The sequence below is a fragment of the Oryctolagus cuniculus genome, chromosome 18, assembly GCF_964237555.1.
Source record: "Oryctolagus cuniculus chromosome 18, mOryCun1.1, whole genome shotgun sequence".
In the NCBI taxonomy this organism is placed as follows: Eukaryota; Metazoa; Chordata; class Mammalia; order Lagomorpha; family Leporidae; genus Oryctolagus; species Oryctolagus cuniculus.
Genome location: NC_091449.1, coordinates 53,786,092 through 53,858,180, shown reverse-complemented (window position 1 = coordinate 53,858,180; position 72,089 = coordinate 53,786,092). Strand labels below are relative to the sequence as shown.

General features: G+C 49.6%; 1 long non-coding RNA gene across 1 annotated transcript; it reads right to left on the bottom strand.

Annotated features, from left to right (window-relative positions):
• Window positions 1-16,792: 16,792 nt before the first annotated feature.
• Window positions 16,793-57,758, bottom strand: LOC138846800 (uncharacterized). Its single transcript, XR_011384332.1, has 3 exons — window positions 57,663-57,758; window positions 50,145-50,279; window positions 16,793-30,323 (listed from the first exon to the last, which is right to left on the bottom strand). It is a non-coding gene; the product is annotated as an uncharacterized lncRNA (long non-coding RNA).
• Window positions 57,759-72,089: the final 14,331 nt, after the last annotated feature.

Sequence of the window (72,089 nt, the reverse complement as noted above, 5' to 3'; positions counted from 1 at the left end):
AAGATTCCAGAACCACGGACACACAGCACCACCTGCCACCTGGTTGGGATTTCCTCATCGGCCAGGCAGGCACAGTTCCCGAGCCGTGCTCGGGGTCAGACAAGCAGCACAGGTTGTCTTCTGGAAGATCTTGCTCTCTGCCAATTTCTACTCCAAATCCAAGTATCACTTCATCTCCACTGAGGAAATCCAAGACCACTCACAGGAATAAAATATTTTAGGGAGTTTATGTCTGCTTGCTTCCCTGTGTGATGTCAACTCTACAAGTTGTTCCCTCTCTTCCACGCTAGGACAGGGCCGTCGGTCTTCACAAACCTCAGGGATGGCCACACATCCTACACAGACCATGGGGGTGCAGACGGCCAATCAATGTGTGATGCTTCCCTCTCTCTCCTAGCACACAGGCGCACAGGGCCTCTTGTCTTTGAATAAACAACTTCCTGAAGTCAGGGGCCAACTCATCCACCCCTTTCACTGCCCAGGTATGGTGACTGGCACACACAGATGCATGGATTACCTATGTCGCAGTTAACAAGGAAGAAAGAGACCTTTCCCCACATCAAAACCACCTTTCAAAGCAACCTTCCCCTTCCACTGCCCAGTGGGCCGAGACATCGGGAACTCTGCAGGCACCTGGGATCCGGTCTGAACTCTGCCTCAGGAATCCCAAGTCCAGAGCACAGTTCCTCTCCGACACTCCCTGGTGCTCCCTCCTCCCTCCTGACTGCGGCAGCCGCCCTCCTAACTCCTTCTCCCTTCTCCCTCATTCCCCGTCTCCAGTGAACATTGTGGCTCCAAAGGGAAACTGTAAAGCTGTCGCTGTTCCCGTTCGTTAGCCAGGACGGCTGAGCCAACAGGGAATGATTTCTTCACAGAGCTGCAGGCCGGAGGCCAAGGTTTCTCTGAGTCCTCCCTCTTTGGCGTGCAGGTGGCTCTGCGTGTGTTGGCGTCCTCACGTCTCTTCTCACAAGGTCACCATTCAGGCTGCATTAGGGCCCACCTTCCTAACGTAGGTCTCTCTCTAAGGCCCTCTCCAACTGCTGGCCCAGTCTGAGGTCGTGGGGATTAGACTTCAATATATGAATCTCAGGACAATGGCTGATAATATGTCCCTCTGCTACCCAACAGGACAAAAATTCAGAACTCCTGCAACTTCACTGAGTACTGGAGAGAGAGAATTTTATAGAGAACATGGACTTTTCCTCCTTTGCTACCAGGGAGCACTGGACTCCAGGCTGGGCCGATGGCGTTTCCTGCCTCCCCGCCCTCCAGGCCCCCTTCTTCCTTCTGATTTGCCCTGGTCACGTTATCATGCACACCTGTGCTGGGCACTAACCTGTACAGCCTCGATAACCTGTGCAACTGCGACTGGTACAGGTCTGGTCTGGGACTCCAAGGCTGCTGAGGGCTTCTGGGAAAAACTGCTATCGAGACACAGTACAAATAGGTGTTTCTTCTTCCTAAAATATTTGTTTATTTAAAGACAGAGCAACAGAAAGAGGGGAGAGACACAGGAGACAGCTCTTCCAACTGCTGGTTCACTTCCCAAATGCCTACAAAAGCCAGGGCTGGGCCAGGCAGAAGTCAGGAGCCTGGAATCCATCTGGGTTTCCCATATGTGGCAGGAGTCCAAGCACTCGAGCCATCTTCTGCTACCTTCCCAGGGTGCATTAGCAGGGGGCTGGACAGGAAGCAGAGCAGCCATGACTTGAATCAGTGCTCATACGGGATGCCAGTGTCACAGGCTAACCTGCTGCCCACAATGCTGGACCCAGATGTCTCTATTCCCCTTTGATGCCACTGGGTCTCCGTGTTGCACCTGGAATGTCTGTGTCCATACCGTAACCCTGAGGGGACCCGGCGCAAAGGCAGGCTGACCCACCAAGGACAGCCTTACCCGGGAGAGGTGGAAATCAGTCCAGTCCTGGATGACATCAATGCACACTCAATGTGCCAGTCGCAGAGCCCACCTTACCCCTAAGCTTGCTGTTGGGTGACAGACAGCCCTTCCTTATTATCTATGTCAGCTGCAAGCAGATTTTTACCACTCCCACCATAAAATCATCCAAGTCACAAGAGAAGCTTCAGACCCCTTACCAGCCACTCACTTAGTCACGTTTAGCCTGTCAATTGCCTTATCTGTAAAACAGAGGTCATAACAGCCACCCTGTAGCACTGTCTTATAAACTGAATGACATTAACCAAGTGTTCCATAAACAGGAGACATCACTACCTGCTGGTGGTGGGGCGGCTTGTGGTAGCTTGCACCATATTCTTCACCTGCTTCCCACAAGTGTGCCCATAAGCAGGCAATTTGGGCAGTCAACACCTGCACGCATGGAATTATAGGATTGCTCCTTGCTGTGCCCAAAAACTCTGCAAACCAGCTCATCTGTGAAGCAAGAACTAGTATGCACTATTGACCTAGAAGTCAACCATCTCTTTACCTTTAGCAAAAACATTTATGGTATTCTGTAAGAACTTCCCTTTCCCATAATTGTTCCCTGGGCTGGACTTTCTAACTGGAACATCCATACGGGGGAGAGGGTCTCCTAAAGGGGGCCCGAGGCCTCCAGCAGGAGTGTATCTCGCCACTCCACGCCCTTTTCCCGGTCTTGTTTCAATGCCCTTGAAATGCTCTTCTGCCTCCTTCCCCGCCTGTCCTGCTCATAGAACTTAGCATGGTGCTTTCCACTGGTCATTAGCAGCAAGCTGTTATTGAGCGAATGCTTGCCTGTAGGACCCCCACTGCAACAAAGGCTGGGAAGGCACTGGTGATGGGAAGAAGGCCTGAGAACCGCACCGGGGGTATCTGTGCCTCTGCATCAACACCCTGCTCAGAAAGGTGGCTCAAGAGGCATCGTTATGCAGGAGCCACTCAAGGGTCCCCAGACAGAACATTTATAGATAAACACACATGGACTTGACACAGAAAGCAACGTGCCAATCTGCTTAATCTACATCAGGTATGACATCCTAAGTCATGTGATCACAATAGATGTCCGTATTTCTAAGGGCATGGAACACATTTTCTAGGTGAAAACACTAAGGCTCCAAGAGGTAGAGCAATTGCCTGAGCCCCTCTGGCTGGTGGGCAGAAAGGCTGAAATGCGTACCAGACATTGGCTTGTCCAGCAGGCAATGGGCTTTAGGGCTGTTCCCATGTTCAGGACATAAGGGCTGAAGGTCGTGGCAGACAGGGCAGCCCCGTGGGCCCCTCCTGTGTGTGGCTGAACCAAAGGAACTTTCAGGAAGAGGAGTCAGCATTAGCCAAGGCCCTGGGAAATCTCAGAGACGCTGGCTCAGTTCCCCCACCTGAAGAAGCAACGCGTAAATCTCAGCCACATCTTTCTCTTGAGGTCCTTGCAGGAATAAGGGAAAAACCCAACCCTCATTGAGGAACCATGTCATACCATGCCTGGCACACAGTAGGTGCTCAACGGATGAGAAATAATGAAAGCAAAACAGAATCTACTTCCTAACCTTAAAAAAATGTTCCTTTGTCTCATCTGTCAAGTGTGCGCCTCCAGTGCCACTTTTCTTCCTTTTGTTTCCCATCCATCCACTGCTGCAGTCCAGCCTGTCCATCACCCCCCGGCTCTTGCTGGCCACACCTCGGTGGGTGCTAACTGGCTGGTCCCAGCATGGGTGCACTGGCTGCTCCAGGCCTGGGCAGCCTGGCCGTGCTGGTTGGAGCTGCTGCTAACAAATGGGCTCTCTGCACCTCTGCCTCGTGGGGACAATTAATCACGTGGAGGTGCTCTTCTTGCACACGGATGACCAGGCACAGCCCTGACCTTCCATGGGATGCGGGAGGGCATGTCTGCCTGTCTGCTTGTTTGTTGTCTGTAAACTCAGATGGGGACGTGCAGAAGACAGAAAGCAGGAGGAAAGGAAACAGCCGAGATCTAAAGGGGAGTGAGCTGATGAGGGACAGCCCAGGTCAGATGGTGGCTCTCCTGTGTGGCCTCAGAATCACCTTAACGGGGGGCAGCAAAGAATCAGGGTCAGAGTTCTAAAATCCATTCTTAAAGTGAAAGTGTTTTGGTGTTGGTTCTGTAGCCAGGAACACCCTAGAATGGCTGTCCATCAGGTCCTCTAGGGTGTGTGTGACAGAGACAGAGGGAGACAGACGGGGGAACTCAAAGCCTCATTGAACATAATTTGAAATCCATGCAGGATTTTTATATAGTGACAATTTTCTGTGTATTTTTTCAAGGCTCCTCATACACTGGTCATGAAGAGATGCACCACTATGGGTATGCACCTGAACCAACAGACAGGCATCCACTATGATCTGTCTTTGTCACAAACGTCCATGTGAGGAAGGAGGTGACAGAGTCCTCTACCACTATGCACCTTGGACGTCCCCTCCGAAACCTCAGAAAGCTGCCGGCAAAAGTCCCAGAGACACCCACGGCAGCCCTCCCCTCCCCCGAGCTCTGCCCACGTGCATAAAGATGTCAGCACGTTGATTATTCTGATTAGACTCTTAGTGTAATTTACGGGGTCCAGCCATTGTGCCTGGGTGTCTGGCCTGCACTCGCTGCCCCGACGATGCCATTTTAAAAATGTCAGCTCGGCCATGATTCATGGCGGATGCTTGTGACATTGCTGCTGACCTGCGAGAGTTAGGTGGCGATATTTAATTAAAGCCAAAAAGAGAGAGGAAAGAACAAGCCAAAGGAAAGTCGAGGGCAAGACCGAGAAGAACAAAATTCATCCCCGGGAAGATCGGCATCAAAACAAGGAAGAGGTGCTGAATGTCCATCGCGTTCCCGCTCCTTGGTGGTGCTGAGCGTTCACCTGCCACTGGCGAGCGGTCAGGTCACCAGGCTGAGTGAGGCGGCCGCCTGGCTCCCACTTGTCATCAGCCCCAGGGCTCTCACTGCCCCTTCCCGATAGGATCGTCCGGGAGGAGGAGCTGTCACTGACTCTGGCTGCAGTCCCTGCCCACTGGCTGCACACAGCGTCACCTGGACTCCAGCTAACCTGCTCCAAATTGGATGGCCACCTCCCAGCCGGCTAAAGGTTGTACTCAGCTCTAAGCGCCTAGCTGCAGGCCACGGTGCAAGCCTTAGGTCAAACAAGCCTGGGGCAGTTGCACTCTGCTTGCTGGCAACACAAATCTAGGCCCTGCAGTAGTAACAGGAGCCTCTGCCCAGGGTGGGGAATGAAGGCATGGACCCAGGCTTTGTGGATTCAGCAAGACGTTGGAGAGCAAAATTATCCAACACACACACACACACACTCCTAGCTGTAGATGCACACACACTTTATTTGGCCTGGTCCCCTGAGCCAGTGTCTTTTCCGGAAGTGGAAGGACTGAATTTCTTATGAACGGAAGGCCACAGTGGCTGAGGTTTGAGAACTGGAGCCGGCCTTTGTCCAGCCCTGCGGGAGCCGGGCTATTGTCTTCCAGGTCCCCTTCCCCAGTGACCCCAGGGTCGGGGGCACACATGCCGGCCTTGAACCCTCCCGTCTGTCTCTCCTCCCATATTAATTGCTATTCCCCTCGGTCAGGCCGAGAAAACAGCGTCGCCTGCATTAGCGCTAATTAAGAAGAGTGAGCACTCCCTTCTGGCAGCCGTCACCAGGCTCTGCGCGGCTCAGGCCAGGAAGGGGCTCTGACAATCTTATTACAGCCGGAGAAAATGCTGCCCCGTGCTGCTTCCTGGCGGGCTGAATGCTGCGATGCCCTCCCGCCACCCCCCAGCAGCGAGCGCTCCCCTTCCATTAGGAACTCACTGGCCCCCGGCAGCCAGCAAGGATGGCCCAGGTCAGCCAGAGGCACGGGTTGGGGGCAGAGGGATCTCTCCAGCAGCCAAGGGCAGTCAGTGGAGCTGATGCGGGGGCATGCCCACTTCTGGCTCCATCTGGTGCCGTCTCCCCTCTGAGAAACCCACAGACGGATGGAGTGAGTGTGGATCCTTTCACGTCCTCAACCTTATCACCCATCATGCTCTTCATTTCAGCTCACCAGGCTGCTGCCAGCTCAGGCCTCGAATCTGCACACTCCAATTCCAGAAAGGTTCCCGGCCCTTCTGCAAGGATCTGAAGACAGTAACCACCCACCTGGTCTTCGACGCCAGGTCCTCGCCCCATGCTTGCAGCCTTGTCTGCTCCCACCCACCCCGCCCAGGGCCCCCTGAGGTACGCTGTGAAGGACACATGGACAGGCCACCCCTTGGCCGACGAAACACCCAGCTGATTCCTCCACCTACAGAAAAACCCCTCAGCCTGGCTCGCAGGCCCCCCTTCCACTTGGACAAGGCCCTCCTTCCTCTCTCGCCCGCCGTCAGTCATCAGGCTGCACATCCGACAACTCTTCCCACCTCCCCACTCCCGCGGCAGCTTCTCCGAGGCAGGAGGGGACAGAGGGTCTGAAGCAAACCCCGGCGGAATGAGGCCAAGTGGGGAGCCCCCCGCCCCCCGCCCCCCGCCTCCAAGGAGACAGCAGTTGCTCACCTCTTCTGAGGGTGCCACTTAGAAATAAGGTTTGGAAAAACAAAAGTTGCAATCACCAGATTTTAAAGGTTGATAATGAATTAGGAGTAGGAGGCCAACTAGGACACATCAGCTCATGGCCCACTCTGCCCGCTACTCTCACTTACGCCATGAACTCCCACAGCTCCCTGGATAAACCCAGCATCCTTGGCCTTGGCACCCCGGTCCTGGCTCTGCCTTCTCCATCTGTGTGGTTAGTGGGAGGCTACAGATTCGCCTGCTGCAAAACTCCACGCCCAGCCGCCATCACCGTCCCTGCCTCGGCTTGGGCTGGCCGGGCAGACCAGGATGCCCAGCACAATTCAAACTCCAGTTAACCACAAACCATGTAAAAGTTGGTCTGCCACGTGGGGCCTGCGAGGCCTCACTGTCCCCACCTCTGAAATGGAGCCGCAGTGCCTTTGTGGCAGGGTGCTGTGACACAGGCAGGTACTGGCTCAGGCTCAGGGGGTACTTCTCTGTCTCCCTGATCCAAAAAGCCCCTCAACATAAAGGACAGTGACCTAATTCCCTTTGTATTTCTGGTGCCCAGCACTTGCCTGGCACACGGTGGGGTCTCAATGGGTCAGTTTAGTGGGTCCTGATTATGGCTGCTTTAGTACTTGATGGACATTGGCATGGATTTTGTCTATCTCTAAATGAGCAAAGGGAAATGGAAACTTTAAGCAATTTTCCTGATAAAGAAGGCCAAATACCTACTTTTAGTTTGCATGATGCAATTTGCATTTTTGAGTAGACATTAACAAAAAATTCGTATCACTTTTCCTTTATAGATACTAGGGTAGTTTGTAGGGATGCCTATAAAAGCAAATCATCTTAATTTTCATGGGAATAGGTCTTTTTTTTAAAAAAATGTTTCCTGAGACAAAAAGTTACAGGACATAAATATTTCATGAATGTTTCATTATTTATATAAATCCAGCTATCTACAGTTGGACATTTACTTAGCCCCGATTTTCCTCTGTTATTTAGAATAATGATGTAATGAATTTTTTTATACAGAGTTTCCAAGATTTACTTCCTTTAGAAGGAAAATCCTAGAAGTTTGCTCAAAAGGATGCACTTGCATGACGCCACTTGAAAGGTATTAAGCACCCGACCTCTGCGAACCCTTACAGCCAAGCATAAGGAGGTAGCTAATGGCCTTGACGTGACAAGCTGGGGTCCCCTAAGAGGCTCAAGGGAGAAGAGCCTGCCTGTGGGAGACACAGCCGGAACTCAGGGTGTTAATCTGGGACCCCCAAGATCCTCCTCGCTCTGCCGGGGGGAGGCTGGGGTTTGGTTTGTGAAAGCAGCTGCTGGCATCCTGAATGCAGGTGGCTGTGGGAGACAGAGAGCTGCCCTGGTGACGTCCCCCTTCAGAACAGCGAGGCAGCGCTGCACAGGTGGGCATGAAAAGTCTGACCTAAAAGCAAGAAGGCAGAGTTTGATGGGCTTTAAACATCTCAAAATCTTAGAGGCCTTTCTTTTCTCTCCATATCAACTACATAAATAAAGCGTGACACTACGAGTGGCAAATGCTATGATGTCTGGGGTTCCCCAGCCCCGTGCCTGGGTACCACAGCCCCCTCACAGGTCCTGGACTCAGCCTCAGGGACCTCCTCATAGCAGTGTACGTAACTCCTACTAGTTGACTGGGGTGAGCACAGAACTCCACTGTATAAACTGGAAATAGAAATATACAATGTAAACAAATCGATTGGGGCCAGCATTGTGGTGTGGCTGGTTAGGCCGTCACCTACAACATCAGCATCCCAGATGGGCACTGGTTTCTTTTCTGGCTGCTTGACTTTCAATCCAGCTCCATGCTAATGGCCTGGGAAAAGCAGCGGAAGATGCCCAAGTGTTTGGGCCCCTGCCACCGGGATGAAGCTCCTGGTTCCTGGCTTTGGCTCAGCCCATCTCTGGTCAATGTGGACATCTAGGGAGTGAACCAGCAGATGGAAGATCTCTCTTTCTGTCTGTCTCTCCTTGTCTCTCTGTAAATCTGCCTTTTGAATGAATAAACACGTTTTATAAAAGATGAGATGCAAACTGTTTCACCAAGAGGTGAGTGGCCCAGAGCCCAAAGCACCTCCTTCTCTATTGAGAAGACAACTGAGCGTCGGAGGTGAAGCCCACGGCTCCGATCCCTCCGCACCCTAGCAGTTCAGGATCCTTACACCTGTCACTCACACAACAGAAGACTGTGTCTCGCACACAGAAGTTCCTCCTCTGCCATGTGATTCCTGCTCCCTGCACCGGGTGCACATGGAAGCAGTTAGGGGAACGTGCATGCCTTCACTACAGGAACAGTGGGAACAGGGGCCAGGGCGGTGGTGGACACCAGGATGGGCCTGGACAGAACCACCTCAGGCCACCGGGGGCTATGAGAGGCTCTGCACGGACCACGGGGATACTGATGCTGCCAATCATCGCTCCTCCAGTTCCCGGGGGGACGGGGGCCTGCAGAGACTGACACCTGGCCAAGCCCCGGGCTGGAGAGGCTGGGGGCCCTGCCGCCTTCCAGAGAGCCCTACAATGTCCCCCGGTTCCTCTACCCGCCGGATGCAAAGGACAGGCCGGGCCATTTACTCGGCTGGAGGTCCTCTGTGCAACGGAGCATCCAGGCAGGTCAGGGCCCGCTGCTGTGCAGCTGCCACTGGGCATTACCGTCACTGCAGACAGCAGCACGTCCCCGGCAAAGAGAGATTTCAAACCCCACAAGCCCAGCCCTGCGTCCCCTCGTGCTGGCGGCCTTATAAAAATAGAAAGAACACATGTTCCCATTAGTCACTTGCTCCAGGGTTGCTGTGGGGTATGTGCAAGCAGCCTGTACACTGGCACCAAATTTGAATATGATTTGCATCTTGCAGGTAGACAATGGATCCCGCATCACAAACACATGCCCGCCGCCCCTTTTCCCCACCGGAGCAAAGCTCCCGGAGAGGCAGAGCAGACGACATTCCCTGGGAATGAGGCCTATCGTTTGTATGCTTGCAAATCCATTTGATCAGGCCCACCCCAGCTGGAGAGGTGCACTCTGAGAGGCTTTTAATTAAACTTGTGCTTTGTCAAGAGTGCTTTGCATATGCACAGAGAAGCACACGCCTGGAGGGGCTGTAAAGACAGCCACTGCCAGGCCCCTGTGTGGCACGACTTCTTGGAGGTCACAGGGCAAGAGCCGGCCTGTGCTGGCGACTCAGGCTCTGCCCTGGCCCAGGGCCTCCTTCCCATGCTGCGTGGCCACCCAGGCAGCTGCTGGGGCCCAAGTTGGGCAGGCACGAGGTTGTACTGAGGTGTTACCACGGCACAGGCAGAGGCAGAGAGGCCGGGAAAGCCTTCAGACCCTACAGGTGGCTCTGCTATTGACCTGCACCTCCCTTCTGGGAGGGGAGCAGGCGGCGTCCTTTGTGGCTGTGAGCTGCCTCCACCAGACCTCTGTGACTCTCTCAGGACCAGTGGTCAGTAGTTATCAACTGTCAATAAGCCGCCAACACACACACTTTAATTCAGAGTACAGGGAGGCCCATCTATTTGCTCATCGATCTCGCACTTGCAAGTTGACAAAATGCAGAGTCCCCTGTCTTCTCATCATCATATTGGAGGCATGCGCTGCAACAGACTGAATGAGCTACACCTCTCCCGTTCCACTCCCGGCACCCTCGGTAAACACAAGACAATCCACGGAGATGAAAGGTGACCGGGAGGCCTTCCTCCCAGAAGCCAGTGCCACCGAGCCACAGGCTGGGGACTAATTAGTCCACCGGACGAAGTGCACCTGCTGAAATCATAGGGAGCCCTGTCGGGGCTACCCTGCCCCAATTATCCGAGTCATTTAAAACCAGTCTGTGTCTGTTTGAATAACTGAGGAAAGACAGACCTAAGGGACCTAACGACCTCATTGTAATAGATATCTGGAGTCACCAATGATTCTCCTGCCCACTTGACCTTGAGCTGTGTCGATTTATCTGTGGTTTTATAATTTCTTTCTTTTTGGCAGAAAACAACACCGTGTACTTGGAGGTAGCCAGAAAGTCATGGGGACTCATCTCAGATTGCCGTGCGGGGGCTGGGCAAGAGTAGAGGTGACAGAGGTCAGGGACTTCAACAGTCGCCCTGGACAGACCTTCCGACTGAGGTGACCGCTCAAATTGGCCAGGCAAGCAGCTTGGCAGGCACTTTCAGGTCCACTGCCAGCACGACAGTCTGAACAGTCTGCAGGAATCACACGCACGCCCTAGAGGTGTGGGTTGGAGGAATGAGTGAACACCTCTGAGATGCTCAGAACGCAGGACTTGATACCTGGCAGTCGTTTATGCGGGATAGTCAGAAAAGCACCCTCGGGCCGGCGCTGCGGCTCACTGGGCTAATCCTCTGCCTACGGCGCCGGCACACCGGATTCTAGTGCCAGTTGAAGTGCCAGATTCTATCCCGGTTGCCCTTCTTCCAGTCCAGCTCTCTGCTGTGGCCCGGGAGTGCAGTGGAGGATGGCCCAAGTGCTTGGGCCCTGCACCCCATGGGAGACCAGGAGAAGCACCTGGCTCCTGGCTTCGGGTCAGCGCGGTGCGCCGGCCGCAGTGGCCACTGGAGGGTGAACCAACAACAAAGGAAGACCTTTCTCTCTGTCTCTGTCTCTCTCACTGTCCACTCTGCCTGTCAAAAAAAAAAAAAAAAAAAAAAAAAAGAGAGAGAGAAGAAAAGCACCCTCAGCAGTGCTGAACGAGTTGGCCACCTGCCACGACAGCAGCTCTGGCAGACTCAGATGGGGTCTCCATGTTCTCAGGTGCTCCTGCAGGAAGGGCTGGGCCAACCAAAGGAAAGCTGGGTTTCTGAGCCTCAGAACCTGGGCTATTCTGGATCAGATGAACTATTTTTTGTTGCAGGGTCGTCCTACGAATGGTAGTACTTGTGTCCTCCACCCATCAGAAGGCAGCAGCACTTCTCCGTTTAGAGTTGTGACAACCACAAATGTCCCCAGGCACTGTCAAGTGACCCCTGAAGGGCAAATCTCGGGGTGAGAACGGAGATAACTTCAGTTATCCTGAGAATCAGCCCTGTGCCTCCCCGTTGGCTGTTCTGGGCCGTCAAAGCTCTCCGACCGGAGCCTCCCGGTGCTGCAGGCTTTGTGGACGCCCTTCTAGTACCTGCATTTGCACCAGGGCACTGTCACCTGCAGAAGGTCCCCGGCAGGATGGTGAGTCCTTCTGCAGCCCAGAGCGCTGGGCGATGGCCACCCACCACCTCTGCTACCCTGGCAAGCAGGGGCCATGTGCTGCCAATCCTGCTACCACCAGCTACTACCACCCTCACTCTGCTGGCTGCCCTGTGTTCTCCGACACCTTCAAAGGCACCAGCAAGAAGCCAAGTGACATCCTGGCTGAAGCCTGGGGATGGCTTGCTCCCTGGACACCACAGCCACCCAACCTCTCTGGAGGGGACACAACTTCACTGAAAACGGGTCTCCAGATTCACAGAGCCCGAGGTTGGTCCAAAGGACCCACTCCAGTGATGGGGACTCTCCTGGCATCCAAGCCACCTCCTTCCCTCCGCAGACGCCTTCTGAGTAATGCGCGGTGGTCTTGCTCTTCTGAAGCTCGCTCCGGCTCTGGCCCGATGGGCTGGGGAGGCCTGGAGCCCGCCGGGCAGCCTGACCCGCCCCTGGGGACCCTCTGCTGCATCAGGACCCCAGAACTCCTTACCAGAACAAGACACTTGGCCGGCACCACGGCTCACTAGGCTAATCCTCCACCTTGCGGCGCCGGCACACCGGGTTCTAGTCCCGGTCGGGGCGCCGGATTCTGTCCCGGTTGCCCCTCTTCCAGGCCAGCTCTCTGCTGTGGCCTGGGAGGGCAGTGGAGGATGGCCCAAGTGCTTGGGCCCTGTACCCACATGGGAGACCAGGAGAAGCACCTGGCTCCTGCCTTCGGATCAGCGCGGTGCGCCCCAGCGGCAAAGGAAGACCTTTCTCTCTGTCTCTCTCTCTCACTGTCCACTCTGCCTGTCAAAAAAAAAAAAAAAAAAAAAAAAAAAAAGAACAAGACATTTAATTCTGGAGGAAACTCGGGCCAGAGAGACGCAGTGACTCATTCAAGGACACACGGCTAACCAGCAGCAGAGGCAGGAACGAGCTGTCCAGTCCCCCTTCTGGGACCTGGCTTTAACTTACAAATCACAAAAGGCATTGTTGAAATGAGAAAACTCGTTAGAGAAGGGGTTTGGGCAAGGGTGCCTTTCTATCCAGCACTGGAAAGTGGTGGAAGCTGAGCGGTAGCCCTTCAGTGCCACTGTTTTCCATTTTAAACATTTTACTGAGCTACATCTAGAACACAGTAAATAAGCATTTTGAAGATTTTGACCCAGGATCAATGTATGCATTTTTGTATCAGACCATTTTCTTTCCTGCAGAAGAATTTCTCTCCATGAAATCTGAGTTTTTTATGTTGCTCTAAATAGTGAAAATTTCCTCATAAATGTGCTGGTCATCACTGATCTTTTTCAACAGCTCTATTTCCAAGTGTTACTTGAAAAAACTATTTCCAAGGGGAAAATATTCACTGATATGAAGTCTGATTTCAGTATTTCCTAGTTGTGCTATATTTGCAAAATTTCCTCACTAACCATTAATGTGTGTTGATTTTTCAACATTTGCAGATCAAAGTGGTCCTTGCAAAGTCTTCTACAGCCTTTCTCCAATTCACATCACTTTCTTAAATCAATGAGCACCAAATACAGCTAAAAACAAGGGCAGTAGTCTTGTACGACAGAAATGGTCAATTTCTTGTTTGGCTTCTTTTTAAAGATAAGTATTTTGCAATTTATTTTCATTTTCTGTTGAAAAGCAGAGAGATGGATAGAGACAAATCTTCCATTGGCTGGTTCACTCCCCAAATACACTCAAGAACCAAGGCTGGGCCAGGCTGAAGCTTGGAGCCCAGAACTCAGTCTGGGTCTCCCACACTGGTGGTAGGAAGCTAAGCACTTGAGCCATCACCTGCTGCCGTCCAGAGCATGCATCAGCAGGAAGCTGGTTTGGAAGTACAGAGTAGCTGGGACTTGAACCAGGAGCTCTGATACAGCGTGCAGGCGTCTGAAGCTGTGCCAAACACTGCTCCTTAGCTTTCTTGGGTTGGCTGATCTAACAGGGGATGATTGGAATGCCAGCTTGTTCTGAGACTTTCCTGGACCTATGCAATGACCAAAGAGGCCCTGTCAGTCCGGGTCCAAGCCGGAGGAGGCTGGGAGCACACCGGCTGCATTCTGTGCATCTGGCTTCTCCCTCTCTCCCACGCCTGCACTCCAGGTCATCATGAGAGAGTGTGGAGCAGGCTCCATGACATCACCACGAAGTCAGGTGAACAAGGAGGGGAAAACAGACAGGTTCCTCCCTGGTGAAGACTGTTCTCTGGAGGAGGACGGAGGCTGACAGGGCGCACTTGGGAGAGTCCAAATCATGATGAACTCACAGTGGCCATTTGCACCAGAGTGACAAAAATCACAAAAGAGGAGGAAGCGAAACAACGCACAGAACGCACCTACCTAGATGAAAGGAATTGCCACGCAGATGTATTTGAGCTCTAGCAGATCTGTCATGTTCTGTGTTGGCGGGAGAAAGAATAAATACGGCATGCAAACCATGGGCACATCTACGCGTGCCTCCGCATTGCACAAAACTCAGGAGTTTCAAAAGACACGTCCTCAGGTTTTAAAGTAGAAAAATAATAATCAACATCACTGCTAATGACTTCTTATTATGACTCAATTTGTGTCAAGTCAGAATGTGGAGAACCTCCGACTCTTTCCATGTTTTCAGCTTCCTCTAGAAAAATTGAGGGGAAAACAAAAAAGTGTGCTAATTACCCAGCTTCTGTAGCTCAAACGCCCTCTTCATGGAAATGTCCCACCTGCCTAGAGTGTGACAGCAGCGATCAGAGTCACAACACAGCAAAGGAAGTGGCAGCCAGGGCAAGCGGCGAAGGTGACCGAGGTTCAGGGCAGAGAAGCCGGTCCTCTGTTTGCCGGGGACGGTGCTGACCTGTGAGTGACAGAGTGCCGGGAAGATCTGGATGGGAGTGGCAGCTCCATCTCACACCATCACAGGACACAAGCGCTGGGGTTGTGGCCCTCCTCTCAAGCTGAAGGAAATTAATGGATTCCAGCCCATCCTTCTCCCTGGAAAACCGTCTGAGGGGCTGGTGTCAGCACTCGGGGCGGGTGGGAAACCCATCAGCTCTGTTACTTGCTAGAAAGTTCGAGGAGCCAGTCAGTAGAAGGGCACTGCTGAGCGGGCTCCTCAGTTCAACCTATGCGGGATGATGGACAGCAGCACGGAACAGGAAAAGAGGCCCGGGAGAGGAACCAGTGCTCTGCTTCTCCTGCTAGCTTGGTTCCCTTCCTCCTGCTGCCTGGGAGCTCAGGGTGGATCGGTGGCTAACCTTCACCCCGAGGTGGGGAATGTTTAGGGATCATGGCGACAAGATTCAGAAACCCAGGCTATGTGCACCTCTTCTCACACCAGAGTGCAACTCACGGCAAAATGCTGTACATGCACGATGGAGACCACCGGACTACTTCGGGATACCACGGTATTTTAGTCCCTGTGTGAGGTACAGAAAGCAATCTGCAACCGTACAACTAGACTGAAGATACAGTTTCCCAGTGAGTGATGTTGCTGTCCCGAGTCATGGTGCTTCCTGGAAAATGACAGGTGTGCGTCTGCTCACGTTTCCTCCCCCTTTGCAGGCGTTTTGCTGATCCGCTTGGATTCCTTTTTAGAAGCCTGCTGATTCTTCTCCTTCAGGCTGTTCCTTGGAGTTTGAGGAGCTCAGAGGTGTGTGCATTGCTGAAATTCGGCTTACCTGGCATATTCAACTTGAGAAGCTGACGATGGTGTAAAGAGACCCCAGGCAGCTAACCGCAGTGGGGCAGGAAGGGGAGAGGTGAAAAACCAAAGATGTAGGGTAAGAGGTGCCGGCTAGGTGGAGGAACAATAGTGGGAGGCGGTAGCCAAGTGCATCGCCCACAAGTGCATGGGTGTAAGAGAGGGTGTGCTGATGGGAAGGAGACACAACCCAAAGGAGCAACCAAAGGGCGTTCGCTCAGCTGCCCAACTGCCTGGCAGCAACCCACACAGTCATCCAATGAGTTTCCCAGAAGCGCAAATCAAAACGTCAATAAGACACCGCCAGTTTCCAAACTCTATCTCATTGCACGTAAACCCAAAGTCTCAACAATCAATAATGTGTTACTGGATTACAATCAGAATTCAGTGTGGCAACACCTGAACAAGCTGGCGCGTCCAAGAAGCACTCGAGTCAATGGCCGAACTCCAAAAATTGTAAATGGGATGAGGAGATCAGATCCTAAAGGTGGGAGAGAGAAAATGAAAACAAGAGTGAAAGACCCCAGTTGATCTACTTTTAAAAAGAAATGGACTGATTCAGTGCCAATGAGCCATTCTCATTTCTTCACACCTGCCGTGAAAAATCTCTGGCAGCTCTGAGTTTGTGTCAGCTTCCTCAGTTGCATTTCTGACGGGCTGAAGGTTGAATGTTTAAGTTGGGGGAAGTTACTGTGGACCGACACTGTAGCTGCCCCTACCTACTCAGTGACGCTTGCAAGAGGATCCGTGGGGCTGATCAGGACTTTGGAAGTAGATGAACGTTTCCAGGACCTAAGGGAACCATCAAGTCTGGCTTTTCAAATGGTGTTGAAATAAATTCATCAGGCTTTCGAAATCCGTTTAACTGAACAAATTGCTACAGTTCCCACATGTACACAGCCCCCCTCCCCAAACTGTGCCTTTCCTATCGTCTGCCCCTTCTCCTGGCTTGCTCTCATATTAGTAGATTAAAAGATCAGAAGTGCCAGCTTTTAGCAGAGATCCATCGTTAGTCACAAGTTTCCGTGAGAATGAACACAAAGTTATTAGAGGAGAGAGTTAAGTATACTGTGTGTATTTTAAGCTAGCTGTCTGATTTCTGTTAGGCATGCCCTGGTTTCTTTTAAGCACTGGTATCACATTCATTTTCCAGGTTCATGTCGGGGATCTTATGTACCTAGAGTGCCATTTAGAGGATTACTAATTTACTAAATGGTACCCCAGTGCCCTGAAAGAGTTAATTCTCTTCCAAGAGATAAGCAATTTATTTTCTACTTAGCAGCAGTAGAAGGCCTGCTGCTAACAAATGACTATGAGAGAGAGAGAGAGAGAGAGGGAGGGAGGGAGGGAGGGAGGGAGGGAGGGAGGGAGGGAGGGAGGAGAGAGGGAGATGCTATACAAATACAGGTTATAATAATTCTAATTAATGTAATGTCAACCCACGATATTATTTTTAGGCATACCCTTTCCTAACCTTCATTGGAAAAGAGCAGATTGACATCGCAAGCTCCCTGTCACTTCTGCACGTCACTCTGCCACACTCGATGCCAAGAGGTGTGCTGTATCTGGAGAGATGTTCATTCAACAACCACACCATCAACAGATGCTCCTCACACCCCACAACCCGCCTTCCCACAGCCTCCCACTCAGGCTGCCGTAGCAATGATCGGGAACAAACTCCCAGACACAGGTCCCGATGGAGGCCCCCAGAAGGAAGGAGAAGTCAGCAACACTCTACGGCAGCTACCCCAGGCCAGGGGCAGCGGGAGTCGGGGACAACGTGGAGCCACACCTCGGTGCACAGCCCACCTCAGCCTTCCCCTGGCTGTGCAGGGGGCTTCACGGTGCTTCCCCTCTGGGTCTCAGTGTGTTGAAAATCCACGGAGTTGAGACACGGTGATGATTATGCAAAACTAGGTCTGCACAATTACTCTGTAAACCGCAGTGCACTGCACAAACACAAAAGCATCCCTACAATACCTGCAAGCCTACAAAAATGGAACTGATGTGTATAGTTGGAAACCTTCTCAGAACTGGAGGCTTGGGAACTGCACTGAACAGGACCCCAGATCTAATCCTCACAAATGGGGGCTTGGGTTGAGCAGGAAGGAAATATTGGTTCCGAGGGAAGAGACACCAACTGCGATGCCAGAGAGGTAGGCAGTACTTTAAAGACAGCTGGAAAGAGAAGTCACACAGGGACACAGACAGCTCACTCCAGAAAACAGCAAGGAGAATGGAGAGGACTGGTAAGACGCACCCCCACGCCCCTGCCGCGGGGCCTAACCAAGAAATGTAAATGTGTTATGTCTCAGTCTGGTGGCTGGAAGGCCAAGTTCACGGTGTTGGCAGGGTTGGATTCTCCCCAGGCCTTTCTCCTTCACTGGCAGATGCCACCCCTCCCTGTGTCTTCTATCCGTACAGATCTGGGTCCGGACCTCCTGCTCTCATGAGGACACAGCTACCCTGGGGTAGGGCCCGCCCTGACAAACCCCACTGTACGGGAAGATCCTATCTCCAAATGCAGTCACATACTGAGGCCCAGGGATTGGAATTTCACCCTAGGAATCTTGGGAGGACACCATTCAGTCCTAATAACGTGCGGACGCCTCAATGAATCCGGAGCTCTATTTAATGTTGGCAGCGGCACACAGAGCGGGGAAGAAACACAGGAGCAAGCCTGTGGAGCAGCCCGGATGTTGAGTGATGTACGTGCAAAGGTTTGCCAACCAAGGAAATGGTCCTGTGGATGGAAGGTACTGAGATGTGCTCTGGCGCGTACATTCCCTCCCTGCCCCTGCCAACATGCGCGTGCACACACACACACACACACACACACGCTCTCCTCTCACACAACAATCAGAGCTCCTGGAAACTATAATCCTGTTCAAACTCCCGCCTGTAACTTTTGTAAAAGATGATCATTTCTTCTCCAGCAGATCTGTCTGCCCCAGTGATCCGTCATTTGGCCTGCAACGAAGGTATTTCTTACGTCTGGCCCAAATCTCTTGCTAACAGACACCACAGTTTGGTGCTTCAACACCTGATGCCCGGCGCACCCGCTCTTTCACGTGCCCTGCTAGTCCATCCTGCAGTGTCTCTTCCTCCTTCCCCCTTCCTCTCCTTTTCCCTCTATGGATAGAGAATTATTATCAGAAATAACAGGAGAAAGTTCTGCCCTGAACACAGGGAGCTAAGATATTTTCTGGCTTCTTTTTAGTCAACTAAATATCATATATTTCCTCCTATCATCACCACCACCACCACCTGGCCTCCTAGATTTAGCTTTTCCACAATACAAATGCAGGGATTTTTCAGTAATTCTTTCTAGTAGGGATAATTTTGTTAAGTACCTTGATGTAAACAAGTAGATATTTCTCTTAATATTAATATATATGCCTATGTGATAACTGGAGTGGGACTTCTCAAGTACGTGGATATTTTAACATAGAATTTTCTGTATATACCCCTTATATGCAAACTAAGTGACTGGAATCTCCTGACTTTGTTGCATTAGAAATGATGATTTTTCACTCAAACTTGATCAATGAGCTTGCAGGCTTACCTTAGATTTAAGGTAACTCACGACTGTTTAATGGCTGGGTTAGCTTTTCACAGAAGGGGGAAATGGGTGGCTGACACTGCTTTCAAACATGGCATGAGCTGCAGCTGTGAAAAATCTTGCTCCTTCCAAATGACAATGGGGACAGTACCTTTATAAAAGGGGGCCGTTCGGACGTAGGATGTGCGTACAGGTTTTTATGTGGAGGACTCCAGAGGAACCACATGACCCCTCTGACAAGGTCCAGTGGCACTGGTGGGGGCTGAGGGTCACTCTTCATGCCCTCCAGTGGAGTTCATGCACCACACGTATCACATTCATGTATGGGCATGTGATACCGCACCTACATTCATCTCTGGTAAAACTTCTCATATACACTGTCACGGCTTCTGCACCCATGGATTCACAGAACCATGGTTCAAAAATACTTAAAAAACTACATCTGTACTGGAGAGGTACAGACTTCCAGTTTCTTGCCACCAATCCCTACACAATAAAGCCAAGTACTATTTGCACAACATCTACATTGTCTCAGGCACTATAAGTATTTTCAAGATGATTGAAAGCATGCAGAAAGATGTGTGCTGGTCACATGTAAATAACCACACTACTGAGAATCCAGATTTTGCTATGCACGGGTGTTCTTACAACCAGTCCCCTGTGGATACCAAAGAGCAACTGTGAAATGAATATAATTTATATGTTTGTGAGTAAATTTATCTTTCTATATGCATGTATATAATTATACTATATAATTCATGTATATAACTTACATAGAAAATTTATCTGTATCTATATCCTTATATATAGTGTTTATTAACTATAATGTCTCCCTGTTTTTAGGCCTCCCAAGAAACATCCCTGAATTTTTCCTATTGATGTGTTCATTAAATGGGAAGAGAAGTTAAAGTCACACCAACAGCCGGCCAATGCTTGCTATCAAGCAGAAGTCTGCCCAGATGGACCCGTTGTACTGCCCTGATGAGATCCTCCTTGCTCCCTGTCTTGCTTGACCCGGAGCTGGGGTGTGTGAAATGAACAATCACACACTGTGGCTTGGATGTCACCATTTCAGGACACAGTGTCTCACTGAGGGCTTTGAAGCTGCTGGGTGACACGTGCAGTCTAGACATAAAGGGAGAGGAGACTGGCATCCCTAGGGGCAGGAATTAGTGTATAAATACATCAGCAACATGTTCCCTCGGGTGGGAAAACTGGGAGCTATGCATTCCACACACTTCTCTGATTTTTGACAGTGAAATCATATTCTAGTAGCCCACCATGTCTACCTGCTTGATATTTTTGTTTTTAATTTTGACAGATAGAGTTAGACAGTGAGAGAGACAGAGAGAAAAGTCTTCCTTCTGTTGGTTCACCCTCAAGATGGCCGCTACAGCCGGCGCACTGTGCCAATCCGAAGCTAAGAGCCAGCTGCTTCCTCCTGGTCTCCCATGTGGGTGCAGGGCCCAAGCACTTGGACCATCCTCCACTGCCTTCCCGGGCCACAGCAGAGAGCTGGACTGGAAGAGGAGCAACCGGGATAGAATCTGACCCCCATATGGGATGCTGGCACCGCAGCAAGTAAGCCATGGCACCAGCCCCAATATCGTCTCTTTATCAGCATTCTTACCCTCTTTCCTCTGTTTCCTCAGACTTCTCCTAGTTCCTGGAATCATATGACACATAAGCTACTTTTACTTGAAAAGTTATCTCAGGGGTAATTCTCAAGAGAAAAAAAATGAAAATACAATCACCCATCCCATAGAACATCACCACCACAAAACCGTGGAATCTCAGATTTGAGTGGAAGATACCGAATTTGGATGACAGAATTTCTCTGTCCTAATCCCTAAAGACAAGGAACCAGAAGAGGAGGGGGAAATACCAGAAAAATGCTCATCAGCATCAGTCAAACAAAGACTATGGTAAAACCTCAAGCCATAAACTCCAAAACATCATCAGCTCGGGAGGAAGAGGAAGATGATTTTGGCAAGGAGGAAGATGATTTGGGCACGGCACGGAGCTGTTTTTAACTGTACTCTGCATCCCAGAATGGGCAGAAAGCAGCAGAGGAGAGGATCAGCCTTCCCTCTGAACAGCTCATTTTGGAACAAAGCAAACCAAAGCTTGCACAGGCATCTCAGGTGGACTCAGGACACTGATTCCAAGAGAAGCCCCCTACCTATCACAGTAGGACCTCAGGGTCTTACTAGAGGCAGAGAAAATGCCTGGGCTTGAGTTTTTGGAGGAAGGGCTCCAAGATAATCGGTTACATTCCGAAGTCGGTCAAGAGAGCCCCGACGAAGGACATTTGATGAAATCTCAGGAGAAGGAGCAGAACCTCTGGTTCTTTGGAATACAGCCCATAAGAAAACCCCTTTCCCCAAAGAATCAGGACAGAGGCAGCAGGTAGAATATGGCCGCCTGTTGCTGAGAGGAGAGACAGGCCTCATACAAGGAAGGAAGCAGGTCAAGAACTGACACAATGTCTGTGAGCACAAAGCAAAGACACATGGGATCCACAAATTAAGGTGAGAACAAGATAAGTAAATGAAAACCTGCAGGGAATTCCACTTTTGATGACAAACTAACCCTTCTGATTAAAACAAACTTCGGATGCTGGATAAAACATTAGAACATCTTGAAATTACTGAGGTGGTAGTGCAAGTTGGAGGTACCGGCAAAACCGAAGGGGCTACCAGACCCTGAAAGGAGAAAGGAACAGAACGAATTGAACCATTCTATTCACAAGCATTTGCCAATGAGGACATTTGCCAAGTCTGCAAATTTTAATTTTGGCTTTGGAAGCCCTTCTGCGTGTGAGGTGAACAGAGAACAATGCTCAGAGTCCTTCTAGAGAGAAGAATCTAGTAAGAAATATCCCCACATTAAGCCAGGATCTCAAAAGATTAGACCTTAAAGATTTGAAAAAGAACATAAATAAGGGACAGGCACACAGAGGAGAGAAGAAAGACCCACATTTCTCTTGAACACTTCATGGAGCAGCGTAACGTAATCCAACACGTTTGCTAAAACAGGAGCTGATAGGTGAGCTATGCAAATAACGTAATGATACAAGAAAAGATTGTAGAGCAAACTGAGGATCAGAATGTGGCTACAGAACTGGTGAGTTCTTTAGCACAGGTAGCAAGGAATAGACATGAGAGAATTACTGGCCTAGAGAAAAGGCTGGAGATCAACTTAGTGAATGAAAAAGCAAGGAAAGAACAAGGAGAGCAAGCGAAAAAGAAAAGATAACCCACGCCCCAGAGCAGAGAATTTAACAGATCAGAAAACAGTCAGTTGTAAAGAGAAGAAAAATTCTCATCAGAAGTTAAAGGTGGATATATATCAATCTAGTGGAACCCTCTACTCACATTCTAGGAAAACGGATATAAACTGATTGACACTGAGTATATCCTGGTTACTTTCTGAGTTGACAAATAACAAAATTCTTTATATATTCAGGGAGAAAAATCAAGCTCTTTATAGACAGAAAGTTTAGATGAATCCCAGGCTTCTCCGTAGCATTTAATCCCAGAAGACAAGGAAAGTGGTAGTTACGCAGTTGCATAGGGAAAAAAAAAAAAGATGCTCCAAAGGATAGGATATCATATCAAGCTGATGTTCAAATACAACTACAAAAGGGAGAGATTCTTAGACTAAACTGTGGTACCTATGAGCCCAACTATCAAGTAAACAAAATATGACACATGTGTGGTTAAGACAATGGAGAGAGGTTTACAAAGTTCTGAGGGGGAAGAACACATGAGTCTCCAAATTTTATACCCAGTGAAAGTGTCCACTGACCTACTCATTTATTCTTTTTATTGTTACTTCATCCTCTATGTTTTAACACTGTACCTTGGGTATAAAAGCAACAGACATTCTCAGGCATTCAAGGAATTAGAACACACTATCATAAAACCTAAAAATCTTCAGAAGGCAGGCAGAGACCTCCCACCTACTGGTTCACTTCCCAAGGTCTACAACTGCTGGAGATGGGCCAGTCCACAGCCAGGATCTGGGAGCACAGTTTCAGTCACCCACATGGGGACAAGGATGCAACCATGGAAGCCAGCACCTGCTGCCTTCCAGCACGTGCATTAGCAGGAACCTGGAATCAGTGATAGAACAGGGACTTGAACTCAGGCACTCCCGTATGGGACGTGGGTGTCCCAAGGTGCATTTTAACTGCTACACGAAAACCTGCCCCCTAATTGTTTTTCATAATATACTGCCAATTCTTTTATTTTTTTTAATTTTTTTTTTTACAGGCAGAGTGGACAGTGAGATAGAGAGACAGAGAGAAAGGTCTTCCTTTGCCATTGGTTCACCCTCCAATGGCCGCTGCGGCTGGCGCGCCATGGCCGGCGCACCACGCTGATCCAATGGCAGGAGCCAGGTACTTATCCTGGTCTCCCATGGGGTGCAGGGCCCAAGGACTTGAGCCATCCTCCACTGCACTCCCTGGCCACAGCAGAGAGCTGGCCTGGAAGAGGAGCAACCGGGACAGAATCCGGCGCCCTGACCGGGACTAGAACCCGGTGTGCCGGCGCCGCAAGGTGGAGGATTAGCCTAGTGAGCCATGGCGCCGGCCATTCTTTTATTTCTTAAAATGTTAATTCACTTATTTGGCAGGGGGGGGGGGGAGGAGAGAGAGAGAGAGTTCCCAATGGTACACTCCCCAAATGCACACAGTGGACAAAGCTAGCTGGGCCAAAACCAGCAGCCAGCAGCTCCGTCCAGGTCTGCCACACCGGTGGAACTCTGATGTGGGGCGTGGGTGTCCTAAACAGTGCCTTACACACAAGGTCAAACACTTGCGGTTACCATAACCCTCTGTGAAGTCTCAGTTTTTCTCTATCTCTTTGAGCCTCACTTTGCCTCTCTCCCTTGTCTCTCAAAGGTGACCGTAAACAGTGGTGAATGATTTACTGAAATTTCCCTTTCTTCTTTGTACTTCATCATTTTCACTTTTATATCCTGGACGTGCATCATTTTGAGAAAAGCAAAACAATAAAGTCGTTACTGTAGTTAAAGATGGGCTTCCAACACCTTGCTGTGACTGTGCTGGGGAACAAAACAGAAGAGGAGAGCAGAGCTGGAAGACGTAGAGAGCCCAGATGGGGCATCTGAGGCCCGGGGCCAGACAATGGTAAGAGAAACATCACAATCACCTTTATTTTTTGAAATAATTTTTGGCTATGGTTGCCAAATAAAACAGCTGTCACTCAACTTTACTGTGTGCTGTACTCTATTTTCTTTAGAAGATTTAACCTCTCAGGAAGTAGACGCCCCTTTCTCTCGAGGGTGCCAGGGCCCTCACTCTGCCTTTCTCCTACGCGCTAATCCTCCAGGTTTTCTGAGCTTGTCGGAGGACTCACCAATGCCTGTATGCATTTGCAGATTAACAGCTTCTGCCATTAGCAAATTGGAAATTCCTTCTCTCATCCCTCTTACAGTGGGAGTCTTTCTCTCTTAATAGTACTATGATTCCCATTTCGGCATCTCCCTTATTAATGCAATCTATAAAGCATTTCTATTTTTCTTGGCTGCTCCAGCCTTCTGTTGAGTTTCATGAGTATTAAATGGAATGGCTTATCTCAGGGAACAAAGCAAAGACTCTCTTCCACTAATGGGCGGACGGATCCTTAATACATGATCCAGACAGGCAAACAGAACATGCCTCACGCTCTGTGCTCCAGGAAGCCATGGAGTTCCCAGAGGCTCACAAGGCAGGTGCAGGAACAGCAGAGTTGCCACAGTGGGTAAGAGGGGACCAGGGGAGGGTCCAGAGCTTCTGCCTTAAAAACAGCAGATGCCAGAACTGCACGGGGAGGGGGAAGGGGGAGGCCTCCAGAAAGTGACCCAGATTTTCGACCTGCCCTAGGAACGCTCTGGATCCTGTAAGAGGAAGAACACAGGCTTCTTCCAGCTCATCATGCTTGCACCTGGGCATCGGCAACCCTTCCCATGCAGTTTCTTTAGACTTCTTATTGCCTGGATTCAGCTGGCTGAAGGCAGCCCTTCGTATGCTGTGAAATCTGTGGCTCCCCCTGTGTCCAGTACTGAACAGCACTGAGTCACTGCATTCGATATCCTGCATTAACGGAGCAGACCCTCAGTGTATAATTATAAAATTAATACAAAGAGGCCTTTTTTCTCAAGGTATTCTTGTTACTAATGAACTACTAAGGTGACAGCATGAGCCACCCATCCTCTGGATATTTTAAGTATTTTATAAGTTATTATTTGGTTATTATTACTCCTTGGGTAAGGTTACTCACTCCCATAGTATTCCTCGGTTAACTAAGAAATGATTCCACGTGGAGATCTACTGGGTTTTGACCATAAAAATATTTTTTAAGCAGTGTGGCTTTACATTAGATCTGAATCCAGGGGAAAATGACAATTATAACATTCATAAAACACACACACATATTTTAGAAGAAAACTATTCCAAACAACAAACCTAATGCCTACATTTTAAGGGTCCAACTCTGCTTGAAAAATATCAAAGCTTTCACTTACGTTGCTACAGGGCAAACAGACTTAGGTACAATTCAACATCATTTGGCTACACACTGTATTTAACTTTGAAAACACAGTAAGTGGAATGAGCTCAACACTACACAAAGAGTCTAGGGTTTAGGGGAAAAACAGACAGGAATCAGGGTTAGCATGAGAGGCAAGAAAAGGAGACTAAAGATTACAAAATTCAGTCACATTTCAAAATTTTCTGCTACAATAATTCACTTTATGTAGAATTAATGTGGCTGATTGAACGTTTGTGCTGTAATTTGCTTATAATTAACATTTTATGGTGAACAGATTTCACCATCTCCTTCATGCTGTGAACTCCAAGCCACAGGTCAAAAACAGAGATGAAACAGATAAGCACACGATATTCTCACTGAAATATTAATGAGGTTTTAATTTACTGCTTTAAAAACACATCTTTCATCAACATCTGTATATAAAAATCACCATTTTATTCTAATTTTTAAATCACATTAAAAATATAATGAACCCTTCTGTCTGGTAGAAAGACACCAAACAGTCTGAAGCATGCAGGCACCGTGGGCAGGTCGGATGCTTTTCCAACTTGTTCAGGTGCTCAGGAGGAGGCACCAGTTGAGTTGAGCACAGTCAGAATGCACACAGCTAACCCAGTGCATTGTGCTACAGAGTCATGCCTTCCAGAGACGGAATCTAGAAAACCCAGTCCTGCTGCCAAGCTAGGGTATCTGTGAGGACCAAAAGCCACCGGGACCTCATCTGCTTGATTGACCGACCTTAGGAGAGAGGCCCGAGGTCGTCTCGTGTTTCACGACGGGCCCTCGGGATTTCCTATGGAACAAGGGTTGGGCACACGGAATTTTCATTCAACACCAAATTTCCCTTTAGGTATTGCTTTTCAACCAGTGGTCACCATATCTATGATGGCTTGGATGTGGTCTCTCCTTATTCATTCTCTAAGACTTGGCCTAAATATTAGTGGAACCGGAGGACACTGTGCTAAAGGAAGTAAGTCAGGCACACACACAAATATCACATGTTCTTTCTTGTAGGTAGACAGAAGCTTAAAACACATATCCCATAGGGGTGGGTGTGTGGTCTAGTGTTTGACAGTGCTTGGGACAGCCCCCTCTCTTATCAGAGCGCCAGGGTTTGAACCCCGGATATGCTCCTGATTCCAGCTTCCTGCTCCTGTGTACCCTGGGAGGTAGCAGGTGAAAGTTCAAGTAGTTGGTTCCCTGCCCCCCAGTGTGGGAGATCCAGATTGAATTCTTAGCTTCCAGCTGCATCCTGGCCCAGCCTGGCTGTTGTAGGCATTTGGGGAGTGACCCAGTGGATGGGAGCTGTTCTCTCTGCCTCTCACAAAAATAAATAAATAAAAAGTGGATCTCATAGAAGTAGAGAGTAGAATAAGTGTGGTTGCCAGAGGCTGGAAAAGGGAGAGGATGGTTAAGGTGCACAGGGGTACTGCTGGATAGGAGGAATAAATTCTAACATTCTGTAGACGTGGGTAACAAGGACACCGTTTAACTGCATGTTTAAAACCACCAATCGAGGGGAATTTCAATGCAAAGGAATCCTCAGTGTCTGAGGTGACAGATATACCAGCTATTCTGATTGCTACACATAGTACACATATATTGAAATATCACACAGTACTCTACAAATATGTATGATTATTATCTGCCAATTAAAAACAAACAGACTTGGCATAAACGTCTTGTTAGAGAGGTCACCTTTGATCCACTGTGCCGTAAGCTCCCTGCTATCCAGCACCTCCCCTCTGGCTCCATCTATCACACTAATGTGTGCATGTGTGTGGGAGTCTTTCATGTGAAACTGTAAACTCTGAGACAAGCCCACTTTCATATGACTTACCATTGGCCAACTGTAATATTTGTTGATCGAATGACTGATTTACTGGATTGGCACTTGGCTTTCTTGGCATAGAATCCATTGGCTGCCTGTTTCCCAAAAGGCTGCTGCCAGTGGCTCCCCTTAACTAGCTCCCTCCCCAACCACCACAACTGAGATGTGGAGGTGACTGCTCCCCTTCCTTGGATCTGAGCCAGCCCCTGACTGCTTTATCAACAGGATGCATAAGTGACTATGTGCCAGTCTGGATCTTTCTGAAAATTATTTATTTGAGAGGTTCAGGGACAAGCAACAGGGAGATAGTGAGTGAGCAAGTGGGAGAAGGAGACAGGCAAAGGGAAAGAGAGACAGAGACAGAGCAAAGAGAGAAAGTGCTCCTCTCCACTGGTTCACTCCCCGGTTGCACACAACCACCAGGACTGGTCAGGTCAATCCTGGGTCTCCTACATGCAGAATCCATGTGCTTAAGTTGTCGATGCTGCCTTCCAGGCATGGGTGGAAGCTGGAGTCAGGAGCTGGAACTGGATATGAAGTGCAGCACACTGATATGGTGTGTGGTATGAGGGCATTTTAACTGGTGTCTCAAAAACTAGGTTAAATGTCTACTCCTGGGTCTAGCTTTTAAGAGGACTGGCGAGTTCTTCCCTTATCTTGCAACATTTGCTGTGGAGGATGAAACGTGCCTGGTAAGAAGGCTCACCGGTCCCACCACCCGGAGGTGCCACTGCTGTCAGCATGCTCAAACCACTCAGAGGAAGAGCCTGAGGCAGAAGGCAGAGTAGCAGCAACCACCCTCAGCTCTTTTGGCCATTCCAGCCCAAGTGTGCCAGGCATGCAACTAAATGAACGATCTTGAACAACCCTGGACAACCTTGGACATCCCAGCCCCCCAGATTCCACATGGAGAAGGATCTGCAGAGTGGACTGTGATGCTCCGGTTGTCCTCACCATCTTGGGCAACCCCAGTGAGGCCCTGGGCATCAGGGAACAGAGACAAGGCATCCCCACTGCACCTGACCCAAACACTCGACCCACGGAGTCCCTGAGCACAACCAGATCACTGCTGTTTTGCACCACTGCATTTAGGGGATTCATAATGCACTGACAGATAGCCAGAACAGCCTAAGAGGCTACAATGCACTGCCATACTTTCGCTTCTGCATCACCTGTGACTGTTTCATTCCTGAGCTAAAATCCACACAGAAACATGCTCAACACACAATTCTTTCACAGATGCTATGAATCTGACAGTGTCTTTCACCAGCAGGAGACTTCACAAGCCTAGTAGGGATTCTGGACGTGACACCAATGCCCCAGGAATATGTATCTCATGAAGATTTTACTTACAAAATGCAATTTTTTTGAATTTCCTAATGGGACTATGAGATTGACCAAATTCAGCAATTTCTTCAGAAATTCTGCTCAGCAAACACTGAGGCTCTTTTTCCTTAAGTTCACAGCCAAATGACTCCGAAGGATAATGACACAAACCTCAGTTTCTACACCTTTTATTCATTCCTCAACTTACCCTAAGTCTTCACACTTACTGTTTCCTTCCCCTGGTCAGAAGCTCACCCCGCGAGACAGACTGTGTGGGGTGAGGAAGAGGAGAAAGACCAGCAACCAGAAGTCGTGACGTATACCTAGTGTGCATCAGTTCCATCTCAGCCTCTCAGTCACAAACCTTCTACACCACTACGCCATCATTTACAACAATGTTGGGAAAGCTACGGTAATAGAGCATTAGGTAGTAGAAACAAAACAACAAACAAGCAAACAACTATTACAGAAAACTAACCCAGGCTTTGATTTGTCTTTTCCAAGGTCAGACAAAAATATCCTCCTTATTTCTTAGACGACTGACACACAGAAGCTTGCCTGTCACGCATTGTTTGGTGTGCTTCAGAGTGTGCTTCTTCCAGTGTTCAGGGCCCCTTGATAGACTGTCTACACTGTCGGCTGGTTTCACAGCAGCCAACACCTGTGCTTGGAACCAGGGTGAACGTATTTACCCACAAAAACAGCACCTCTGATCTGAGAGGCCCAAATGCTTCCCAGATGCTTGGCATTTGTACTCCAAGAGTTTGGAAAAAGAGGAAAATTTCTCGGGAGAATGGAGAAGATAACTCATTCACATCATTATCCCATCACAGCAACTTTCAAATTAAGGAATGGAAAAAAAAGACTCAGTGACTATGCAGAAAGGAACACTCGGGATTGTTCTAGTCACTCTTCCCACTCCGGTTTCACCTTGCCTGTCTGTGTCAACTCAAGAATGTTCCACGGAAACAAAGGAGATGCTGGCATGGCGGAACATCTGCCCAGCCTGTCCATGAAGAAGCCAACCACGCCCCACAGTTCAATGACGTCATCTCCTTCCCTTACTTTCCAAGAAGCGCACATCCATTCAGAGCACTCGTGAGAATTTAAAACGCAAAGGTGAAGGCCATGAGCATTGAGAACAGCTGCACACAGCTTTTAAAACTGTGTCGGGGGAAAACACTGGAATCGTCTGGTTCTTTTCTCATATTGCTTTCCTTTTGCATACAATGGACGGCTGGTGAAGAAGCAGGCTAGCACTGGGTTTTCCAGAAATCTGTTGAGCTTGGGGAAGAGTGAGGGGGCCCCACTGGGAGACTCCTTTCCTCTGGGTTGGTAAGGAGGTGGGTGGCCACAGCACTGTGTCACAAGAAATCTTTGGCTTTCTTAGAACCTCAAGCAGAGATCTCACTTACCTGGGAAACGTCGCGATTCACGCTCCTCCAGTTCTGGGCACCACGCAGCATGTCCTGAAGGGCCAGAGGCAGGAGCAGGCCTGGGAGGACCCCGTCCCTACCAGGGCCGGCGGGGCACACGGTCCCTCCCGAGTGTCGGCAGATTTGCGCCTCTTTGGCTAGGACGTCCCGTGTTCTTCCAGGTGTTCATTTTCCTGAGAGCGTGACATGGTCCCAAGATGGGGACAGTTTATACTTCTTTCTTGTTTCCTGATTCAAATCCCTGGAGAGAAAAGCAAAGAAAGAGTGGTCTCAATGTGTCAAATTCTTCAAGTGGCTGGAAGGAGACAGATTAATTTCCAAAGGGAAGAGGTCCTTCCCTCCCTCCCTCCCTCCCTCCCTCTCTTCTGCAGCACAAGAAACCCAGGAGATAACATAGATCAACTTCCACACTACACGAAGCAAAGCAGTAAAGGGAAACCAAAGCCACGATTGAGCTTTGAGTCCCACAACAATGGGACCAGCTTGACAAATGTGTCTTCCTCTAGACAATAAATGCTGAAGACTGCAGAAGTCCAGCACAATGCAGTCTGGTACTCAAGACTGCAGCCAGCTACAGGAGAAAGCAGGCATCACTCTATGAGTCTTTTCAATCTGTGTTCCAAAAGTAGCTGCCCCCATGTCAAAAGGAACATTACAACCTCAAAATTACGAAAGAGCTGCTGCAAGTCCCGCAGAATGGAACCCAGATGTTGTATCACCTTCTCTGGGGATGCAAAGATCTCATCAAGCTGCACTGAACCATTTGTTTATTCAACAAAGAATTACCAATCATCAACTACTGAATACCATACACACAGACTTTAAGCACCGATAATTCTCTGCCTACCTCCCGTTTAAATTCTGTAATTATATTCCAAACACTGCTCTAGTTGGTTGGAGGGCTGCCCTGTAACTCCTCTTCATCGTGGTATAATGGGAGGAGCCTGGGCTCCAGGAGGAGCGAGACCAGAGTCGGCATTCAGAGGGTTTCTCTGGGCTGGAGGTGGATCGGTGGCGCCCGGACAGAGGGCGTCTCTGCCTTGTGTTTCTGAGCACACAGCAAGGCCCACACTTTGGCCTGTCCCTCATGCTCCTCCCAATCAATACAGTCCTCTTCCAGTTGGGGGCGGGGAGAGGTTTATTCTTCCATGGGGTAGCATCTTCCTTAAAACCAGATTGGTGCGTCAAGAGGTAACGACGAGAGGCCCCCGTGGGTGTGAATCGTGGCCACCTTGTGCAGAGACAGTGAGGTCCAGTCTTCCTTTCATGCATAGCTCCTGGTTTTGACTGCATTGTGTGATCAGAAAAGTTCCCGTTCATGCAGATCTGTATTATCAGAATGGACCACAGGCAGCCACCTTGACAATGAGAGAGGGATGCCTTCCTTGTGAGGATGTCTCAGTGAGACAGTACATGGAAGGTCCTTGGCACAGAGCCCAGCTCCGAGTGGACAGTCTGGGTTGGGGTTCTCATCCATCCAGCTTCCTCTTGGGAAGACTGTGACACTAGGTGGCTAGGCAAAGGGACACTGAGCCCAGGTGTTTGGCAGGTTCTTCCAGCACTTGGTGCTGGCTCCACAGGAAGGTGCCTGGACTGTGTGGTCTGGAATCTTTACAACCCTGCCCACAAGAGACGCTAATTCCAGTCATGGATGTTGGTTTTTCTACTGCCTCCACGACCCATCAAAAACTCTATCCTTACGGAGATCTCTCTCCACCCTTCTCCTTCTTGCCATGCCCTCTCTCTTCCTCCTAGGTACACAAGGCCACTTCAAAATGTCCTTGGAGAAATGGAATTAGATGGTGAGATTATTTTGGTGCAAAAAAATTGAAATCCATGCCTGTTTTTGTCATAGTACACTTATACTGCTCAAGTAGCTAAAGGTGTGGAACATCATTGCATGGGTGTCTGTGACAGCTGTCTATCACTTGGGATGAAACGTCTCTTCAGATCACATGCCCATTTTCTAACTGTGCCGGCTGGGTTTTCACTGCTGAGTTTTAAGGGTTCTTTATTTAGTTTAGATACTAGTTCTTTGCTGGATATATGGTTTGCAAATACTTTACCATACTCTACAGTTCATCTTTTCACCCTTCTATTGAGGCTTTTCGCACAGAAAAAGTTCTTTTAATATCTTCTTGAAGTCCAAGTTTTCCTTTCACAAATTGTGCTTTGCTGTCTGGTCTAACAATCTTTGCTGCCCTAGATCCTGAAGATACTCTACTTTTTTTTCTAAAAGTTGAACTCTGTGATCAATCCACTTGGAGTTTTTGTGTACAGTATGATCTCAGGTTGGGATTCGCTGGCTGTACAAGCTTACCAGCAACATCTGTGAAAGGCCAAAATAGTGAAAGGAGAATTGCTTTTACGCCTTTGTCAAAAATCCTTTGGAAATATTTGTGTGGGTCTGTTTTGGGCTCTCTACTTTGTTCTCTGATCTGCTGGACAACAGTACACACATTGATGATCATGGCTGCATAATTAGTCTTCCAATTGGACAGAGTACACAGATGAATTTCTCTCCACTTTTTCCTTCTTCAAACCTGCTTTAGTTGTTCCAGTTCCCTTGTCTTGCCCTGTACATTTATGAATAAGCATACCTATATTTATCAAAATTTGTCTGGATTTTGATAGAAATTGTTAATCTTGCATATCAAGTTGAGGAGAATCAATGTCTTCACTATGTAGAGTCTTCCAATCCATCAACATGCTCTCTGTCTCCATTTATTCAGATCTTCTTTGATTTCCTTCATCAGCACTTGTAGTTTGTAACATCCAAGTCTTCAGTAAGCTTTGACAGATTAGCCATTATACATGACATTGTATTCTTAATTCTGGTTTTCATGGGTTCATTGCTATTAAATAGAAATATAATTGATGTTTGTATGTTTATGTTACATCCTGTGACTTTACTGAATTCTTATTCACTCTAGGAGGTTTTATTATCGCTATTTTTTGTTTATTTCTTCAGATATTCTGTGTTGACAACCATGTATTCTGCAAATAAGGATAATTTTATTTCTTCTTTTCCGTTCTGTGTGTCTTATGTGTCTTTTATTTCTTTATTCAGTGCACAGAATGGAACTCCCAGCAATAGGTGGAATAAGTGGTAAAGGCAAACATCCTGGCCTCATTCTCTATTTTCAAAGATTTATTAATTTATTTGAAAGGCAGAGCTAGAGGGAGAGTGAGAGAGCAGCAGAAAGATACACACACACACACACAATCTCCCAACTGCAGGTTCAATCCCCAAATGGCCACAAAAACCAAGTCTTGGCCAGGCTGAAGCCAAGAGCCAGGAACTTGGGTCTGGGTCTCCCACATGGGTGGCTGGAGTCCAAGCACTTGGGCCATCTTCTGCTGCTTTCCCAGGAACATTAGTAGGGAGCTGGATCAGAAGTGGAGTTGCCGGGACTTGATCTGTCACTCCAAAATCCAATGCAGGCATTGCAAGCACAGAAACTGCACACTCTCACCTCTGTTGTGATCTGATGGGGAACATCCAGGCTTTCACCACTACGGGTAATTTAGCTGTAGGCTTTTGAAGATGCTCTTGATGGAGTTAAAGAAGGTTTCCTTTTTTCTGAGAGAGAATTGTCATGCTTGAGTCATGGGTTCTGTAAAATGTGAGGTTTTTGTTTTTGTACCCATCGATAGAAGCACGTGTTCTTTTTTCTTTAGCTTGTTAATATGGTGGAGTGTATTGATTTTTGAATAGTGAACTAGCCTCACATCCCTGGAAGAAACCCCATGTGGTCATGGTTTATAACTCTTTCCCTACACTGCTGAACTCTATTTGCTAACATTTGTGAAGGACTTTTGCATGCATGTTCATGAGGGACTTGGGTCGACAGCTCTCTTTCTTTTGTCCTGTCTTACTTTGGTTTTGGTAACAGGATAATACTAACTTCAAATGAACTGGGAATGTTTCCTTTCTGGATGAAATTGAACTTGCATAGAATTGGTGCTAATAGGTTAGACGTTTGGTAGAATTTATCTGTGATAAAGTTTAATTTATAAACTAGGCACAGTACAACAACAAGAAAACAGAGTAATTATAATAACACATGATAACAGAATTGCCAGCATCTCCACTCTTATACTCTGAGACCATTATTAAGTTAAATAAGGGCTCCTTGAACATGAGGACTGTGATTCTGGCACAGTTGGCCTAACCCTGGAGACACCTACCAGGTGACTACAGGCATGGGCTAAGTACAGCGTGGATCTACAGGACAAAGGGATGATTCACTTCCAGGATGGGACACAGTAGGGACACGCAAACCTCCATCCTGTTATTCCGAGTGGTGTGCCATTGAACACTTCAGAACAGTTTCTTTCTGGAATTTTTCATCCCATATTGTCAGGTCACGTTGGCCACAGGTACTCAGTCCACTGAAAGTGAGGCCACAGCCACGGGACTGCTGCACCCTTTCTGGGAGTGAATGTTGACTGACAGCTCGCGTCACTTGCTGTTACACTGCAACACCAGTTAGCACTCACCCAACACCTACAGCGTGACAAGCACTGCTTATTTCCTGTCTGCACTCCCGTGGGGAGGTTCCTTGGTTGTCACCGCACCTTTACAGAGAAGGAAACTGAGGCTCTGAGAAGTGGGGAGACCTGGAAATGGCTCCTCAGTGAGGACGAGGCACAGGGCAGCAGCCGGGGGTGGTGGAGGGCGATCCTGTCAACTTTCTCATTCTGGTGCCTGTGAGCGCACTTGGGGGTCAGTCCTTTTATTTAAATATGCACCATGCCTTTAGCAATTAGCAACAGTACTAATGCATTCAAATAAACAATACTTTGGATGTAGACATGAACAATTAAGTACATGTAGACCAAATTCTTACCATTCTGTGTGTGTTTGTGTGTGTGTATGTGTGGTTTTCCACTAACTGTCTTTGCTTAGTAAAAGTCATCAAATACAGCTGGGAATTATGACTAATTTTTTAAACAACCCTGGAGAATTAAAGGGAGGGAAAGAGGAAAGAGGAAAGGGGAGGGGAGGGAGAGGGTAAGTAGGAGAGAGAGAAAGAGGGAGAGAGAGAGAAAGAGGGAGAGAGGTTAAGCTCAAAGGCAGAGAGAGCGAAATGGACCAGATTATACAAAATTAAAAAGCAAATACGAGCAGACAATTTGTGCCGAGTGATTGCAAGCAATTAGAGCCCGGCTTTTCTGGAGGGAAGGTGGGGGAGGGGTTATCTCCGCTGAAAAGGAGACTTTATTCATCCTGATCAGCTTCTCCTAGCATTCTCTCTTTCCTTCTTGCTTATCAATTTAACAAACAAACAAAAGTCAGCTTTCAGGTGTTACACGCTCACCCCTGCGAATCCACCCCTGGGCAGACAGGGAGGATTTAAGCTTCCAAACGGTGCTTTCTACAGCCCTGAAAACCAATTTGTTCATACAGAATAAAATCAGGAGGGGGAGAGGGGAAACACCACCCGAGCATGTGTTTCTTTGGAGGAGAGCTTCAATTTTACTATAATTGTCTAAAGATGGAGCTGCTTTGATCTGAAGAATTATTATTGTGCCTCCGACGCCGGCTGCTAATGTCACAGCTGCGCTGGGGCTCGGTCGCGCCAAGGGGCTTGGGGTCTGACTTCGTCCCAGGAGCGCCCCTCATCTCTCTTGCCCATTGTCTGTCCTCTGCCCAGTTTCTGGGCACAGCCCCGGCTACTGAAGGCCTCTGCTCAGATGGTTCTGTTCAGGTTCCTCGGAAGGTGGAGACACAGGTGGTGACAGCATCGTAGGGGCCCTGCCAAGGCTGGGTGCTAGTGGGGTGCCTCACCAGCATGAGGCAGCGGGCAAGTCTAGACATGAACTTGACAAAGAGGCCCGGGCAGGTCACTGGGTCAGGGGATCCAGTGCACCTGGCCATGCTTGTTCACCAGGGTCTCCCCAGCGTAGTGCAGAGACCGCCCCAGAGCTCGCAAGAGGTCCAGAGAAGTGTTCCCACGTTCCTCTGACAGCAGCACTCTGCATTAAGGGTTACTGTCGGCTGCATGGAAGCCAAGGGCAGATAAGGCACAGGATGAAACAGCTGTCTTTCCAGGAAGGACAGCTACAGACCGTAGTTGGGGTCTGAGGGCTGAGCCAAGTCTTCAGGGCTTGCATTTTCCCTCCGTGGCTGAGAGCCCGAGCAGCAAGCCCCTCTTCCATTTCCCCTTTGGGCTGGGCAAGATGCTCCTGGGGCTCCCAGGACGGCCCAGGCCACCCCGGCCTCGTCTCGTCCCATCCTGGAGGCCACCTTGCCTGTGTCCTGTAGAAGCCTCTGTCATTGAAGACAGTACCCTAGTAAGACCCTCTCCATCCTGTGCCTTACCAAAGCAGCTGCCCTGCTCAGTGCTGCCACCCCAGGCGAGGAGCCACACTGCCGTTCAAAACGCATTTGTGAATTCTCTGGTCTCCTGTGCCGATGCCTTCCCCAGCACCTGGAATAAACTCTCCCCTCCCTCTCCATCCCAGAGTCCTCCTCTCCTTTCACGGATCTCTTGCAGCCCAACTTGCAGGGACTTGGGTTAGAAAACAACTCTACTGGTCAGGGAAATAAAGCCCAAGGGACAAAGCGATGTCGATGGCCCTGATGATAGCCGTAGAAGGCCACAGCCTTGAGAAAGACCACAGGAGAGAGGGGCCACCACTGTGGGTTAGCAGGTAAAGCCACCGCCTGTAATGCTGGCATCCCATATGGGCGCTGGTTCAAGTCCTGGCTGCTCCACTTCCAATCCAGCTCTCTGCTATGGCCTGGGAAAGCAGTAGAAGATGGCCCAAGTCCTTGGGCCCCTGCACCCACGTGGGAGACCTGGAATAAGTTCCTGGCTCTGGCTTGCAATCGACCCAGTTCCAGCCATTGTGACCATTTGGGGAGTGCCTCTCTGTAACTCTGCCTTTCAAATAAATCTTAAACACACACACACACACACACACACACACACACACACACAGGAGACAGACACCATTTCTCAAGCTGGAAGAACGCACCAAGCTCTTTAAAAGAAAATGCAATGAAGCACAAAATTCTATAGACTTTTAGACTTAGACTTGGGGTCAAAGACTCTGGTATGCAAAACGCTGCCATGAGAACCTAACAAAGACACAGCAACATGAAAACACAAGCGTAGTCACAGCTCTGCCAAGCACTCAGTCCAGCTTCTCCCCAGCCCCTGCCCCCGGAGCCACCCCTCTCAACCTGAGCATCCCCAGCGCAAAAAAAAAAAAAAAAATCATGTAGAACACTTTGACGAGAGTACCTCAAATAGTTCATGGAAAATGGAGTTAGAGGATGCTCATTTTGGGGCAAAAATGTTGAAAGGCATGCACTAGAGAAGTCTTTCAAAAGTTCACCAAAATGCGCATTGCAAAAGGCCGCGGACTCATTTCAGAGTTTCTCTGCACCAACCTGACCTCATCTTTCGTTCGTCTTTTCTACAACTTCTTGAAGTCCCTGCAGATTAACTGTGCAAGCGTGGGCCAGCTACTTAACTTTTCTCTGCTTAAATTTTCCCATCCATGAAAAGGAAGAACAACAAAATTACTTATCTCGAAGGGTCACTGGGGATAAAACGAAGTAATATATATTCAAGCCAAGTGCTTGGATGATGCCTGGCACGCTGTCAGCTTGCAACCAGCAGTGGCTTTTATCAAACCGACCTCTGGAAGTAGCTGTCTCGCCGTGGGGAAACTCTGGCACTCATCCTGAACGGCGCCGTCACGCCCTCCTCGGCTCTGGCACGTCTCACATTCTGCAGTTTGCTCACCTGGAAGGCTGAGGCTTTGAGGAAGCCTGAGCAGCAACTGCAGGGAACACGGAGAAAGGAGGCACAGAGCCCCATGCCAGCCTTGCACAGACATGAGTGACATGGGTAAGACCTGACAGGCAGATGGCTGCACTGCTGGGCTTGACGGAGGAAGCGCTGACGGCAGAGATGGATGGAGGATGGGGGCTTTTGCTGTAGATATTCTGGATAAAGGGGAATGCATGATCTGTGCACCCCAAGAAGGCATGGGTGGGGCAAGGGTTATGATGCAGGCGATTAAGCTGCTGCTGCCTGCATCCCATATTGGAGTAGTGGTTTGAGTCCTGATTACTCTGCTTCTGATCCAGCTTCCTGCTGTTGTGCCTGGCATGGCTCAAATACTTGGGTTCCTGCCCACCTGTGTGGGAGACCCAGATACAGTTCTGGGCTCCTGGCTTCAGCCTGGCCAAGTCCCAGCTGCTGCAAGCATTTGGGAATGAACCAAGATGGATCGATCTCTCTCTCTCTCTCTCTCTCTCTCTCTCCACCCCAATTTTCCGTTACTCTGTCTTTCAAATAAACTATTAAATCTTTTAAAAACCACACATAGTAAAACACCATAAATAAATGGGGTAAATCAAGAGTCAGGTAAGAAGGGGGTGGCTGTGGCGTTCAGGAAAGTGGGAGAACAAACTCAGAGCAGCCCTGAGAACAGAGATGAGATTCCCTCCAAGACAGTGTCTCTAACTTAGCTTGTGATGTCCACAACAGTGCGGGAACGTCAGGCTTCAGGAGAAACAAGTGAAGTCCCATGTCTGTGGGTCTCTAGGTCCCAACCCTCAGCCCTGAACCTCCTGTCTTCCTTACATTCAGGGAAAGAGGCATCAACATAAACAGAGAAAAGTCTGCACAAGGTAACAACGCAGGGGCAAGCATTGGGCCCAGGAGTTAAGACACTTGACTGGCATGCCTGCATCTTACGTAAGAGTCTGCATGTGCTCCTGGCTCCAGCTTCCTGCTAATACAAACCCTGGGGGCATCAGGAGGCTGCTCAAGTGACTGGGTCCCTGCTATCAATCTGGGAGACCAGGACTGACTTCCTTAGGCCCAGGACCGTTGCTGGCATTTGGGCAAGTGAACCAGCAGACAGGAGAATTCTCTTTCCCTTCCTCCCTTCCCTGCCACCACCCTTTCAAATAAAATAATTTTTTAAAAAATTAGGTAACAAGGAAGTATTCAGGTAGAGCAGTATGGGAGATGCAATTAATTTTGCGATGCACTTTAAAAAGCGGTACTTAGGCCGGTATCCGGGCAGAGAGATGAGCAGATGGATACTGGGCTGTAATTGAGAGTACTTCACTGTGAACAGGTAGTGCGTGGGTGGGTACTCACTGCAAAGGTTTCTAAGCTTTCCTCACGTGTCTGCAAATTTTCATAAACAAAAAGAAACCTAATGAAGAGGACCTGAGATCCTCAACACAAACAGTTATGGACTCCCTAAGACAAGTTGTCCCAACAGGGCAGCTGGCTGGGGCAAAGGTACACTGTCCCCTACTCTTCCCCACTGCCGGTCTGCTCCCTCCCACCGATGGCCACAAACCTTTCCAGAGCTAGACCATCTTCTTCTTCCTTTTTTTGAAAAGATTTATTTTAATTATTTGACAGGCAGAGGTAGAGAGAGGTAGAGAGAGAGAAAGGTCTTCCATCTGCTGGTTCACTCCCCAGATGGCCACAACGGCCAGACCTGCACTGATCTGAAGCCAAGAGCCAGGAGCTTCTTCTGGGTCTCCCACGTTGATGTAGCGGCCCAAGGACTTGGGCCATCTTCTTCCGCTATCCCAGGCCATAGCAGAAAACCAGATTGGAAGTGGAGCAGCCAGGACTAGAAATGGTGCCCATATGGGATTCCAGCGCTTCAGGTCAGGGCGTTAACCCACTGCGCTACAGCACTGGCCCCGAGCTAGACCATCTTCTACTAATGTTGCCTGTAAAGATTCAAGCTACAAACACATCCTACAGAAAATGCATTTTATCAGACCTTCCCTGACGATCAACCTAAGTCTTTAACATCTCAAGAAATGAATCTTCAGAGCGAATTCTGGCCAGTGGAGAAGAAGCTGCAGGTGTGTGTCACTTGGGTTAGGTGCAGCTGCAGGGTCAGACGGGCCCACAGGACCCTGACTTACATGAGATCACGCTCCCTTGACCCCAATCAAATGCAAGTGGCACCGTGGCTCTGTGGTGCACACATCTCGAGAACCCTGGCGCTTTCTAACTCAGTGCTCCACGTCCCTCAGGGAGCGTCCCCCAGCACCATGGTCTGAGACGGCGACGCTCGGGTTCCAAGCACAGGAGGATGGAAGGAAGAAAGAAGTGGGGCGATGACGTGTCCAAGCTGCCTCTGCAGAAAGCTGCCTGGAAGCCAGCACACACGCTTACTCACGTGTCCACATGTTGCTACGAGGGACACTGGAAAATACAAGCCTTATTTATTCTCAGCAGCAATGTGCTCAGCAGAAAAAAATTATATTACTACCAAAGCAGGGAGAACGGATTGGGGGGACAGTTCTCTGCAAGATGGGGAGAATGCCGCTAGGATCCCCTGATGTCCAACCCACACCTTCCCAGAAGCTCATTCCTGATGCTACCAAATGAACTCTACAGCGGTGGTCTCCTTGCTGAACCGATCACGTCGTGAGGGGGAGAAGGCCATAAAGAGCTGTGCGATGAGTCCTGTGGAATTCGATAAGCAGAGGTGGGAGGCCTTACATTAGAGGTCAGATGGAGACGTCCCTGAGTTCAAAGGGCTAGTGAGGGCCTCCCCTGCAGAGGCTATGGACACAGAGCAAGGCCTCCCAGGCGTTCCCATCACTCAGCTCCTCCGCCTTGATCAGAGAACCAAAGCCTTGACAAGGACAGAGGCTGTCCAGGAGCTGAGGAATCCTAGCAGGTGATCTCACCTGGATGGAAGAACATGGAATAAAAGCCAGGAGTGGACTGCAGGGAGGGAGGGAGGGAGAGAACATGGGTCAAGGGGGACTGGCCAACGATGCTTCATGGGTGTGGAGGGGGAGAAGGAGGGCTGTCAAAGGCAGGGGTGCGGTGGGTGCAGAACAGTTGTGTATATACTGTTGTCTCAGATCTTGTCTAAGGCTTGGAATACGAGTTCTCAAAGTTCCCCAAGAACTTTCCGTTGACCTGGTGCCACCGTCTTTCTGAGCAGAGGTTCTAGGAGTCACCCACACATTTCAACAACCCAGGGCTACGAAAACACACTGATGCCTGTGTTGGTTGCATTGATCTGGGTGACACTTGGGCTCTGGGACTTCTCAAGCCTCCCAACGTGATCTTCCTGGGCAGCTACACTGAGAACCACCGCTCCCAGGAGTGGTCCTCCAGCTCCAGCAGGCCCACTGGCCATCCAGGGAGTGTGCCAAAATGCAGATTTCCGTCCATGAGCCCCAGGACAGGGCCCAGGACTGCACTTTCATAAGGTCCCAGGTGATGCTGCTCAACTGTGGAACACACTTGGAGTGCAGTTTGACTCCTGCATCTCTCCTACTGCTAACATGTTCTGCTACACCCACGAGGGTTCTAACACACTGCCTGCTTATGTGTAGCTATTACATCCCAGTAACAGGCTCTTTAAGACTTGGGCTGCTGGTTGATGATCTAGACTGGCCCACGTTGGGGACAGCAGAGAACAACTGCTGGGGCTTAACACAGCTCTTATTTATATTAATAATTAGTACTTAGTGCTAATGAGTAGCCAATTACTAATAGCAACAATGACATTGAGAAAACAGCGATCACCCTACACAGCGCAAGCCCCTCTCCCACCCTCTCCCCCATATCACATTAACGTTTGAAATGAGTTCCAGAGTCTTGTTGTGACAGCCACCACGTCACACACCTTCACTTAATAAGACAGCTCCATGGAGTGAAATTCCACCTACAATAGATATGTCTTCAGTGGGGTGCACAGGAAATTAAACACAGAAGTATCACCAACATGGAAGTTCTGAGTTTAATTCCCTACCCCCATCTCTCATCATAGTGATGTGCTTGTAGGTTAAGGGATCTTGCAAGTTTCTTAGGATTCTGTCTTTTCCCACTTCTCTAGATGAGCATCGGCTTTTGGCTTCTAACCTCCAAGACCCGTGTTCTCAAAGCAAACAGAGCTAACTCGAGTGTAGCAGCAAGAACGAGACTCTGTCTTGTGACTGCCCCGCTGGCATCCAGGACTGATGCAAGACACAGAGGTTTCTCTTCCTCTGGTGGCTGCCTCACCTACCTGTCCTTACAAGAAGCAGTGTCACACTTACCTCTAATGACATCTACTAAGAAATTCATCAAAGAGAAACTGTTACCAAGGTACACTATCATGGCCAACAACTCACAGTGCCGTGTAGGAACCCTGATTGCTTACAGGATGCATAAGGGACGCCGCTTTTACCTTCGTGAGGGCTGACCGGGACCATCATGCTCCCGGCATGTCCGAATCACGGGTGCAGGTGGACCAGGTAGGCTATCCACACCCTGCACGTGCTACACGTGGGTGAGGGCTCGTTCACCTCTTTAAACCTCACCCATCCTTCGGTCTGTTTCTCCCCATTGCACCAAATGAACTGGGTGCTGGCATCAAAAGGAGGGCACTGGGAATGCTTTGTGGACCAAGATACCTTCAGGGACTAGAAATTATGTGGAAATGATTTTTCCTAGTGATCCTCACACCTGGAACTCACCTAAGGCAGACCTGAGCAACTCTTCTCCTTACTGGGGAAGTGGGCGTTAAGGTCAGTCCTGTCTGGAAAACCAACTTAATCTTTAAAATGAGTCTTCTTGGAAATGTTCTGAGACTCCTGAGATAATCTAACATTTTATTTATTTATTTTAATTTTACTAGAAAAAGAGAGAGAGAGAGATCCACCATCTGTAGGTTCACTCTCAAAACTGCCCACAAAGGCCAGGACTGAGCCAGTCAAAGCCAGGAGCCAGGACCTCCATCCAGACCTACTATGTGGGTAGCAAGAGCCCAAGTAGATAAGCCATCACCCTGCCTCCTAGGGTGTGCACTAGCAGGAAGCTGGAATGGGAAGTGGAGCTGGGACTTGAACCCAGGCACTCTGATATGGGATGTAGGAGTCCTGAGCAGTATCTTAACCACTGCACAGAAAGTCTGCCCCAGGTTTAGTATTTCAAGTGTGGAGTGAGCCCTCTGGACGAGAACCATCTTCCTGACTTCTGAGTGGGCAATGCTGTGCTCGGGCCCAGCGCTGTGAGGACTTCTGAAGTTCCTCTCGCCTACCTTGCTCGTTTATGAGGCTGATTCAGACACTCACTGGATAAGAACTGTGATCACCAGCTATCTTTTGGTTTTGATTCAGGACCAATGTCCCATCAGAGCCAAGGGGAGGCTAACCCAACTCCAGCCCCAACCTTGGCATTTGCAGAAACAGACACCCCACAAGGGCCATCAAAGCTCCCTCAGCCAATTGGAACATGAGCCTAGGTTTCCTGATTCTTAGTTCAGAATCCTACTATTTGTAAGCCTCTAAAAATAGCAAATCTAAAAACCTAAAGAAAAGCTCTTAGAGGCCGGCACCTTGCTGAACAGGTACAGTGCTGGTCAGGGCACTTCAGCCCACGCACAAGTGCCTGGGTTCGAGTGGCAGCTCCACTGCGGATTCCAGCTTCCCGCTAATGCACACCCTGGGGGCAGCAGGTGATGGCTCAAGGACTTGGGTCCCTGCTACCCATACAGGAGAGCTACATTGAGTCTGGGGCTCCTAGCTCAGACGTGGTGCAGCCCTGGCTGTTGTAGGTATTTGGGGAATGAACCAGCCAAAGAGAACTCTCTCTATCTCCCAAATAGGAAGGAAAAAATGAAGGAAAAGACTGAAAGAACAAAAGAGAGAAACGAGAGAAGAAGGGAGCGAGGGAGGAGAGGAGGGAGGGAAGGAGCACAGGCTCTAGGTTACCCTGCCTGAGTGCACAACGTGAAGTCCCGTTCACTGGCTTGGAGGGACCAGGGGGCTCAGGCGTGGCAGGTGCTGTCCAGATGAAGCCACAAGTCTCAAGCTCATTGCCAACAGCTCCACTACACAGCAAGGACATGTTTTCAGCTTTGGCACAAATGGCAGAAGCAACCTACAGCTCCCAAGTGCATAAGTCAGGACGGTGTGAGCCCCCCGGCTCCTCCAGACCTACCCTACACCCTTCCCCACCCAGCTCTGCAGCCCAGGGCAAGGACCTCTCAGCCTGTAGATCACCCCCTGGACTTGCTTGTCCTCTGGCTCCAGGGCTTGACCTTGAAGAAGACCCAGAAGGAGGTCAGAGTTCAGGGCTTTGGGTGCTCCGGATCCCTTCCTGCCTCACCCAGCTTTCAGCAGTGACTGTACCCCTCTGCCTGTAGCCACAGCTCCTGGCGGACCCCTGCCCTTCCATCCTCCCGCCACAGGCTTCCCCAGGGCTCAGGAATGTGGTGCCCCCTCCTGCATTTCACCCCCCCCACACCAGGTGCGCCATCAACCCTTGTCCGTCGCCCTTACCCTTCACCTCTGTAAACAGCCCCATTATTAAATTCTCCTCACTGAATCAACACACCAAGTGCACTGGCTTGCTCCTGCTAGAACCATCACTAGTCCAGGGGGCCTACATCAACGGCTTTGTGCACGAGCCACTTCCAGTGCAGTGGAGGGGAAGGTGGAAACCAGGTGGGAGACGTGCGGACAAACAGCTGCCTGGCACTGCACAGCCTGCTGATCTGCCACAGATCACCCCTCTCAAGCTAAGCCAGGCCATGGCAGACTCCCAGGGTCCACACCCAGGGCCGCCCAGTGGCCTGCTCTGTGCGCACTGGAAGGCCCCTGCCCCCACCTCTCTAACCGGCCATGTGATCCTGGTGCTGTGCACGCCTGCTAAAGACGACACGTGGCTACCTGCCCTGTCCCAGCTCCACCACCTCATGGTGAGCTGCCTTAAATGCTAAAACAAACACAACCCGACCTGCTTTTCCCATCTGTTTCTTTAACAAATGGGAGCTTAAGCCCATAGGGAAACTGCGAGGTGCAGGGAAACATCAAGCGAACACTTCTGAATAAAAACAAATGTTGCTGAAGATCGCAAGATATTTCAAACAGAGCACGCCATTGGCCAGGCCGGCCACCCTCCAACGCCTGCACAGGATCCCGATGACAGCATTATTTGCTTGAATTGGATTTGTTTCTCTGAACAGAAACAACATGCGAGCGACCTGGAACAGGAAGCGGCTACTGGGTCCTGCAGGCCTCCCCAGGACCCTGACTCAGCCCAGACAGGAGGGAAGGCAGACGCGGGAGCCGCACGCTGCCCGGGGGGACCACTCCCCGCCACCTCCACCAGCAGGGCTGCTCTTCTTCCCTTGCTGCCAGCATCCAGAGCAGAGAGCAGCGGCTGGCATTCTGACACACCGCTGGCCGGTGGGAGGAGCGGCAGGACACAGGTGCCCGCACCTTGATTCTACTGGAGAACTTGGTATTCTCTTCCCAGAGTGGTTTTCCCTGACACCCCCTTCTAAGTAGGCGTCCCCCCTCCCAGGTCTCCTCCAGGCTTCCTACTTGCCTGCCGACCACACTGTGTCCATCCCCATGGCCTGGATGCACAGCACACACTGCCCAGATACTTGCTGGTCAGCTAGGTTCAAGAATGCATCGAGGGCCGGTGCCGCGGCTCACTAGGCTAATCCTCTGCCTGCGGCGCCGCCACCCCGGGTTCTAGTCCCGGTTGGGGCGCCCGATTCTGTCCTGGTTGCTCCTCTTCCAGTCCAGCTCTCTGCTGTGGCCCAGGAGGTCAGTGGAGGATGGCCCAAGTCCTTGGGCCCTGCACCCGCATGGAAGACCAGGAGGAAGCACCTGGCTCCTGGCTCCTGGCTCCTGGCTTCGGATCGGCACAGTGCACCGGCCGTGGTGGCCATGTGTGGGTGAACCAAGGGAAGGAAGACCTTTCTCTCTGTCTCTCTCTTTCACTAACTCTGCCTGTCAAAAAAAAAAAAAAAAAAAAAAAAAAAAAAAAAAGCGTGAAGGACTGACAGAGTGCAAGGTGCATCAGTGACCAGAGGAACCTAGACCGGCAGCACTGGCTCAGGCTGATGAGTTAATTTTTCCCCAGTGGCGGGTGGGCCGTGACCAGCAGAGGGACCCCATGTTATAAAAGGCCCCGGAGCCATTCTCAGAGACGTGCCGCTGCTTCTTGGGGACCCCCGTCTCCCTCCCTCCAGCTCTGTGCTCTCTCTGACCCGTTCTGTCTCCTCTACTTGAGTTTTTCTTCACTGTTCATTTCTGTTACTGACTAGAAAGGCCACATACTTCATAACCAAAAGGTGACGCTGTTTAGAGTAGCAAGATGTGCTAGGAACAACTAAAATTATGTGCTTTAAAATATCAGCTACTCACCAACACATTGACTTGAGTATATTGAACTTATAAAATAATTCTATTTAAAATCTACTTCCAAAAATGACATGGATGCTTTGTATTAACTAGATATTATACATATCTGTGTTCACTAAGGTAAAATAAAATATTTGGAGAGATTCAACAAAATAAACATGATTAGCAGAACAGTGCTTGCCATATAATCATATTTTCATGTTTTAGCTATAACTATTTCTAATACCATTATGTCATAGTACTTTGTTATAGAGGGTATTCTGAACACTATTTTGTAATCTGCTCATTCCATAAAATTGCACTTGCTCTTCTTCAAAGTCACATTTTTAACATTTGCTAAAATATTTTGGACACAAAATTATCTAAGTTGCATTTTACTGTTAATAAATTATTGGCACTGTTTTCCTACAGTGAAACTTACTATAGATTATAATATTTTTAACTTTCTCCAAAGTTCCTGAGACATCTTATAAATTCAGAGCAAACCATTTTTTGATAACAAAACACATAAATAACTTAGCCCAAATATTTTCACAGATACTGTCTTTTTGTTTGTTTGAGAAGCAGAGAGTCAGAGACAGAGAGAAGGAGAGAGAGAATGAATGAGATCCCAACCTCTGGCTTATTCTCCAAGTACCTGCAACAGCTGGTGCTGGGCCAGGCCAGGGCCAGGAGCTTAATCCACATCTCCCATGTGGGGGACAGAGACATAAACACTTAAGTCATCACTGCCACCTCCCAGGGTCCACTCTATCAGGAAGCTGGAGCCAGAACCTGAACCCAGGCACACCAACATGGGATGCGGGCATCCCAACCAACATCATAGCTGTTACACCAAACACCTATCTTTTTATCTCCCAATGCTTGTTTTTGAACTGTTATTTTTAAAAGGAAAAATGCTCCAGGTAAGTTGCCTCTGTTTATGATTCCAAATTATAAGTCTTTCAGTCTCATTCCACCCAGCAAGAATACACTTAATCCAAATGAATATGGAAACATCAATCAAAAGATTCTTCCCGTAGATCAAGACATTCTAAAGAGCAATTATGACTTTGAACGAGAACTATCGCATGGCTTTTGAGTTCTCAACGTTTATTTTGTTTTTCTTTCTGTTGCAGGGACGCTTTTCATTTTTTGTTCTTGTTCGTAAGATTCATTTTCAATTTTTACAGGGCCCAAATGCTTTCAAATAGTGTTTTTGAATATGCTATTCTTTGGAGACTTTGACTGAAGATATCTAACTGATGTTGAATAAAATCAACCAACATTTACAAATTTATTTACAAAAGAAATTCAATACCACTGCAAACCACGTAGGTGGATTCACAGAGTAGCTCCTCAAAGGTGCTACATCTTCTACACCCTCAGCGTTGATAAGCAGCAGCAGGGAGAATGCCTAATGATCAGACATGTCTTTATCTCCAATATCAGCTCCCTCACTAAAACATGGTAGTTGAATTACTCTAACAAGAGTTCACAAAAATTTAAATCACTACAGCTTTTACTGTAATTAACTCGGCAGCTTCATGGAAAAGAGTTATGAGTTACATGAGCATCAAAACAAATTCCTAATTTATTTCTGCCTCGTATATTTCATACTTTTGAATTATTGATTTTTATTTTATTTGAAAGAAAGATAGAGTAAGATAGAGTCTTCCACCTGCCATTTCACTCTTCAAATGCCCAAAACAGCCACGACTGAGCCAGGCCAAACCCCAGAGCTAGGAATTCAAGGTGGGTCTCTCACATGGGTGGCAGGGACCCAACTGCTTGAGCCATCACCTGCTGCCTCCCAGACCTTGGCATCAGCAGGAAGCTGGGAGCGGAGCTGAGACTCAGAACCAGGCACTTCCATATGGAAATGCCAGTGCCCCAGGCTGTGCCTGAACTGTTGGGTCACACAGCCCACCCCGTTTCTTAAATTTGTGATGACATTGCTTGTACCATGATGCAGTGCTTCGCCGTAAAGATGTATTATTAACACAAATATACCTTGAGCAACAGGAGCTAGCATCTACAATAAGCTCAGATGTTTCTCCTTTTCCAGAATGGACTTCCAGAAGCTTGAGCTTGATTTCCTTCTTGGCAGTGAATATCTGGATCAGAAACGGATGAACTGAGTTCCCTGTGAAACCTCTAAGAGCACTGATCAAACGGATAGTATGTGAACTGCTTGCAGGTTTTTTTCTTCCTAAAGTGTCAACACATTAACTGCAAAAACTTGACGTTTTGCACATATATAAGAACACTTGGATTTAAAAACTGAGTAAAATTTTGAAAGCCGTCATTTGATATAAATGAAAAACCACGCTTTGCCGAGAGACGTACCTTCTGCATGTACACATGAATCCCTCATCTGTAGGAGAATTCTTCTAAAATAACTACTGGGTTTTTAAATTAGATGCTGATGCTGTGCTAACAAACCTCATCTGCTGCTTTGACATGATCCCTTGCCTCCGTGGATGGCTAAGCTCATAAATGTTTTGTGTGAGTTACGTGTTGTTTCCTAAGAAGGGGAAATGTAGTAATTACTCATGAAACATGCATTTTTGGGTTTTCGAGCTCATTGCTGCCAAAAGGGTTTGTTTAAAAAATTTTTTTAAATGGTACCAACTAAAACATCTAAACAGCTCGAAGCTTAAAGTATATAATAAGTGATGGTCCTGCAGTACAAGAGGATGCAAACCGTCCTGCCAAAGCCCCTCAGTCCGTCTTTCCCGCATGGAGCAGTACCTCCCTGCGTATCTGCCCTCCCCTTTGCACAGTCCCCCCAGCCCTGCCAAGAAGCGTCCTGGGAGCATGCTGCACCCCAAGGGCCCCACTGCTGGTCACGGCCCAGGCAGCCAGGAGAGACCACGTCAGCAGCTCCGCACCTGAGCACACTGCACAAGCACGCGCTCCCTGCGTTGCGTCCTGCAGCGTCTGGGAATGAGAGGCCAGCCCTGGATGTCTCTGGACTTGAGCACGACTTAAAGAAAAAACTCTGTTCATTCAACTGGCATCTCACACCAACCCCCTCAAGCCTCACCATGAGGACTGGTGAGTCCTGGCTCCTCCTGCCTTAGCTTCATGCGACCATGACGAACACACTAAACAATAATAATAATAATAATAAAAGTTAAATCCCAAAGACAAAACGGGACAAGATGCCAAGACAAAATGTATCCCCCAGGATGCCCTTGGGCGAGCTGGGACCTGTTGGCATACTGTGTACTATGAGTCTTGGGTGGGTTTTTATTCAAGCCAATTTCCATGGGTTTGTCCTCATCCCTTAGGTTATGTGACCTAAGCCATCACGGAACAGGTGAGTGAGGAGCAAATACCCGGCACGGGGGTGGATGCAGAACTCTTCACCCAACAGCCAAGACAAAACACAACCTCTCTGCCTTACAGTCAAAGATGCGTGAGAGCCTGCTGGGTTCCTGTCCCCGTCCCACCCTTCCCCTCCACCCTTCCTTCCTGATGGGGTGAATGTGGAGTTGGAAGCCACCTGCTAAGGATACTAGGCCAGAAAAATCAAGGATCCCGGGGCTGCCCCCGCCCTCTGAGCACTGAAGCTGACGGCCAGTCCTGCGGCTGACGCATCCACGGGTGAAGTCCCTGCTTCTAACCCCAGGACCCTCTCACCTGACTCCTAATCCCCGCCCCCCTTCACACGTGCCACTCTCCACTCTTGCAATGTCCTTCCTGCCAGAAATGAGCGTGGCCATCACCTCCTCCTGGAAGCCCCACCATGCCCATCACTGCTGTGCAAGCCCTGTGCAATAGCCTGCCTCCTCCATCCTGTGCCAACCTGAGCGGCGTGTGTCCCCACTTGGTTCTCAAGTGCTTCTGCACCTTCTACCCAGCAGGTATGTTCACAGAATGCAGGAAGGGGAGACAGAAACTCACCAAAGCCTGGCAGGTCCCCCAAAGGCCCCTGGGAGGACGCCTGGCTGGCCTCTAAAGATGGAGGTTACACGCTGGTGGGGACGTGCTCTCCATCAACAGGGCCGGTCTATGATCCTGTGACACCTCCTTGGGGACCTGCAGGGGGAAAGGACAGGCCTATTAGCAACCCCAGTTTATAGCTGGGCAAATGGAGGCACCAAGAGGTTAAAAGCCTCAGGTCAACCCGGAAGTCAGTGAGGGAGCCGCGACTGGCCATCAGGGTGGCTCCCATGCACCTGCTCCGAGTTCTGCCTGGGCCCCGCTTCCTTCAAGGACTTCTCAGGTCTCTCTCCTTTTCCACTAGAATCCAAAAAGTCCTCTTTCCAGATTAAGTCATCCTAGCTTCAAATATCTAAAGCAGCTATTTTTTTCCCCCTTCAGCATTTGAAATGTTTTTAAGGGTTTATTTCAAACACGCTTTTCTTTGAACCGATTGTTCAGAACTTTCATTCCACCTCGTCAGTGTTTTTTGTAGTCGGTTCTGATTTCTAAAAGGTTTTTATTTCTTCTCTATTAGTGGCCACCACCTGCTTACTGTGTGGATGGGTTTTGCTTTATTTTCTTTGCTTTCATCTGTTGAAATGGATGAGAGGGGACCTCAAGTAATGAACCTTGCATCCAGTTTTCGCCTTCACCTCCCTGGTTTTTAACTCCTGCAGCCACAGCTATGGGGGCACACTTTCTGAGGAGTGGGTAACTCCACGCAGTCTCGCTCTGCTCCCCGGGAGTGACGAAAGCCTGGCAGGCAGGTGGCAGATGGCACCTGAATGTGCAACTCCACGGCTGCCTCCGAGACCGCCTGCCACCTTGCTTCAGCACGGCAGGGGATGCCAAGGACCCGACTCCTGGCTTGGGGCGGCCCAGCGGCTCTGTCAGAGGGTTGCTGGTATTAGCAGCCTTGCCGGGGTGTCTCCTTTTTGCCTAATGTCCGCACATTGGGCCTGATGGGATCCTCCTGAGATACAAACATACCAACACTTCACTCGTTCGTCCTGCACCCCTCCCCTCACCCCGGGGCAATCAGGTTTAATGAAGCAAGCATCCTCCATCAATCATAGCAGAAGGTCATTTCCTCCGGGTAAGTCCGTGGCCGCAGCAGAGGCCGGTCAACGCCTGTCTGCACCACTCTGCCCTATGCTGTGTCTGCTGCACACGAATTAAAGAAACAAAGTTCTAGATCCCAAAAGTCCTGCCAGCTGAGTTGATGCCGCCACCTCCCTCCACCCCCACCCCTTTCCTCTTCCCACTGAATGTTAGAGCCATTCATTCCCTGTGAAAGTGGGCAGGCTCCCTCTACACCTGTCCAGCCCAGAAATGCCCAGCCACAGCTGTGTCAGCCCAGGAGGACTAGCCAGGGGCTGGGGGCTCTTCCGTGGTGGTGACCCCAGGGCACTGTAAGGAACACGTGAATGACCTGAGAAAACAGAGCTGAAGTGGGTACGATGCCCAGAGACCCTTTGACATCTCCAGATACCCTACGTAACCAGCATCTGTTACCCAGCTCAGAGCCGTGACAGCCCCTCAGGGCCACATCCACGCGTGGAGAAGCGAGGGATGGGGCCGGGGGGAGGGGGGTTGGGGCAGGGCGGCGGCTCAGGGAGGGCTACACGGCAGATGCACATCTCCACTCCTGCAGCCCAGGACGAAAGCCAAGGCCTGGAACACTGACCCCTCACTTCTCCTGGGAATGGTGATATCCCATACATTCTGTTCCCACCCAAGCCCAGGGGGACTGGAGGGAGCCGCCAGAGCGGCACGGAAACCGGGAAAAGCAAGGGCCGCTGGAGCTGCCTCCCGCCCTTTGTCTCCCTTCTCGGTGGGGCTGACCCCAGCCTCACCCACTCCCCCGCCCCCCACACACAGAGGCCCGCCCCTCCCCCACACGCGCAGGCTTCCCGGAGCATCTCGGGCTAAAGGGGCTGCAGGAGCCTCCTGGTCTCGCAGGCTGAGCAGGGCTTGAGCCCGACGACACTAATTAGTAACGCAATCCCACAAAGAGTGAAGCCGCCCGCCACCTCCCCTCACTCTCAGTGATTTATGTTCAATTTGTACAAATGGAGAAAATGAGATTTCAAATTTCAATGCCATTTCTGCAATGAGGTGATTAAAAGAGAGAGAGGTATCGCCTTGCACTGTATAGAATATTGATCCCACTGCTATTTTCCTTTGCAATAACCATTAGCTCAGTATTATTTGCAAACGTCTAATGCGAACCTGGAGATGTAATTTACATTTGTGCCTCACTTATTTGCTTTAACAAAACAACACAAAAGCTTTGGGTCTTTCAATCTATCCATATTGTCAATAAAATTAGCAGCTTCAAGGGAAAAAATTATATTCAAAACCATAACTTCCCATTAACTACCGCAAGACACAGCACACAGTTGCCAAAGAGCGAGCCCTTCATGGGGAAGCCGCTTCTCCTTTTCTTCCTCCCCTGCTCCTTGGCATCTCCCCTCCCCCCCTCCCCAGGGCTAAGATTGAGTCAGAAAGCTTGAAAGCTAAGCATCCCCTTTGCTCAGGGTGGATCCGCTGGGGAGCTGGGGCCGGCTGCGCTGCCTGGTCCCTCGGAGGGAGGGCGTCCTCGGAGGTGGAGGACACGTGGGCCCCAGTGCCAAGTGCCGGCTGGGCTGCCAGGACAAATGCGTACACAGAGACACGTGCGGGGCCAGGCACTGACCCTTCTGAGCAGCCTCCCCCAGGAGAAGGGGGAGCCAGGGCACGGGCTGGAAGAAAAGAGGAGGAGGAGGAGAAGGAGGAGGAGGAGGGAGGGAGGGAGGGAGGAGGGGGGCCCAGAAATAGGCGCGAGGGGCTGTGATCGCGCACTTCAAGTGGCAGCCTCAGAGCCTCTTAATAGGCCACGCAGCTCCGCTCTCTCATTTCTTGTCTCTGCAAATCCATCAGCTGCCTACCACTGCCTACCAGACCCTGGAAGACGAGAACAAGAGAAAGGGAAAAGGGGGGGCAAGCTAATGACCCATAATTGCCTTGATAGTGGGAGAGGGGCCAGGCAGCTGTTTTACATTCCTGGTATGTATAGTATGCAAATATCCACAAAGGCTCGACACAGTTTCCCTATTGTGGATCCGGAGGGTAACCAAATTAGCCCTTGGCAGCCATGGTAATTGGGAGGTGCTGTTCCCATTAGGAGTCCTGCAAATTATGAAGAAAAATGGACCGAGGGCTTTGTCACAAATAATAATACAGAGAAGAAAAGAGCAGGCGGCTGTCTTTTCTTTGCTCCCCCCACCTCTCCCCACCCTCTGCCTTTATGGTTTTTTTTTTAAATTTCTGCATTGTGTTGTTAATACCTCTCCATTTAGTAATAAGAAAACAGTCTGAAATCCTCCCCCAACCCCACTTCTAGATGGTGCACAGACTTGATTGCAAGAATGTCAAGTTCACAGGGGGAGAGAGGATGGATGTCAGGTTTGCAGCGGGGTACAGGGTTAGGAGCTCCTTTTCTGCACCAGAGCTCGGGGTCTGCAGGTACGAAAGGTGCAGCTGCATCAGGGCACTGACTCCAGCTTCTTGTGTCACTGGGGGTGACGCAAGACGCCACGGAGCTGAGGTCAAAGAGACAATGTTCTTTCTAAGGAGCTACCTCCCCTTGTTCCTGGCGTCCTTAGAGTGCCTCCCTCTGGGTCTGAGCTGGACTTGGGCCTCCACTTTGCTCCCAAAGATACTCAGGTTCCGGCTGGCCACCATGGAAACCTCCAATCACCATGCATTAAGCTCCAGACTCCCAAAGAAAAGGTTGGGAGACTTCCACTTGTGGCACTCCCTTGAGATGGCTTCGTTGCAGGTCCCAGGGGAGCTGGGGGCTGGGACCAGATGGGCCAATGGACTATCAGATGAGCCCGGCAGGAGGGGCATGGCTGAGTGAAGGGGAATGGTCAGCTCCAGGCCAAGCTGACCGCAATGAGAGCTTCAATGTCAAGTGAGTGGCATGAAACTGATCCAAAAGCTGTCCCGTGTTGACCCTGGAGGGAAGCAGCAACCTTTCCAAAAGTCTTCTCTCCCTTAAAACAGTCAACTCCCAACTTCCCTTGTTTCAGCGTCTGTTTGACCTGCCCAGGGGATTCCTCCAATGACAAAGCCCTCTGGAAATACAGGCTCTTTCTGTGAGTTTCCTCCAGTTAGGAGGACCGGCTCAGTCTCAGGCACAGCTTTGCACCTCACTGCTACTCGATATTTCGTCAACATGTGCCATGCTACACACAGAAAGGAGCAGGGACCTGCCACTCGCCTGAACGGGAGGATACAGCCATGCACATGCCTTTAAAATCAGACAGCGTCTCCCCGAAGATAACAAAGTGGAATTGCTGCAAGGTGTGAAGTATCCTCCGGGACAAGGCTGCAAAAGCATCCTGCCAATTTTGCTCTCAAAAGGGCATGGAGAGAACGAATGGCTGGTTGCACACATTTGGAAAATTAACAAAAACACGAGGGAGACCAAAAATAGAGCAGGTCACAGCAAAGGCAAACAGAGGGCTGAAAATGAGTAAGAGCAAAGGACAAACTGTTTGCCCAGTGTCGCTGCAGATGGGACCAGCGGTGATCTCAGGAATGTGGAGAGGAAGCAGCCAACCACGAGAGTGCTGGTTTTTGCTTCTCTGATATCCAGACCCTATTTCAGTAGACAGGGCCATCACTGGCCTGACTCCTTGAGAGTTTTTTTTTTCCTTAAAAAAAAAAAACTTTTATGTAGCAATCTGAGAAGTAAAGACAGAGCTCACATCTGCTAGTTCACTCCTCAAATATCTATAATGGCCAGGGGCTTGGAGCCGGGAGCCAGGAACTCAATCCAGGTCTCCCATGAAGGTGGCAGGGACCCGATTACTTGAGCCATCACCGTGGTCCCCTAGGGTCTGCATTAGCAGGAAGCTGGAGTGAGAAGCCAGAGGCAAGAAACAAACCTAGGCACTCTTCATGGCACCACCAGGCCAAACACCTCACAGCCCCCTCTTTTTGCTAGGTTTAAATAAGAAGCAGTCAACTACCACATACAATCCAGGTTCCAGCTTCATCTTGAGACTTAAAAACAACAACAAACTCCTTTGATGAAAATGCCCTTTTGTTTTGTGACTGTGCTCAGCTTTTGGTCTGGGTCTGCCCCCAGACATGGCTGATAAAGCCTGCAGCATCAGGCTCCAGGGTGCCTCTCCAGCCTCATTTCTCTCTTCTCTCCTCGAAGCTCCAACCCCACTAAGCATCTGGAAGCGTCCTGAGCCCAGCAGGCTTTCCCTCCTCCCTGTCTGTCACAGAGTGCTCCCTCCGTCCTTGGGGATGTCCTGTGGACGGAGCCTCAGGGCCACAAGAGGCCCCGCAGCACATATGCGCGTGTGCACCCACCCCCCAAGCTGGCTCACCTGTCCTTTCCCTCAGCTCTCTGCTTGCATCTCCCCAGCCATCTTCCCATGTTCTCCGGCCCCCAGGTCTGGTGGAAGACCCCTCCTTTGTGCTTCCAAAGAGCCCAGTGGCAGAAGTTACCAGGAAGTTTTCTGATCACTTTTCCAAGACTGTGAACATAGTGAGCTGAAGTGGGAACTACGTCTGTCTTGCTCATGTGTCTCCAGTTGCTAGTACACACCCGGCATGTAGAGATGAGCCAGACACGTGTGGAGCGAATGCCACGTGATCATCCAACAGCTTAACTGAGGGGCCACAGAGCTGCTCCACTCACGCTTCCCCAGCAGGCTTTTGTGCGGGGCATTCTGCTTATGGGCAGTCTGTCAATTGCAGAGTCTCAGGGAGCCCCCAACATAAAGGTGGACTGGTGTCTAATTCAAGAACCAAAACCAGATGAGCCCGAGGGGTGTTTGCTTACTTCGGGGATGTTGTGGACGCAATGTTCACTCTAGCCCAGAACCCTCCTCATTTCCTGCTAAATCTAGAATTTCTCTTCTCTCTTTTTTAAAGCAGAATGGCAGAGAGAGAGAGAGAGAGAGAGAGAAACAGAGAAAGAGATCTTTCATCTACTGGTTCACTCCCTAAATGGGTGCAGTAGCTGAGGCTAGTCCAGGCCAAAGCCAGGATCCAGGAACTCTAGCTGGGTGTCTTATGTGCCTGGGAGGGGCCCGAGCACTTGGGCCATCACCTGCTGCCCTCCTAGGCACATCAGCAAGCAGCTGGATCAGAAGTGGAGCAGCCAGCAGCTGGGACTTGAATCTGTGCTCTGACAAGGGATGCTGGTGCCACAGGTGGTGGCTTAACTGCACCACATGCTGGCCCCTTTCTTCCTTCCTTTCCTCTTTTCAGCAACAGGATTCACTTTGCATGTCAATGCTGCACAAACACACCTTCCACCATGTTCTGGGCTGTTCTGCAGACCACGGGACGTCAGGCTGCACCCCGGACACAGGGGTGATTCCGGGAATGTGGGATGCCCAGAGAAGGTGACGGTATAGCAGAACATACACAATCCTGAGAAAGTTACGTCAGCCCAGACATTTGAAAAAATCGTCCTCACCCCATCACTGTGGAGGCTGATGTCCATAAGTACACCTTCAGTTGTCAGGATGCCAGGGCAGAGCGGCGATTAAGAGCGTTCATTCGAGGACTGCGCTGTGGCGTAGCAGATAAAGCTGCTGCCTGCAGGGCTGGCATCCCATATGGGTGCCGGTTCAAGTCCCGGCTACTCTACTTCCCATCCAGCTCTCTGCTACAGCCTGAGAAAGCAGTAGAGGATGGCCCTAGTCCTTAGACCCCTGCACCCACGTAGGAGACCTAGAGGAAGCTTCTGGCTCCTGCCTTGGGATCAGCACAGCTCTGGTCGTGTGGCCAACTGGGGAGTGAACCAGTGGATGGAAGACCTCTCTCTCTCTCCGCCTCTCATTCTCTATGTAACTGACTTTCAAATAAAATAAATAATTCTTTTTAAAAAAAGAGCATTCAATCTAGAATCAAACTCAGCTTAACCACCCTAGTAGCTAAGGACACTGAGCAACTGGCTTTGCCTCAGTTTTCTCATCTGTGAAATGGAGATAATAAACATCCTCATCTCCTACAGCTATAATGAAAGTTAAATAAAATCAGTGTTCAGAGCTGTGTCTGGTATAGAATAAACTCTCATTATTGCTATGATTATTTCCTTTTTTTTTTTTTTTTTTTGACAGGCAGAGTTAGAGTGAAAGGTCTTCCTTCCGTTGGTTCAGCCCCCAAATGGCTGCCATGGCCGGCACACTGCGCCGATCTGAAGCCAGGAGCCAGGTGCTTCTCCTGGTCTCCCATGCGGGTGTAGGGCCCAAGCACTTGGGCCATCCTCCACTGCACTGCCGGGACACAGCAGAGAGCTGGCCTGGAAGAGGAGCAACCGGGACAGAATCCGGCGCCCCAACCGGGACTAGAACCCGGGGTGCCAGCACCACAGGCAGAGGATTAGGCTAGTGAGACGCGGCACCGGCCAAATTATTTCCTATAGTTATTCAGCACTGGTACACTGCACTGTGTTTGGCCTAAATCTGTCTCTGTACTTACATGATAAAGTTTGCCCAATAGCAGCCTCGGTACATGGTAAACTATAACTCAGTTTGATAAGTAAACAAATTATAATCTAAACTAAGAGTGTGCCCTCGTAACCAATCAACCAAGTCTCAGCCAATCACAGGAGGTGAGCCTCAGCCAATCACAGGCTGCAACTGTCCCTATACAGGAAATGCAGGCAGCAGCCAATCAGAGTGTTGGTGTCACTGTTGCTTTCTGGTTATGAATGTAACCAGCACATGTGGTGGGCGGGCACTCAGAACCACCTTTGGTCTGGAATGCTGCCTGCTTCTAGAATTTTGGTTCATTTTCCAGTAAACTTTGTAAATTTAACTACTCCCAGTTTTTCTTTTACCAATCTTCCCTGTTTTCTCGAGTTTCTGAATAATTCATTTGGATTATCAAGGAAGATTTCTCTATGTGACTATCATCAATATTTTCTTTGATACCTAAAATATGTTAATTAGCGGGAAATGGCCTCTTGATCCCAGCATTTGAATCTGGGAGTGAGAGAAGACAGCTCAGTCCTGTCCTTATGTATGGGATTCTAATGTATTCCTGATGAAAATCTATATGCACATTCAACGATATCTGGTCTTTATTTCTATCCCATCTGGCTAGCAAGTTCTCATTAAGATATGATTTAAGAACTGAAAGTTCATTAAAAAGATCATTTTATGACAAAGTGAGATGAGTACGGCAGAAATGATTCCATATCTTCTCTCGATCATCCCATTTAGGGCTTTTTTCCAACTGAATCCAGCATAATTCATAGAAGCACTGAGATTTGCCTTTCAAAGGTCTGGAATAATTCAGCAATTAACAGCATATACCCTTGTTACCCGATGGATGCATTCAGTCCAAACGCCAACAAATATCACTGCTAGCAATTTTCTCCTACAACTGTCTTACTTTAAGCAGCATTACCTTGGAAATCTTTCTTTCTTCTAAATTCAGTTCAAGGGAAAATATCCACAAATAATTTCTGCTTTCAAAATAATCTTCCTTTTTTTAAAGAAAAGAGGTAGGAAGAAAAAAAAAATCCCAGTAGCATCACTTTGTAAAAAGGACCGAAGTTCTGACTAGAATGTTAAAGCCATTTTTTCAGATACTGATTTTCTTCCAACTGAATAAAACAAAACTCAGTCACTTCAAGAGTATTAACATTCTTCCAAGAGCTGGATCAGTCACTGAAATCTTAGTTTCTACGACATCAAACTTTGCCTGAACTGCCCTTCAATAAAATCACAAAATGGCAGCAATGTCCCCGTTCACGCTATATAAGTATGAAAGCACCACGTCAAGTGGAAAAAATGAGATACACTATTCATGTAATTGCTACAAGCTTCTGCTGTGCAACCAGTTGCACACAATTCCATGGCCGTTATTCAAATGCTGGCGGAAGAGTATCTTAAAACCTTTACGTCTTCTTCCCGGAAGTTAACTTAATGGAACTACTATCAGCAGACATGCTGAGATTTTATCAGCACCTCTGCTGCCTCCAAGATGCAGGAAGTGCACCCCTCACGCCCTGTGCTGAGATATCTAGCTCAAGAACCATCAGATTAACCCCACCCACTTCCTCCCCAGAGACGGGCCGCTTTCAGATTTCCTACAACATGGATTTGTGAAGTTTTGCCTAATCCCTGTGTAAAACTTCAAAAAACATTAAAAAAAAAAAAAAAGGCCTCATTGTTCACACTACTGAAAGTTTTGTTTAGCTTTAAGCAATGTGGAAATTAGCTTCAAGGTGCATAGGATAACACGTGAAATCAAATCCAGATTGGAATGTTATAGAATTCCACCTTTCACTGACACAAGCTCCATTTAGCAAATCACCTTATGTTGAAAACCTGAAACGAAAAAAGTACCTCTTCATCGAAACTAAAAACTACAGGGTGACAGATAACCGTATTGCTTTCAATGAATATACAACGTGATGTCACGTTTTTCACTGTGGGTAATATTCAGCTCATGACTGGGTTGGGTGCAGTTTCTAAATGTGGCTGTCGTGTTCTTGTGAAGTGGATAGATCTCTGGGAAAACCTCATTAAAATATTCTTGTTCATCCTGCTTTCCGCAGCCATGGGATTTTTAGCAGTCAGGATGAACCTGAGCTCTGCTGTGGTAACACAGGAACCGCCACACCCCGGTGACCTGACACGTCACATCCATGAAGAGTCAGCCAGGATCCAGGGTGCCCTCCTCATCTTGCAGCAAAGTCACCTGGAACATGGCCTCTGATGTCACCTCACAGAGGAAAGAGAGGTGGAAGGCATCCATCTGGCTTTTATCTGTTTCAGCCCTGAAGCGACACTTGCCACTTTCTCTTTCCCCGTCTACTGACACGTGGCACTAACTCACCTGGCAGGGTGCCTTAGAAACCTGAGCGAGCACATGGATAGTTGGTGGGCACCAACTTCTTGAGACAGGCACTAGAATGAAACTGTATAATTCACTGCTGCTTGAACATGCTTCCAGAGATTTCAAATGATAGGCAAGTGTCAGGCGCCAAAGCATCAGAAACAGCCCACAGCCTTCCCGCCTCCTATCCCAGTGGTTTTCCACTCTGTGTACAAGTGAGGGGCAGCACTGAGTCCTGTCGACTGGAAAAGTAGTGCGGCTGCACAAAATACGTGTCACACAGGCATGTGGAGAGTGTGGTATGCAGACAACACGTGTTCACAGGTAGTGATGTGGGCTAGAATGAAACTTGCCTGCTGCAGCTCAGGGGTGTGCAGCTGGGGGCTACACGTCACTCGGCAGCATCTAGAGATAGTTCTGACTGTCACAGCTCGGGGCAGAGGGGTCCCAGCTGGGATCAGGGGGCTGGCATCTAGTGGGGGCAGGCCAGGGATGCTGCTTAAACATCCCACAATACACAAGACAGCCCCCGTCCTCCCCCAATCATGAATTTGCTGGCACACACTGTCAACGGTGCCGAGGATAAACTCTGGTCTACCAGATGGTCCAGGAAACGTGACTTGCCCATGGTGCCCACAGAGTGCTTTTGAACAAATCAACCACAGGCAGCTACTTGCTTTCAGCAACGTTCCTCTGCTCTCTTGGCTCTTTGTTGATGGCTCCCAATCTGTACCCTCTACTTTACCCTCCCTCAAATGCCACGTATCCAGCTACCTATCAGCTATGTTTATCTGGATGTTCACCCCTCTGCTTACAGAAAACCTGCTCAGGTTGAAATGCACTGTCAGCTGCACTCCAACCTCCTTTCTGCCTCCTCCAACACTCCAAACTTCTCCAATGCCCTCCTCCCAATCTCCCGCACTGGAAACTTGAAAGAAGCCTCTCCAGCTCCTCCCCCTCCACAATTCCACACCCCACCCAGTTCTGCAGGTGCCGAACTCTGACAAGACACCTCTCTCCATCGCCTCTGCTCTGTCCTTGGTGAGGAACTGCACTAGAATGCAGACAAAATGATGATGGCGTATTGCTATTTCCCTCACTGGTGTCCCCAGCTCCAGTCCTTCTCCACCCTGGCTCATCTTGCACCCTGTGCCAGGGAAGCTGCATGGTGGAGCTCAACAAGTGAAGCACTTGGGATCAGATTCACCAGCGTGTGAAAGCCAGGTCTTCCTCGGGACCTGAGCCTCCCCGAGCCCCAGAAGTCTCTCCCCTCAAAGTGGTGAGGACTTAACGCCGCCCTACAGGGAGATCTCGCAACTCCTCTCCTGGCACTTAGGGGTGCTCTGTATGTGTCATCCTTATTAATGCACCATTTTACACTCACCCATCACATTTCACTACCTGTGTTTGTAAGGATTACGTTTTCACTGCTGTAAATACCTTAAGCCTTCCAACTGCTGGGAGGCGGTGAATTCTACCTGATCACCAGCATATGTGCAGTGTCTCACTCTACCCCTATTCCTGGGTGACAGACCAGGTGCTTAGTAAAACACACATCAAACAAACTGAATACCAGATAAAACGTTCAACATATGTAAATACATTATAATTAAAGAAACAAACCTTTTCGGCCATGCTGAAGCTAGAGTTCCTCTATTTTTAAGGGCATCCTACTCAGGGACTGCAGCAGGAACCACCTGTCCCCGCCACTCTGTTCAGCTGTGACTTCTAGCCTTTCTTGAGTCCCTGAGTGTTGAGCACAGGTGACCTGGTATGCTTCTACGAGATGATCTCCATCCGATTCTTTCTAGGGTCCTGTCTGGTTCCACTTTCTCAACACTGCCTCCACTCCAGGACACGCCCACACATGCACACAGATTCCTGCCCGTCGGCTGCATTGACAGGGGTAGCTCCTTAGACTTTGTTTTTTTCTGGCAACTTCCACAGTTGCATGCCCTACCAATCATGCCACTTGCTCCCCCATCCTTGTACGTCCCATACGATTGAAGGGAAGCTTCCTGTTGCAAGAAAACAGTTCCTCTTCCCCAGGAGGGCTGGAGGCAGAGGAGAGCTATCGACCAAAGGAACGAGGAACACTGAGCTCAAGAGCAGCCGGCGTGGGTCAGTAAAGAGTCAGTGGGTCCATCAGTGCTGGCCCTGCTCACCGTGGGGCCAGAGCAGGCCCCTGTGGGCCTCAGTCCCGGCCACGCCCCAGGACCCAGCACAAGCCCTGTGCTCTCGCCTCTGCCCAGCTCTATCCGGAACAGCCTCGGCTGCCACGGAGACAATGAGCCTTCAAAGCCATTGCCTCTGGGTACATGGCAGCCTGACGGGCAGGTGCACACCAGCTGACCTCTGGCCAGCTACGATTTTTCAGATCTGAGTTAGTCATCTCCCACGCCACCTGACACTCTATCCCCTGCAGTCAGAGGAGCCAAGTGAACCAAAGCCGTATCGAGCGCAGCCTGGACCCACGTGGCTTTTGCAACTGCCTTGCTTCCTGCCCACAATGCCTGTTTCTTTCCACTGTGGGCTCCTCTCCTCCTTGAAACCTCCAGTTGGCCGTTCACCCCCAGGTCTGTACGCCTTCCTCCCGGGGCTCCCCGAGGGCCTCTTTAAGCTGGCAGCCAAAGAGTGACTTCCCGGTAGGTGCAGTTGGCACGCCTGCAAGTGTACTTAAACTTTGTGTCTGATCAAGTTATGCGTATTGGATCTGAAACCAGTTAGTCAATCCGTTCAGGTCCCTAAGTGGCGATTTGTGGTAATGTCTGCATCAATACGAATGGAGCGGTTTGCTAGCTGGTTTACGTAAAGCAAATGGCTACAGGAATGAGGGGCGGCCTTCAACGTTCTCTCTGCTAATGAAGACACGGCTGGCTAAGAAAGGACAGAGAATTCAAACAAATATGGGCATTCACATGTGCGGAGACTCTTGGGAGAGGTTCTCTCTAAGTGGTATCAATGTGCCTCTTCTGCCTACTCTCTTCTCTTCCCTCCCAATGTGCTTCTCTTTCTTTTTAAAGATCTATTATTTATTTGAAAGGCAGAGTGAGGCCCATGTGGTGGGGATGGTGAGGGGTGGAGAGGATCCATCCTTCATCTGGTGGTTCACTCTCCAGATGGTTGCAACAACCAGAATTGGGTCAGGCTGAAGCCAAGAGCCAGGAACTTCATCCTGGTCTCCTATGCGCGTGGCAGGAGCCCAGGCAGTTGGGCTGTCACCTGCAGCCTTCCAGGGCATTAGCACGGAGCTGGAATGGAAGCACAGCAACCAGGATTTGCACTACACTGGAGTCATAAGCAGCAGCTTAATCCACTGCACCCCAACACTGGCCCCACCCACGGCTTCTCTGTTGAAGCTTACATGTGTTCACCTTATTCTGTGTCTCGCAAACCCCCAAATCCAGGTCAAACAATGTTTCTAAGTGACACAAGCTCTCCTTGGAGATGCACAGGAATGACTGAAATGCCCAAAGAAAGGAAAAACTCCCAGGGCAGTGTCAAGCTCCTCCTCCCACTCCTTCTCTTTTGCATCAACAGTTTTTGCATTTGCCCAAGCAGTGGAGGCTACAGCCGTCCAGGAGGGAATTTATTTAGTGTGTGTCTGCATATTGGCTGTATCTCTTCACTGCTCCCGAGTACACTGTTTCTAATAATTGTGATGGATTGATACTTACGACCGGCTGGCAGAATTCCTTTAGCACGTTAAAATATTACCTTTTATTCTGTGGGCTAATGCATAACCTGACGTTTCAGTCAGTTTTCAGATGCAATAAACCAAGCTGAAAAGCAAAGACCCCGAAAGAAAGGAAACTGCTCTACATCCCCGGTGGCCGGGCTTCCCCGGAGATCACCGCCCTCCACAGAGCCCGTGAGCTACCGAGCTGACCTACTCTTCTGTTCTGGTTTGGTCGAGCCTTCCAGGAGTTGGATACAAGGGGAAGAGCATGGCACACGTAAAATCCACCAACATCTGCCTGACAAAAACACCTGGGTGAAAACAGAACAGCTGGCATCCACCTTGTTGCCGGCTGCGGAGCTAACCAGGAAACAGCAAAGTGCCTGGCTCAAACCCCAGAGATGCTTCCTTAGGCCTCGCTTGTCTTCACCTGCTGGTTAGCAGTGTGGTCCCTCGGGGCCGGAGTTGTAGTAGTTAAGGCACTGCACCAACTGCAGCACCAACTCGAGTCTTGGCTGCTCCGCTTTGGACCCAGCTCCCTGCTCATGCACCTGGGAAAGCAGCAGAGGACGGCCCAGAGCTGGAGCCCCTGCGCCCATGTGGGAGATCTGGATGGAGTTCCTGCCTCCTGCCTTTAGCCTGGCCCAGCTGCGGCTGTTTCAACTATCTGGGAAGCAAACCAGCAGACTGGAAATCTGTCTCTTCCTTCCTCTCTCTGTGTCTCTAAAACAAATAAAATAAATCTTTAAAAAAAAAAAAAGCAACCTGGCAGTGTTGCCATATAATTTTCCCTCGATGTACCTGTCCTCAAGCTCCACCTGGCAACTTCAATCCAGAGAAGATGCCAGGTTTCCAAGCTCAGCACCATCAGATCCTGAGGATCTCGCCAGGGGCACAGCGCGCCTGGCCCAGGCAGGCTGAGTGGCTGGGCGGCCTCACGGTCAAATGCATCCCCACGGCCCCACAACTTGATTTCCTCCCCTCGTCCATGAACCTGTCTGAAATAAGCAAGCAGCAGCTTTGCGCTGCAGGACACATGAATTTTTATTTCACTGTGTTTTCTTGCATTTTAATTTCCATTCTTTCCTATCGTTGGTTACATTACTTTTCATCACAGCCCTGCTGCCGACGTGCGGAGTACAATTTATGGAGCCTCAACATAAATATGGGGCTAGACAGAAAGAGAGCGACGTATTAGTTTAGAATTTGCAGACTCTCGCACTTGGAGCGCACATCGCTGATTTACGACCGGGAGATAGCCTGTAAATCCCGGCATAAGGGGCTGCATCCAGCCAGAGACAGTGCCCTGGACACGGCCTCCACGGAGGTCCCCGGGCCCTGAGAACAGAAACACACCAAGCACTCAGCCTCCTGCTTTTCTGACAAACACATCTCCGAGCACCAGACGACGAGGCAAGAAGGCTTCCTCTTGTGATCACCAAGGGGGCTGGTTGGCCGCTGGCGTCTGCTCCCAGATGCACTCCCTCCATCCTTTGCACCTTCCAGGGCACTGCCCAGGGCAAACTGCACTTCCCAAGAGCTCACTTGCACTGTGGTGTCTAGTTGGGATCAGCGAACACGGGGTACTGGGGGGACCCCACAGGGGGAAGGTGTTTCTCCTCCTTCCCCCTCTCCCCTTCCCTCTGCTTGGGTGGCCTCTCTGAAAGCTGCTGCTTCCCCGTGACTCCAGGGAACAGCCCTCCTGAGATGTGTCCTTCCAGCAGGGACTGTGGGTTCCAGGGCTCCGGAGAATCAGCTGCACCTTCTGTGCCCCCAGGCTGACAGTGGGAACAGGTTCCAGCCATTGTTCATCTCTGTGTTGCCTCTCTACGCCCTTCCAGTGCCTCTGTAACCAGCTCCTATATTAACTTCCCTGGATAAAGTCCACAGGCTCGCTTGTCCTGGCCAGAGCCTGAGGAACTCAGCAGGGAAGCCTGGAGGCCACAGCACCAGCTGCAGCTCATCTGACAGGCGTATGGACTACCGCTTCCAGCTGTGTCTCCCATCCAGCTACTCGGAGACTAAGAAAGTCACTGCTGCGGCACGATTACATGAGTCCTTTATTTTTTCTTCCTCCACTCTGGCTCTCCAGAAGTGCTACTAGCAACTCCCCAGGAAGCTCAGCAAGAGCTTAAGAAGGAGTGGGACTGAAGGCAGAGGCATCTCCAAGGATATGGCCAGGAAAAGGCGAGGACCTTCCACGGTGCTGATAGAAGAAGGAAGCATTGTGCAGATGGCAAGGTGATGCCGTGCAAACACACGACTCCTTTAGAAAGGAAGACAGGCACTCGATCCAGAGCTCAAGCTGCTTACCCTAATTTACCTTCAATATCCCAGCCTCACGACTCCTCCCGTTCCAACCCAGCCATCCTACTACGTTATGCGTTGTTTGACAGCTTAGTAACGGGCTGCAACCCTTCCTCTGCAAAGGAAGAATGCCTAGGTGGCTACACATCTGTGCAATGCTAGCGATGCCATGGCTTATACTCTTCAGTGCTTCAAATAAATATTGAGCCCTGAGTTTCTCCTGTGTGCAGGCTGCCTCCTAAATGATTTGATCTCCTATTAAAAGCATAACAGAAATGGTGACTCGTCTACCAGCACTCACCAAGTTTTCAGACTGTAAGTGAAGGGCAGAAACTCAAGATTTGCAGAAAACAAACCAAAACAAAAACTCATCTTCAAATTAATACATGTGGATAGAGGGTGGAACAGAGCTGGCCTCCGGTAGGAAAACCTTGATGGAGGCCCAGGGGGGCTTTCTGGGAGCCTGGATGTGTCAAACATCTTCAGTGGGTTTGATTATATGAGTATGTTTGTGTCTCTATGTGAAAAGTACCTTGTAGGCTGTTCACTTTATATGTGCATATATCAATAAAAATGTAAAAATAATCATTTCCCAAAAGATCTAAAACCTTGAACCCCCAAAAAAGTTGACAAGGAACTCCTTTATAGAAGAACAACGGATAGCTATAGCATCCTTTAAAGGATGAGCATTTTTACAGAATTTTGCTTTAGTAGGAGACATCCAGGTTGATTGAAAGACAAATGACTTGGCTGGTAGGGGGCCAGCTGCACCAAATCACATCTCCCAGGTCTCAGAGTTGTATGGAAACGCCTACAGCTGCCTCGAGGACCCCACATTAGAGGTATTGGTGGGACTGGGTCTTAGGCATGGAGACTGTATGAGGGATGCCTCCATGCACAAAAAGTCACGAGGAAGGCGCTTGAAGTCAGAGCTTCTGCGGTGGAAGGAGCAGGACCGGGGAAAGGGAGCGGCAGAACCAGGATGCAGACACACTAAGGGCTCTCCTGAAGGGCAGCTTTCGAGGTAAGATGCGGGAGTGGAGCTGACAACTGAAGGCTGAACACCCCCACCCCACCCCCCGCCAAGGATATGGTTAGTAAAAGGCAGGGCTGATGAAAGAAGGAAGCATTACGTGGATTACAAGGTGGTGCCTTGTAACACGCATGCCTCCTTTGGAAAACAAAGCATGGACTCGATCCAGAGCTGGAACTGCTCCTAGCTCAGGATTCTTCCAACTCCAACCCAACCATCCCTGGGGAACACAGTTTGACCTGGGGAAGCTATTAGAGGACCCTGTTGAGAGCATTGAGAGCAGTCAGTCTCCAGCGTTTCCAGTAGCTGGGGGAATAAGCACTTCAACTCTGATACAGGTACTTCAACTCTGATACAGGTTTGGAGGGGTCATGGGTCTGGATGAGGCTGGAAGATTCTTTTTTTTTTTTTTTGACAGGCAGAGTTAGATAGTGAGAGAGAGAGAGACAGGTCTTCCTTTTTCCATTGGTTCACCCCGCAAATGGCCGCTATGTCCAGTGCATTGTGGCCACCGTGCTGTGTCCATCCGAAGTGCTTCGGAGCCAGGTGTTTCTTCTGGTCTCCCATGTGGGTGCAGGGGCTCAAGCACTTGGGCCATCCTCCACTGCCTTCCCAGGCCACAGCAGAGAGCTGGACTGGAAGAGGAGCAACTGGGACAAAATCCGGTGCCCCAACAGGGACTAGAACCCAGGGTGCTGGTGCCGCAGGCGGAGGATTAGCCTAGTGAGCTGCGGCGCTGGCCAGGAAGATTCTACCACATGGTAGAGGTAAGAAGTAAGGAACAGGTACCATTCCCATCCCTAACATCTCACAGCCCCACCCCATCCCCAAATGTGTCAGCTATGTGTTTGTGAGAACTGAAGCTGGGGGCTGAAGTCATGGGAAAAATTCCAGACTGGATTTATTTTTAAAAAAGATCTCATTGGCATCCCAGCTAGCAAGGACATGGGTGTTGCAAGGACCATTGCCTAGAGAGAACTGGATGATGTGAGGGAAAAATAAGACGCATCTTTCCAATGCTTGCACACCTGTGACCTACTTTGCTCAGACCCAGCCAACGAAGACAACGAGAGCTGTAGATGCACCCACCCCATGGGCATTTCGCAGAATGCAGCTATGCCACAGGCAAGGGCATTCTGGGCAGGTTGCCAATAGTTTGCATGAGGGGGCATGACTGGCTGACTACGCTCAGGTTCTGGAGGGCGGTGACAAGCTGCCACTTGGCATGTGGCACTCCCCTTTCTGAACAGGTGGCAGCTGACTGCCGGGTATTCCCTGAAGTGGAGGAGGAAGACATCTGTGTTTTCCACGTTGCTGAACACGGTATCTTTCCCTGCACATTTGAGGAAACAGCTGAAACGCCTTCCAGTCCCTCATGTTATGATACAAAATCCACCTGATACACAAACAAGAGACAGGCACCAGAAGTGACTCAAGTCAATTGGCCAAAATCCAGCCGAGAACTTTGCAAATGGATGGAGACAACTGATGTTTTAAGAGAAAAATCTCTTGGCCAGCACCGCGGCTTACTAGGCTAATCCTCCACCTGCGGCGCCGGCACCCCGGGTTCTAGTCCCGGTTGGGGCACCGGATTCTGTCCCGGTTGCTCCTCTTCCAGTCCAGCTCTCTGCTGTGGCCCGGGAAGGCAGTGGAGGATGGCCCAAGTGCTTGAGTCCCTGTACCCACATGGGAGACCAGGAGAAGCACCTGGCTCCTGGCTTCAGATCAGCACACTGCACCGGCCATATTGGCCATTTGGGGATGAACCAACGGAAGGAAGACCTATCTCTCTGTCTCTCTCTCTCTCTCTCTCTCTCACTGTCTAACTCTGCATGTCAAAAAAGAAAAAAAAAGAAAAAGAAAAAAAGAGAAAAATCTCTGCAATTGTAAGAGGAGAACACATGAACAGGGAATATATATAACGTCAAAAATCAGCACAATGGTGTCGTTTTGTAAACACACACATATACGTTTGCACACACACGTGGGTGCACACAATCCAAGTCTCTAGAACAGATCTCTCAGCCTGAAATAAACCAGCCATTTCAGAAGCTAAGCTATCTGAGCCGATCACAGGAAGAAATTGTATGATATACAGAGCTCACTAATTCCAAACCATTCTACCGGCAGCCTCTTTGAAATGTGTTGCAAGCACTTATGATTTATGGGTCATAGTCAATAATCAAAGCCATCGCTGGATTGAAACTGACAATCAGATCAGGCATCTAAATTAAACAGGAATATGAATCTCCCTGGAAAGGCCCGTTACACGGGGAGAATTCTGCTACAGACACCACGACACTTATTGCGAACATCTCACAGCAGACCTCAAACTGTGAACAAAATGGAAAATATCTCCAAGAGCTCTCAAAATTAATTACAAAAATTAAAAGAACCCTGGAAGAAAAGCTGCTGTGTGGAGAAGATAGAAGCTCACAGAGTTCGCCTGTCTTCACATTTGGAAGCCGAGGCTGGCCTGAGAGGCCACACCCAGGGTCTCTCCCTACAGAGGAACCACCTGGATGATTCTTTTTTTTTTTTTTTTTTAGAAAAAACCCACAAAGAACCATCAGTTGGCTGTGATGCATGGTGCCTCCCACAAGCAGTACTTTATCTTCTGTTTGTTTCTTTCCACCAGGTGGGATGCTCCCTGAAGAGTGGATGTGGAATCAGCATTCAAAGTCACTGACTGGGGGCTGGCGCTGTGGCCTAGCAAGTAAAGCCATCACCTGCAGTGCCCACATCCCATATGGGCACTGGTTTGAGTCCCAGCCGTTCCACTTCTGATCCTGCTCTCTGCTATGGCCTGGGAAAGCAGCAGAAGATGGCCCAAGTCCTGGGGCCCCTGTATCAGTATGGGAAGCTCCTGGCTCCTGGCTTCAGATTGGCACAGCTGTCATGGCCATTTGGGGAATGAACCAGCGGATGGAAGACTCTCTCTCTCCCTGCCTCTCTGTAACTCTGCCTTTCAAATAAATAAATAATTTTTTGTAAAAGTCATTGACTGGGCAAAAAAGAGGCCATGGTCTGTCCACTAAAAACACAAATGGCAACTTCCCAAGGCCATTAGGGAAAGGGGCTGGGGAAATGTGCATTTTTATTAGCTTTTTTTTTTAAAATTAAGTCTTGTCTCTGGTGCCAACAAGATGTGCTAGGCAGTGTTAAGTCAAGGAACATTTTTGATAAAAGGTACCCTAAAGGCCTCCCATGTCTATATTCTCTTTCTGAACAGGCGGCCCTAGTTGTTGACCATGGTTAAAAGGTCAGAGATGGGTCCCTGATCCGCCCCATGGGGAAGTGGTTCATGAAGAAGCCTGGCCCAAGAAGCTGTTCTGTCCCTCAGAGAGACTCAACCAAGCCAAGTCTTGCTCCTGGGAAGTGTGGGCCTTGGGTCTATCTGGGGACTGAACAGAGGATGAATGGTGCAGGAGCCGAGAACCTCAAGTGAAGAAGCTGAAGCCAGGGGGAGCAGAGGCCACACGGTGCTGAAGCCCAGAGTCAGCACGGCAAGGGGGGTGCAGAGCCCTGGTGCAGCAGGACGGAGGGAGACACAAGCAGGGAAAGAGGCGGGGACCCTCCCGGGCACCCAGTCCTGGACTCGATGGGTTTCTGGAGCAGGCGCAGCATCACCTGGTGAGGGAGTGAGACAGTCACTTGGTCTCCCCTGACACGGCGACAGGCTACAGACTCATTAAAGCCCCTGAATGTCCCCAAGGGACTGACCGTGGCTGCGTCCTGATGAGATTCTTCTCCTTTTCTTGGGTTTTGCTAGAGTGAACCCCGAGGACTGAGGTACACTCAGACTGTCTTGGCTCTCCGTAACCTTAGAGCACCTCCCTGGGACACTGGCAGAGTAATTCTAACCACGATGGAAGCCCTACTCAGAGTGTTCACTGGTGTGTCACGTGGCTATAGGATGGGGTGATCAAGCCCGCCATGTTGGGTTGATTTGGAACTGGTGGCCCCCTGCCCCTACAGCTCAGGGGAGGGTCTAGTCAGAACAATGTGATGCATCTCTAAACTGGGAGACAATGCTCACCCCACAGGGCCTGCGATCCGTGGAGGCCACAGTTCTTGTGTAAGGGAATCTGTAGTCATGGGGATGAAACTGGAGGAGGTTGTCTGTACCTCCACACTTAGCAACTCACAGGCAGCCCGTTCCAGGGTGTGTGTGTGTATGTGTGTGTGTGTGTGATGGTCACTTGGGTGAATGGCATTATGGTCCATCCACAGGTATCTCTGTCTCTGAGGATGTCTGGGATGTTGGGCCTACGAACAAATACAGTTTCCTTTTGCCTTAGCAACTAAGTGTTCCCACGTGCAGGAGGTGCCCGAGCAATGCCACGGGCTTCACTGGGGACCTGCCTGCAGAGGTGGTTGACTGGACGCCCACTCTTGGTGGCAGGTCCACTGTGGCACCTGCTCCGCACCAGCCAGCCAGGTATCCGCTCTGCTCCAGTCCCTAAGCAACGTGCCAGCTAGAGATAATGTTAGGATTTAACTGGTCGCAGCGTTTTCTGAGTGGGGAGTGGGTGAGAAGGAAGAGCCGAGTTCCCTGAAGAGCAAAGGTGTTGAATACCTACCACATTATCATAGAAATGCAAGGGATGCTTGCTCCATGGTCAGAGGACGGAATCAAGGAGAGGGCCCGATTTCAGAAGGCAGTCCGTGGATACAGAATTAGTAGTTTTGTAACATTTTTGACACATTCCTTCCAAAAATAAATAAGTCCCAAAGGAATGAACCGGCTTGTGCTCCTCAGCGGAGAAAATAAAGGTAGAAGTCACTTCTTTATTTAAAAGGGGGGGGGGACCCCAGTGCTCTGTAAATTGCTTTATTATTCAAAAGACAACAACGAAAGGTTGGTGGGGCATAAATGGGAAATACACTTATTAATCGAGTCAATGGCAAGTCAATAAATGTCTGATTAATAAATGAACAAAATGGAAAAAACTGTCACAGTTTTCTTAGAACCCATATTGCCACCACGTCTCTTGCTTTTTTGTTCCCTTTCTCTCTTAAATGCCCCACTCACGAA